The 72089-nt window shown below is 33.8% G+C and overlaps 2 pseudogenes; one reads left to right on the top strand and one right to left on the bottom strand.

The window, feature by feature from the left end:
- Positions 1-31075: 31075 nt before the first annotated feature.
- On the bottom strand, positions 31076-31816 carry LOC149563682 (expansin-A10 pseudogene; annotated as a pseudogene).
- Positions 31817-39534: 7718 nt separating this feature from the next.
- On the top strand, positions 39535-69322 carry LOC149563681 (uncharacterized; annotated as a pseudogene).
- The last annotated feature ends 2767 nt before the right edge of the window (positions 69323-72089 follow it).

Genomic DNA, 72089 nt, shown 5'->3' with positions numbered 1-72089 from the left:
ATGATGATATAGTTATCAGTGTTTGATTTGGATATGTTTGATGACTTGTTGGGTTTACAAGTTGTATAGTGTTGTAAGTGGTCTATACTTACAGGTTGCATTTATAGCTTGGTTATGAGTTGTGTTTTCCCATTGATCTTTCATTATTGGTGCATATTTAGATTAGTAACTTGTATTTGGGTTGTTTATACCCTAAGACACATGATTTGCTATTTTTTTCTTCATGTAGAAGGGATGAGCTATTGCTACTAGGTACAATCATGGTGGAGGATTGTGGTTGACTATTTTATGCTGACAGGTTGGTGTTATGCCCAAAATTTATAGGCAAAAAGCACTTTTTTTATTTTTTAAAGACTATGATTTAGTAAGATAATACGGTCGATAAAGTTCAAATGTTTAATTACAATTTTAATCATTTACTTTAGGCTTCATGACATTAATTAACTTCTTTCAACCTCATTCTAATTTACGTTCTAAACCCTTAATCCAAAACCTAAACTAACCTTAAAAACTTCTCCAACATACTATAACAGTCTAATTAATTAATTTAATGTTTACTATTAAGATTGATGACTCAAACAAATTCAATAAATCTATATTTTAATCTAAACTTTATTCTAAACTATCATGAGATTTAAGTCCAACGTTACAATGCTAATATTACGTTTAATTCTAGCTAACTCACAATAGTATCAAAACTAATTAATAAAACGTTAAAATTATTTTAATTGAAGCATTCAAATTTCTAGTTAAAACTTTTCAAATTAAAACTACTTTAATACTCTAACATCTAAAACACTATTATATACTAACATCCATGCCAACATAAAACATTATATCTCTCCTAATGTTATCTAATATCTATAATTCTAACTAAGTTTTAATACCACCCCTATTCAAAATTAAATATAAATTTAAATCCTAACTATCATCTAATAAGCTATCCTAAAAAAACTACTTACTATATACTTTACAACCTACACTAATATTAAAATTAACTCTCATAACATAAATAAATTAAAGCCACTACATATCTATACAACTAAATTAAACCTAACACTGATTAATTATGATAAATTATCACTACACATCATATAACTAACTACCCTATACTACTCATCCTACATACTAACCTATACCTAAGCTAGCCCAAAACGTGGGCCATACTCCAAGGGAGCGCGCTGTCCCAAGCCTATGCACTGCAAACTTGGTCCCCACTTCCCTCCACCTTGCATGTCTTTCAAACCACAGGCAACGCTTGGAATGGAATGGGAGGGGAGCAGTTAAAAGGTAAGTTTTAAATTTTTGTTTTGTTTTTGCACACATTACTTTGCCCCCCAACTTAAATGATATGACATGTCATAAGTGGCGTGGGGATTCTTGCTAAGAGAAGATGAGATGTCCACGCCTAGCCCTTAAATGGGTAGATAAAACAAGCAAGAAATGGGGAAAGGAAGATTAAGTGGGTGGGCTTTTGATATCTTTTTGATTATTAACTCAATAGACTTAATGACCTAAGTCCCTTGCCCCTTGGAGTTAATACGAAAGTTTTATAGGTGAGAGGTGTCCTCATGATATGCATCTAAATGCTTTAGTTTTAAATGAACTTAATTTCTACTCTTTCTTTTTGGTTTAATAATGTTTTTTTTTGTTGTAATATAAAAGTATAATTCAGAGAATATTCTCTATGGCTTGTGGGGGGAATTAAAAATTTTCCCATACATTTTCCAAAGAGGTTTTTCACTCCTGGAGATGTGCATTTTTGTTTTGGAGCCAATTTTGTCTAAGTGTTGGCATGCTTCTCATTGCTATATACATATCTATACAAGGAGTAATTTTTAACCCAATGACAACATTGATTTCCATTAACAAGCATACTAGTCCAAGAAAGTGCAAAGGTTATATTTTCTTTTGTCTTAGGAAGTCCTACAATTCATATTTTATCAATCATCATAAACAAAGTGTGTGTCTCATTTATCCAGAATTCAAGTGATGCATATTTCTTAATCAAATATGATTGAGTCAATTATGAAATTTAACAATGATGGAGTTAACCTTGTGATTACAATGTAGGATTTTTATCTCTTCTTAACACTTAAACATCAAATTGAATCTTCAACATATCAAATTGCTTTTCATTAACATAATTGAAAACTTGAAAATTAATAATTCAAAGTCATTATCTGCCAAACTATTTTCTCACTACATATGCAAAATTTGAAATCACATGGGAGCAATATAAGAAGGTTGTCATAATATCTTTTCCTTTCTCTATTATTATCTTGGTTCAAGGCTCCATCGGGAAAGAACTAGTAAGAAAACCCAATGTCTTTGCCAATACATCAACATTCAAATAAAATTTACATAATACTACAATTAGATTGAATTTTCTTCAAGGGCTTTCACAAGAGAACTTTTTCAATGTCTTCATTGCATCAAGGGAACCATGGGAGAGACAAGAATGAACATGGAGGTAAAACAACATAATGAAGTGAATAATTCAAGCATGCATTCCCAATCTGGTTTGCACAATAGGTTCAACAATGAACCAAAATAGGGGGGAGGTGGATTTTCTCAATAGGAGATGTCAATCACCATACCATAACATAGCCCTTTCGGGGCTAAGACTTCAAGAACTTCCATTCTTTTACAAGGCCCTTTTGAGGCTATTTCCACAAAGATTTTCATTCCTTTCCGTATTCAAGAATTCTCAATATCAACAAGGTATGGGATGAAAAGTAGGGGCCCATACACCCTACCCTTTTTCCCTCCTCTGACCATGAGAGGAGACTCTACACTATTGAGGTCCAACTAAAGCCCTTCCCTCAAACATGGCCACTTCTTCCCTATCCAAGGGTGAGTGATGCCCAAACAATTCCCATGAAATCCCTTCAAAACACAAAACATCAAGCAAGCATGAGAATAACGTCAAAAGAAAACAAGTTAAGATCCCTCCCAAATCAACCCCCAACACACAAGCAAGAAATACAAGACTACACAATGCCTCATGCATAATTCAAGCAAGATTCAAACATGAACACATGAAGAAACAATTTCAAGAAGTGAAGAACTCTTACCTTCATAAAAGAGTTATGGCAAATGGTGGTTTAAGAAGAGCTTACCCTTTTCTTCCTTCAATCTTCAAACTTCCTCCAAAACTAGAGGTTGGGTGACAAAACCAAAACTACTCCAAAATTCCTCTAAGTATGATCCTTAACTCAACTAGCTTCAAGTAAACTCAAGATGGAGTTTTGGGTCACCAACTCAAGTAAAGAGACAATCCATTTTCACAATCAACCAAAAATAGGGTTTTTGAGTGACCCTAAAAGTCAACCAAGGAGGCTAAAGGGTTGAAAAGTACTCCCCACCCATACCCTTACCCATAGGGTACTTAAATTTAATGTTTTTAGGCCTTAAAGACTAATAGGAACAATTAAAAGCTAGGAGAATAGTAAGACCAAATAACAACCTTTAAAGAATTACAATACAAGATAGCACAAAATTAACAAGTGATTTAGTTCCGCCTTTCCATTGAGGTTTCTCAGCTAATTTTTTTTTCCTGCACACTCATTGCACACATCAGTAGATCAAGAAATCACATGCATTATGAAAATCACGTATTAGAAAAAAAAGAAAACTTAAAGCATCCATTTTCTAATAATCAATTATTTATCTAATTCTACTCATATTTTCGGCCATTAGACTTGCATAATCAATATATTAGTTTTGCATTCATTTACTTCATCATTACACATGTTCATAAAGCATTAAATGACAAAATCTAATAATTGAAGTAAAGCATCACACATCATAAAATAGCATAATAATGTTCAGTGAATCAAATAATGTTCTAACATATCAAGTCATGAGTATCAAAATAGTAATGTATCATCGATACTAGGATGGGTCGGGGCGAGGCCTCATAGTTGGACACTTTGAGAGTTAGATGCTTAGATCATAGATGTGATCATGGTGCCATGGATTTTGGCATGACATGATTGATATACAGATACATCCTTGATGTTCATTAGTTTGGATTCCTAATTTGGTTATGGTGGTATATCTTCTTGCTTGATGATCATGGTTATTTGGTTTTTTTTTAAAGAGCTCATTAAGTGCACTTTGAGTTCTCTGATAGTTTGATGCCTTGGTTGATTCTCACAGTTAGAGAATGATTTTTTCATCATGATGTAATGGATAGCTTGGATACAAATTTTAGTGGGATCTTGTGAGAGTGTGAGATTATTTCCTGGTTTGGTTTGTATCTTCTTGGTTTGGAGGTCTTGGTTTCATTTAGTATTGACACTTTGGTTGTGTGAGTGTAGACCTAGAGGATCTTCATGTAGGAGATGGATTTTATGATGCCATAGGTGACTTGGTACCATGGTTGAGTGAGAGTTTTTTTTGGCATTGATACATTTATTGAGTGTTTACAGATGTTGGAGGTTTGTCTTAGATCCTATTGCTGTAGAAGCATCTTTGACATTTGCATGGTACACCTATTATCTTCATGGTGTATGAAGATGGTTAGATCTTAAGGAATCATGGGGTTCCTAGTTATCTTCATGGTGTGTGGAGATGGTTCTTCATGTGAAATGACTCTTACTACAAAGGTCACTAAGAAACAGTGAAGAACTGTAACAAATTCTTATCTTGTAGTTTGAGCTGTTCTACAAAAGACAAAGTACTATGAAATGCAGCAAGTAATATCTCAAATAATTTTCCAAAGGGCTAGTTGATAACAAATGCAAGTGATGTCAACAGAATTTCAAGGACATTTATTTAATGAATAGATCTGTGACAGAACAATGATCTAATTAAAATTGAATGACAATGTGCATGCATAGAACCTGGATTACTGCTGCCATCAATTGCTGTTTGAATGAGACTATTCGAATGGTGTTTGATTCAGATTTTTATTTCCTCCGAATCTGAGCTTAACTAGTGCCGCCAAGTTTGTCATATACTGTTTGCTTTGCTAGCCAATCATTACCTCCGAATTGGTGTGATTTCTGATAGAGTTTGCACCCCTTTTTTTCAATGACGATCTGACCCGTGTCCGCCTGGAGCAATTAAGTTAACATCCAATACTTCTGCAGTAAAGAATATGGATTGTCAGCAGTCTCTGAGCGAAGGTCTCCGGAGCAGAAACAATCAAACCTGAAATGATGCAATTTCGTGCCGTCTAGTTCCGGCTATAAAATTAGTATTTTCAGGCTTGCGATTTTCCTTACATAATTCGCAACCTTCCGACAGAGTCCGTCTGTTCTTTCCAATCACTTATTTTGTCGATATGTCCGGCCTGCCTTCCCAGGAATAATGCAACCTGATTATGATGAAAATCGATGCTCATAAATGCTTCCAATGACCAAAAGTGACTCTGCTATTTCGATTTTGTGTGAAAGATTTCCGCCAGCGGTCCTGACAATTTCCTTATGATGATCTTTGCAAAATTTTAATATAAAATCTATCCTTCAGACGGCATCGTCTGATTTGAATCAAATCCGCCTATGTCTTGGTGTCAAGGAGAAGCGCTACAACCCATATGGGAAACCGACGACGTTATTAGGTAATGGTTCAAAGAACCTTCACTGTCTTGCCTCTGAAGAAACTCTTATAAGCCCAGTTTCCTTCTCTCAACACTTCGCTGATTACAGTCTCCAACTTGGCCTTAGGCCACAGATTTTGCCCCAATGAAATGACTGAAATGTCACCTCCTGTTGTGCAATAATTCAGGTGATATTCCACACCCTCAAAATTTCTTATCAATGGGAGTTTTCGTTCCCAAAGATAACTCAAGAATTTGCAGACCAAATGACTACAAATCGCTCCAACTGAAATCGAAATTGAATCCACAAAACCCCCTTGTCCAAATGGGAGCCTTATGTCCTCTATTTATTTACTTCGCTAAGAAGTTACTAGAAGGTTTTCAGAATCATCTTTTATGATGTACTTTAATTATTAAACTTTATAAAATTAAATAATAACTTTATAAAGTTAGAGTACAACCTTAATTTAATGTTAGGATGAGTAGGCCCCACTTACTGAATTATTATTCTCTGAGAGAAAAATGTAATCATTGGAAGACAAAAATGACCCTCTTCCCATAATCATTTGCCTACGAGAGTCGATGATAGGCAAATTCCCTGCTAAAGTTATGTTGCTAGAAAGGGGACATGACATCATGGTATGTGGAGATGGTTTTTCTTCAAGGTGTATGGAGATGGCTGCATCTTGAGGACTAATGTGTTTCTTGGTAAAGTTGTGGTTTATGCTTTCATTTAACATGTTATCCTTGGTGTGAGGATGGCTTCAGTTTTATGTCATGGTATTCTCTTGATACACATTTAGAGTTTTGACATGTTATAATATGTTCAAATGGAGCATGCTATCTCTTTGGTTGAGATGGTTAGATCATAGTGTCATGTTTATGTTCTTGAGGTCATGGTTTGAACTTTGACATTGATCTGGGTTTAGTTTCATGGTATTGAGTACATTGATTATAAGCTAGATACTTCATGATATAGCTATGTTTCATTTGGAGTTGGCATGGATTGATTGGTTATAGGTGCTCATGGATACTTAAAGATGGTGGTGATGCTCATTTCTCTTGGATTAGAGAAGTATTTGTTGGGACAGTTGATGGTTTCAAGAAGAAGTCTGAGGGGCATTCACCTAATATGGACTTGAGAGGAGATTGTTCTTAAATGAGTCTTGGTTGGAGACTTGAATATCTTGATAAGCATGCTCATTCCCCACTCTTGGTCTACTCAATGGTTTTCTACTTGAGAGGTATAGCCCATTGTTTCTCTCAAGTGTATTATGTTTATGCTTTTCTTTCATTGATATGAATCTTGAGCTATGGTACACGAGTTAGTTCTGGAGGGTTCATTTGAGAGATGGTTTAGCATTGGTTATCTCCATTTACATATGTTGTTATGTTGGTTGAGTTTAGGAGATGGTTTTATATTGGGCATATTCCTTGGATTAGGAATGGTTTATGAGTTTGATTTTCTTGTGAGAAGATTACATCCATGATTAGTTATATGGTATGGTTTGGGTGTTGTTGAGGCTTCTTGTTGGGATTTTATGAAAGAGATCATAGATGCACGGTTTACATCTAGAGGTGTGTGTAGAAGCACATGATACAACTTATGATTTGCATGGTTTCTCTCTAGTCTTGGTTATCTTCTTGGATGTTCAGTTTCCACTTACATTGGATTTGAGAATAGTTGGAGATTGTGATCACTGGTTTGTACTCATGTATGTCATGTGAGAGATGACATTGTTGTTTCTTTATCTCTTTCCTCTGTTGGTTGTGGAGAACTTGGGAGAGCATTAGAGATTAGTTATGAGGATTATTCTTACAAGTTATTGGTTTATGTGTTGTGGATGTCCTTGAGACTACATGGATTCATTTCTTTGAGATGTTGTGAGTGGATTGGTTATAAATTTGACATTATCTTTTGCAGTGGAAGCTTCTTGGTATATATGTGGCAGGTATTTCTTTTGAGGCTTGTGATTACAGATTATAGATTGGATATGTTGATGATGTAAGATTCCTTTGGTATACCTTTGGAGGTATGGATAGTTGGATGGGTTTGGCACTTGTTGTGGGTGCTATTTCAGCTATGGATATTTTGACAACTATGGATACATGTGATTACCTTTGGATCAGGTTTTTTATGCTTGGAATTTCAGTTGGTACAAGATTTTATGATCTTCTAATGTGACAGGTTAGGTGGCTTTCTCTTTGGATGGCTTTTATATATGTCCAGTGGTAGTGGCATAATAGGAAGTGAGATCATTCATGTTTGAGATGCTGGATATCTTGATTTTTTTGTGGTTACTAGGATCGAGCACTTCGTGTATTTTATCCATGATGGTGGATGTGCTAGGAGAGATTGCTCCCTTGTTCATTTATGTGGCTACAAATTGAGCCTATGCAATGTATACAAGTGAGAGATTGTTTAGATTATGGGTGTTGGACACATTGCATAATATTTTTATATTGTATTATTTTATTTTATTGTGTGATGTTGCACCTAGATAGACATGTGCAACATGTAAAGATTCACATGGGATATACTTGATGAGTTTTATTGTAACATTGTGATAATATTTCATGTAATTATTTAATATTGGAGAAAAGAATTAAATTTTTATATTAATGTGGGGTTAATCGGTTAGGTAGCATATGGTTTTAGCACATGGTTTATGTAATACCACTTAGTGGTTTTGTGGGACTTGCTATTATATAAAAAACCACAAGGGTAGTTGTTGGTGTGGAAAGAAAAGATAGAAGGAGAAAAGGGAAAGAGTCGAGCAGGACAAGGCTTGACAAGTTAGCCAAGGGAACATTTGTGAAGGTTGGAAGCATGGTATGGGATATGTGGATTCATGCTTGTTCACATGAATTGCTTGGTTGTGGCTATGGCTTTGAGGGCTTCCATAGTTGTATTGCAATGGTGTTTTTGCTGAAAAATACATGGTGATGGATGCTTTTGGAGGTTGGGTTTTTTCCTCAATGAGGGTTTCCTATGGTACATCTTGTGTCACATTTTTGTGGGTATGTTGTCTATTCTCTTGCATGTGGATTTTAATTGCATATTTTTTTTAGATCTATTATGGATTATATGGAAATGGTTATATTATTTGTTGCAAGGTTCCTTACAATAGACAAAGGCGAAAGAACTGGTGAAGTTTTTTGATGAAGAGTTCACAACTTTATCTGAAGTAGCTTTAGTGTAAGCACAAGCCAAGAATAATGTAATACTTTTTGACACAATGTGCATAAATGTAAGAAATGATTTAAAGGGACTTGATGTATGCAGATCAAGGAATTAAGAAAACATATTAATGAGGGAAAGAAGTTGTATAGGTAGTACGTGTTATCATACAAGTACCTTACAAATTTCGAGAATCAAGTAAAGGATTAGATGAGTGAAATTCATTCACTCACTACAAAGTTATAGCTCCCTGAGACCAGCATTGAAGAATGTGTAACTAAAGTGGAGAAGATCCATAACACAATTAGAGGTTTGGAGTTTGATAAAGAAAAGGTTGTTAAGAGGTTCTCTACTCGTAGAGAAATTTTGTCACCTAAGATCAACATTTTATAGAGGCAACTAGAGGAATGTCTTGCAACAAAGACTTCCTATGATAAGTTTTCCTATAGTGATTTAAGCATAGTAGAAGTGGCATCCTATGAACTATGCACATTAATTAGTATCTCTAGTACAATAAAGGAGAACTGGAAGAAGGAAGTGGAAAGATTGAGACTTGTATATGCAGATTATTTTTCTAAGATATCATGTTGATTAGTAGTAGGCTACCTAGTTTTTGTATGCAATTTTTGACACCTTTGCCATTGATGTCAAAGGGGAAGTAATAAATGTAAGGAAAATTGTATGTAATGTAAGGAGTTGTATATGTAAGGGGGAGTATACTTATGTATCAATTTAAGGAGTGATAAGGAATGTAACAATCCATCAAAAAATGAATAAAATTGTTATGTTTTGAAGGTAATTTTTGTATAGTTACTTTTATTTGTTTTGTTTTGAATGACATCATTTTGGGACTTAGCCAATTTTCCCAAATGTTGCCATCAATGCCAAAGGGGGAGATTTTTGCAATATGGTCAGTTAGATTTCTAGTGAGTTATCATTTATGGCAACATGTATTCAACATTTCAAATATGCATTTACAACTAGAAAATTGTATAGGTGTTAGATAGTTTGCAATAGTATAGAGAAAAATATGATGTGTAAAAATGAAACACTTCAAGTTATCTTATGCATAGTCAAGGAAAAATTTATGACAATGTCATAATGACGTGGTTAAGTGCACGAATGTGTACAGTCAGTATGACACAAGTTATAGTCAAAATACCAGTACGGGTATTTAACAAAGCAGGACAAAGCATAGCAAAGAATTGAGTTGTACTGTAGTGCCTGCCCCTAGTTTGCATTTTGCTATTATTGCCAAACTCTTTTAGGCTAATTTTGTGCTTGTTGATTAGTAGCATTGTTTTAAGATTATCAGATATTGTTTCAAATTCAGTTGATTTATGATGAGATTACTTAGTACTCTATACTTCATGTATGCATGATGATTATTACAGTGTTTTCAATTATTGATGATGATTAGTTAGATGGATTATCATATGTGTTTTCTTATGGATACTTACCCCACACTATATGTGTATGGTGTGCGTGTATGTTTTCTTTATGTATGGCATTTTTTATGTGGTTAAGGAAGGGATTCGTAGTCACTTGCTAGTCAGGATCTACACGATGCACCACTTCTTGCCATTGCCTATTTAATTTAGTAAATATGTTTTTGTACATGCATGGATTTTGTGCATGTTGCAGGTATTGGATATCGGCTTCCCTAAATTGTGAGGATGAGTGTACCCTATTGCATTATCTCAATGGTAAGAGGGGGGGATAAATTCTTGAGTTCAAATCCTAAACCTTTAAGCCATTTGTCCTAGAAAATTAGGACAAGTATCTGAGTCAATTACCTTCTGAATGTGTCAAATTACATTAATTCGTGATTATAACCCTTTAGTGTGATTTTGTATGTGTTTTTCTTTGATAGGTTTTCATATTTCATCCCATAGGTCTTTAGCTATTTTTCTATTAATTAAGTAAAATAAAATTATTAATTTAATGATTTAATTTAATGGAAAATTATTATGATATTTTAATATTTAGTTATATTTATTTAATTGGGAAATTAATTAAATAAAAAGAATTAAAATTTAAAGATGAAAGTTATAAGAATAATTTTAGAACGTGATAATATTTATTTAATTTAATAATAATATATTTAGAGTTCATTTTTAAATAAATGTTGAATATTATTATTATTTAAATTAGTAAATATTTTATCAATTAACATTTCAAAAATAAATTAAAGCATGAAAGGATATTAATTTATTAAGAGTTTTAAAATCTCATAAAGTATGCATGAGATTAAAATATAACAAATTAATTAAAAAGTAAAAAAAGATATTAATTTATTAAAAGTTTTAAGATTGCATAATGTGTGCATGAGATTAAAATTTAATAAATTAATTGAAAAGAGAAGTCAAGTGGAATTAAATAAAGTTATTTTCTAATTCAATAAATGTGCATGGAAAAGATAAATAAAAGTTAATAGGAGTTAAGTCTGGTGAGCAAGGAGTCCTCTTGGGTGAATGCACAATTAGTGCCCTGATTTTAGGAGAGAACACCTTATCACCAATTAAGGGTTCATTTTCAATGGACGAAAGTTTTGGGAAGGACCACGAATTTTTGAAGAGGAAAGAATTTTGAAAGAGAGAAGGTTTGGAGAGGAGGAATTTTAGTACAAGCTTCTTAGGCATAGCAATTAGCATCAAAGTCTAGGTAGATGCTTGTGATTATTCGCTCAATTTATTAGACTATTTCATTCCTGTCTTCATCGTGTCTATTGAATGGTTATCTAAAGAATTCTAGTGACAAATGTTTCAGTATTATGTATTTCTTGTATATATGTTAAATCCTCTGTATATAGGAAGATTAAAAGATCCATACAACCCTCTTTCAATAGATTTAAAAATGAGAAATTAATTAGGGAGGGTTTTGAAATTAAAAAGAAAATCTAAAGAGAAAGTTTGACAGGTTGGTCGTGTTTTCTCTATCAGATTAATGTCGAAACTTTTATTTAAAAAAATGTTTTAATGCAAAAAGGAAATTATTTTAATTAAATTTTATATTAATAAAATTTTATAAAATAAATCTATCAAAAAATAAATTATTAAAAAATATATAATAAAAATAATATTTAAAAATAATAATAATAAGTGGGGAGGGGTGCGGAAACCCCATACACCCCTCATACCACTGTTGGCACCCTTAAAGGGGCTGCGGTAGTAGCGTACCCTACTACCGTAGGAGTTAAGGCTAGCGAGCCTTCCAAAAATATGCCATCCTTTGTTTATATTATTTTTATTTTTATTATTTTTTAAAAAAGTTGGATTTGAATTATATTAAGTTTAAATTATTAATTATAAATTTTAGTTAATAAATGTTATTTAGTAATTTAAATTACATTATTAATTATGAATTCTATTAATATATATATTTAATAAATAATTAATGAAGATAAGTATAGTTAAATTGTATAATTATTAATCAATTTAATTAAATGTAATTTAATTGAGTTAATTAATAATGAAAGTTCATTAATGAAGTTAAAAAAATTTATTTAACTTATTAATTTTAATAATACTAATTGTAATAAAATTATAAGTTATTTTATTCAAAAATTAATAAGTATTAATTTAATAATTTAAATAAATAATTACCCTTGGATTATTTTAATTGACTTAAAATCAAATAATTGTAATTCTGTATCTTATTTGAATATCGGAATGGGGTAAATAGCAAAGGGTTAATTTGTAAATCGTAGGTATTTGAAAACTTACATTGAAACAAATAGTTAAACCTTACATTCAACTCAACAATATGTTTTCAAAATCAAACCAAATGGCCGTCAGTCTCAAGTGTTTGGGCTTTATCGATCAATTCTCCAAGGATGCCCGCTGGAGACCTCTCTATATGTATTGGTAGTAGAAGGTTTTGGGTATTTTCTCGCAAATGCCATCTCCCAAAGAAAGGTTCAAGGTATTTCCCTCCCGAATTCCCCTGATTAGCTTGTGAATGGTCATTTTGCTGATGACTCTTTCCTCACTCTCATTGAGGATGAAGAGAAGATTGCCTCCACTGCACAATGCCTTGACACATTTTGTCTTGCTTCAGGATCTACCATTTAGTGGCACAAAACCCTTTGTTACAGGTAGTCTTACCTTCCTCGTCCTGCTTGGCTTGTGAAATATCAATAAAAATGGGTTCAACATGGGAAAGTTTTTCATTTGCTGGGTATCCCCTTCACCTTCCAAGCCTCACCTATTGAGCTCTGGAATGCGGTTCTTGCTAGAATAGAGAATAAGCTGGAGTATTGGATCACCAATCCTCTTTCCATAGGAGGCAAATTCTAGATTTTCTCCAAAGTATTAGTTGCGACCCATGTTTATTATTCTTCCTATTGGGTTCCTTCAAAGGCCTCGTACCTCAAAATTGAGCACCTTATACATGACTTTCTCTAGGTGTCAAACGCTTCTCACCAGGGCTTTCATAGAGTTGCTTGGGATTTATGCTATATTCCCAAGGAGTCTGGTGGCCTAGGCTTACTATCCACCTAGAAGCAAGGTACTACTTTATGTGCCAAATGGGTGATTTGAGCTCTTTCCAACAATGAAGCTTAGAAGATTTTGTTAAGACATTGTATTTTATCAGGCTTTCTGGTTCACCGACTAGCCTAGAAGGGGATTGGGTTTCAAACCGTTATGGTTACCCCTGAATCCATCTAAATTTAGGGTACTTTTATTGCCAAGAGTATTTGGAAAGCCTAGGAAGTAGTTAAGCCCTGGCTTTGTTGGGTTGGCAATGGATTCTGAGATGGGCTCTCCTTGAACCAACATAATCTCTAGTGGTCACCTTTATTTTCTATCCAAGATGTTCCCCTGGCTAAGGTGCATGGGGCTAGTACTCTTCATTTTTTTAAATGTGCATAAGGACCCCTAAAGATCTTTTCTCCAAAGTTACTATGAGCTTGTGGTTATGGAAAGACATGAGAGTGCAATTCTGACTCACTCGTCCATATTGACATACTTTTGATCTTCTAGTTTCTATGGTGCCTTCACATTTGTTACATAAAGTAGGCATTCAATCTTCTCACCCTTGGTAGAAAGGTTGGAAGTGGTATCTAGACACTCTGGTAACCAACTATAAACCTAGGCTAGGTTATTGATGGTTGGTTCCTCACCTGCCCATGGTTGATGTGCTCAACTAACATTGGCATTTGTAATCCTTGCATCGCACTTGAAGTCATAGGTTCTACACTGTGTGGCATGCCATTATTGAACCCAAAATTGTGCATTTTTCTTGTGAATTCTTTTCTAGGGCTTGCCTTTGGGCTCCTGGCTATGACACCTGGGAGTTCCTAACCCCCGTTGCCCTTTCTGTGGTTAACTAGAGTCCTTTTTGCACTTTTTTTGGTTCTATATATGGGCTTAGTGTTATTAGCGATGGATCCATGATATCTTTTGCCCTTTCCGCCTAGAACCTTTTTCTTGGCATATGGTTCTTCTAGGTGATAATACTTTAATACCCTTCAAATGCACCTAGATATGATATGCTTTTAGATTGGAGATCTTATTTACCATTTGGAAAGATCACAATGCAGTCATTTATGCTCACAACACACTTGACATTAATGTGGCTATGTACACTAAAGCATGTATTTATAACAATCTAATGTTGCAAATTCAAGTACAGAGAGATAAAGTGGCTTTAGAGGTGGCTCACTTACAAGAGCTTTTGGCTGATTGGGGAAATTCCCCTTGTGCTGTTGCTCATGTTTTGTCGAATTTGGCCTTCAACAATCATACGCCTCCTCATGGTCGCCGTCGAGGATGTAGCAGTTTTGCTTGTCAGTCCCCACTTGCACACACCTCACTCTCAGCAACACTGCTCTCCTAGCAGTGGTGCTTTTGGTCGATGCCACTCTTTTGGAGGTTCTGGTGGTCGAACACACTTGGGCTCACCTCCCCAGAGGCCTAGTTTGGGGTAGTCCCCAATGGCTCCTCCTGTTGCTCCTGTTATCAGTTGGCCTTATGCTGACTTAGACTCCAAGTTTGTGTTTCCCTAGCTAGACTTAGCCATTTCTCCTCCCAGGCTTGAGGGAGAGAAAGATGAAGATAATGATGCTATTGCTAATGATATATGGGCTCCTCCTGACCCATCTACTCACCCCACTCTTGGATGGGGCTCTGATGATAAGGATCCTCCTTCCTCAGCTAGTGTTGCACTAGCAGCATGAGGATTTCTTTATTTTCTATTGTTTTCTAAATTTTTTTTGATGAATAGTTGATTTCTAGCCTGTGGCTATATGGACTCGTGGGGTGATCATGTTTTCTTTGTCCCTTTTTTGTGAATATGTAACTTTATCGTATTTCTTTTAATATAAGGAAGAGACTATTCATCAAAAAAAAAAAAAAAAAAAACCAACCTACGAAACCTACACTCTATTTTTTGTGTGTTGTCTATATTTTGGGTTTAGGTTGACTAGAGTGTTGACCAGTCTTAGGATGTTACCAGAGGCTTTGGAGTTTTGTGTTTGTGATGTTATGATGATTTTCCTTTGATCTTTTATACCCAACAATGGTAATGTGTCTGGTATGCTCTATGATGTGTGTTGATCTATTGATTGTTATTGCTTTTCAGTGTTCTTGTGTGAGGCTAAGGTGTTTGATGTAATTTGTTATTAATGATGTCATGTTATGACATAATTGATTTAACTATTTTGAGTCTTCGATCAGTAGTTTTGGGATGCTTTTGAGTTGCTGGTAGAGAACTAATGTGTTATTGTGACTTATCTTTTGATGCTTTTTAGTCACTTGTATAGGATTGAGGTGATTTTATATGATTCTTTAATTTGTACTTTTATAAGTCTAAGATAGGTTATCTATATGTAATGTTGGGAAGTGGCTTGCAATGGGGGTTAGGGCCCTAAGTGGCTACAAGGGGAACCCATTGTAATTTGTTTAATAAGTGAAAACACCACACTAAATGGGAATAAAATAAGCCTAATAAGAGTCTTTGTATGTTCTAGCCATGCCTCGAGTGCTAGTATAGACTAGGATGAGAGTAGAGAGAACACTTGGTTGCAACCTTGCATCTATAGTATGCCTTGTTAGTACAAGAGAATGCTAGTGGCCACATAGGGATCACGAGGGGGCCAGGGTCTTGAGATATTGCTAGGGTAACTCTAGCATGATTCGTGCGATGATACTTGCCCACTTACATAGTAGATTTCGTATGTGTCTTTGTGTGCCTCTTGGTTTAGATGTCAATTTGTCTTGGAACCTTTGAGTTAGATTACTTTTAGGGTTTCCTAGAATTAGAGAGTATCTTTGATGTTTGGACTGATATCCTATTTGGGACTTGAGACTATCTCCTCAACGTGGTGGGAATGGACCATTTAAATTCCATGCAGTTGGGTGGTAGTGGTTTTTACTCTTATCATTGAGATCCATTCATAGTCACCATGGTTGGAGCTTCCTTGTCTGCATTTCCTTTTTATTCTATCCTTGTGTACTATGATGTTTGGTTGTATCTTTATGATGGATGTTTATATCTTTTATGATGGATAGTTTTATTTATGGTATTGTACCTTGTATCATGGATCTAAGGAGGATGATGTAATTCTATTTGTATAAATGTATATTCTTTTAGCCTTTCATACCCTGTGACATGTACAGTGGATAATTGAGCATTCCAAATTTTATTGTCAAATGGCATTTGGAACAAATGTTAATTATTTAAATGGACTTTGGACTTTTAATTATTCTTTCTTATGGATGTGGTATTTATTAGACTTAGTATTAATTGAATAATTTTAGAATGTGATAATATTTATTTAATTTAATAGTAATATATTTAGAGTTAATTTTTAAATAAATGCTGAATATTATTATTTAAGTTAGTAAATATTTTATCAATTAACATTTCGAATATAAATTAAAGCATTAAAGGATATTAATTTATTAAGAGTTTTAAAATCTCATAAAGTATGCATTAGATTAAAATATAACAAATTAATTAAAAAGTGAAAAAAGATATTAATTTATTAAAAGTTTTAAGATGGCATAATGTGTTCATAAGATTAAAATTTAATAAATTAATTGAAAAGAGAAGTCAAGTGAAATTAAATAAAGTTATTTTATAATTCAATAAACATGCATGGAAAATATAAAGAAAAGATAAATAAAAGTTAATAGGAGTTTAGTCTGGTGAGAAAGGAGTCCTCTTAAGTGAACGCATAATTAGTACCCCAATTTTAGGAGAGAACTCCTTATCACCAATTGAGGGTTCATTTTCAATGGATGGAAGCTTTGGGAAGGACCACAAATTTTCAAAAAGGAAATAATTTCAAAAGAGAGAAGGTTTGGAGAGGAGGAATTTTTTGTACAATCTTCTTGGGCATAGCGATTAGGATCAGAGTCCAAGTAGACGCTTGTGATTATTCGCTCAATTTATTACACTCTTTCCTTCCTATGTTCATCGCGTCTGTTGAATGGTTATCTGAAGAATTCCAATGATGAATGTTTTAGTATTGTGCATTTCTTATATATATGTTAACTCCTCTGTATACGGGAAGATTAAAAGATCCGTACAACCCTCTTTCAATAGATTTAAAAATAAGAAATAAATCAAGGAGGGTTTTGAAATTAAAAAAAAATTAAAGAGAAAATTTGATAGGTTGGTTGTGTTTTCTCTATCAGATTAACGTCAAAACTTTTATTAATTTGTTTTTTGTTTTAATGCAAAAAGTAAATTGTTTTAATTAAATTTTATATTAATAAATTTTTATAAAATAAATTTGTTTAAAAACAAATTATTAAGATATATATAATAAAAATAATATTAAAAAAAATATAATAATAAGTTGGGAGGGGTGGGGAAACCCCACACATCCCCCTATACCAGCGTCAACACCCTTAAAGGGGCTGCAGTAGTAGATACACTATTGCTTGTAGCATACCTTGACGTCGTAGGAGTTAAGTCCGGCGTGCCTTCCAAAAATATGCCATCGTTTGTTTATATTTATTTTTTAAAAATTATTATTTTAGAAAAGAGTTAAATTTGAATTATATTAAGTTTAAAATATTAATTATAAATTTTGATTAATAAATGTTATTTAGTAATTTAAATTAAATTATTAATTATGAATTTTATTTATATATATATATAATAAATAAATAAATAATTAATGAATATAAGTATAGTTAAATTGTATAATTATTAATTAATTTAATTAAATATAATTTAATTGAGTTAATTAATAACAAAAGTTCATTAATGAAGTTAAAAAATTTATTTAAATTGTTAATTTTAATAATACTGATTTTAATAAAATTATTTTATTCAAAAATCAATAAGTATTAATTTAATAATTTAAATAAATAATTACCCTTGGATTATTTTAATTGACTTAAAATCAAATAAGGGTAATTTGGTATTTTATTTGAATATCGAAATGGGGTAAATAGTAAAGGGATAATTTGTAAGTCGTAAGTATTCGAAAACTTACATTAAAACAAATAGTTAAACCTTACATTCAACTCAATGATATGATTTCAAAATCAAACCAAACTATGAAACCTACACTCAATTTTCTATGTGTTGTCTATGTTTTGGGTTTGAGTTGACTAGAGTGTTGAGGTCAGTCTCAGGATATTACCAGAGCCTTGAGAGTTCTGCATTTGTGATGTTATAATGATTTGACTTTGATCTTTTATACCCAAGCATGGTAATGTGTCTAGTATGCTCTATGATGGGTGTTGATCTATTGATTGTTATTGCTTTCTAGTGTTCTTGTGTGACACTAAGTTGTTTGGTATGATTTGGTATTAATGATGTCATGTTATGACATAATTGATTTAACTGTTTTGAGTCTTCGATCAGTAGTTTTGGGATGCTTTTCAGTTGCTTGTAGAGAACTGATGTATTATTATAACTTATCTTTTGATGCTTTCCAGTCACTTGTATATGATTGAGGTGATTTTATATGATTCTTTAATTTGTAATTTTATGAGCCTAGGGTAGGTTATCTATATGTAATGTCCAGAATTGGCTTGTAATGGGGGCTGAGGCCCTAAGTGGCTACTAGAGTAACCCATTGTAAGTTGTTTAAGAAGTGGAAATGCTACACTAAATGGGAATAAAATGAACCTAATAAGAGTCTTTGTTTGTTCTTGCCCATGGCTCAAGTGCTAGTATAGACTAGGATGGGAGTAAAGAGAATGCTTGGTTGCAACCTTGCATCCATAGTATGTCTTGTCAGTATGAGAGAATACTAGTGGCTGCATAGTGATCACTAAGGGGCTGGGGTCCTGAGAGATTGCTAGGGTAACTCTGGTGTGATTCGTGCAATGACACTTGCCTACTTACATAGTAGGTTTCCTATGTGTCTTTGTGTGCCTCTGGGTTTAGATGTTGATTTATCTTGGAACTTTTGAGTTAGATTACTTTTAGGGTTTCCTAGACTTAGAGTGTATTTTTGATGTTTGGATTGATATCCTATTTGGGACTTGAGACTATCTCCTCAGCGGGGTGGGAGTGAGCCATTTAGGTTCCATGCAGTCGGGTGGTAGTTTCTTTTACTCCTATCATTGAGATCTGTCTGTAGTCACCATGGCTAGAGCTTCCTTGTCTGCATTTCCTTTTTATTCTATCCTTGTGTACTATGATGGATGTTTGTCTTTTTTTATGATATATGTTTATATCTTTTATGATGGATGTTTTCATTTATGGTATTATACATTGTATCATGGATCTGAGGAGGATGTTGTAATTCTATTTGTATAAATGTATATTCTTTTAGCCTTTCATACCCTGTGACATGTACAGTGGATGATTGAAAATTTTGAATTTTACTGCCGAATGACATTTAGAACAAATGTATATTATTTAAATGGACTTTGGATTTTTAACTATTCTTTCTTATGGATGTGGTATTTATTAGACTTAGTATTAATTAGAAAATTAAATGTGATTCAACATCATGGGATCCTTAAGGAATGTAACTTGTTATGTATGCTTATAGATGATTGTATGTTGTTGCTTTTGCTACCTTATGTTTGATGTGTATGTTATTCTTCTTATTTTTTTTTTAAAAAAAAGTTTGGCAAACTTAGTAAAACTTTAAGTTAATTCTTTTGGATCCCTTGGCGGGGTGTTACATGTTTGGATTAAGGAATTATTTTGATAACAAAATAATTACTAAGTCATGATGAGCCAACTTTGTGGATATTAATCCATAAGATATTTTATATTATGTCAAGCATGTAAAGACATTAAGGCTAACTAAGAAGATAATTATTAATTTGTGATGTATAAGTAAAGATCTTATCTTGCGCAAAGGATGTGAAGTTGATGTGATGACATATGATATGAAAACTATTGTACGGATAGTTTGAAAGATATATGAGCCTTATGTGATGCAAGATTTGATGTATGATAAGAGAAAGTGCAAATTACAAGAGTTAGAAAGTATTGTATGTATATCTATTCTTGTGAAGAACTTTATTGTATAATTTCATATTAGGGCAATGGGCTCTTCTTGCATATATTGTATTTGTTCTACCAAATCCTAACAAGGTTGAAGCAACTCCTAATAGGGTTAAGGCTTATAACAAAGCCTAGTCCTCTAACAAGGACTTGAGACACTATATGTACTTCATAGACTCCTAACAGGGTCAGTATCCTTAACAATATTCTTTTGTTTAGTGGATCATTTGGTGAGTATCATCCCCATCAAGATTTTTCCTCGGCTAGGATTCTCTAGTTAACAAATAATGGTGTTATGAGTTCTCCATGTATATGGTTATATTTACTTTTCAACATTGTTGGTTTACTTTCATATGCAAGTTATAAAGTAATTAACAATATTCAATTGTGGGCAAAAGTGTGTAGAATACTAATTCACCCCCCCTCACAGTATTATGTATTTCTATTAGAAAGTATTGCACAATCACAAAGAAAGTATTGTATAATATTTCTGGCTATAAAATCCTACAAATGCAAAAAAAAAGAAAAAAGAACAAAATGGAGCTAAGCAATGATTTCCAACCCCATGGTGGTGCCAAAAATGTGTGCATAAAGTGTCACATTTCTCTAAGAAATTCTATCCAAGACATCCAATAGATTAGGAATCTTGAATGATGACTTAGAGCTTCATATCTATGATGTGCAAGAGCTATGAGATGGTGGATTTTAAATGAATCTAGATTAGGAAACCCTTGCAAGGTACACCATAGAATGAAAAATTCAAAGAGTAAAGGTGAGAATTCCAATGTCCAAGAATCAAGATGAGTGTAATGAAAATGGAAGATAAAATAGAATGAAATGCAAGATGCAAGCTCTAAGCTAACAAGCATGAAGAGTTACAAAACCACCTAGTAAAGTCAGCTCATGAGAGATAACAGCAACACCTAAGTCTATCTCAATCTATTCACAACTTCACATTGTATTTTCTAAGACATACTTGGGCATATCTCTGATTAAAATGTTAAAAGTTTATTTTTTTGCTAGAGCAATATTTAGCATGTATACCAGGAAATCTACTAAGTTTTCTATCTCTAAAAATTTGATTAATGAAAAGAGGGCTTGCTGTGCTAGAAATGGCTTTTCAGAACATACTTAGGCTAGTATATATGCAACCTTGCAAAGTGTAAACACAACAATGAAATACACTTAGGCTTCGTTTAGTGAAGGCAGACAACAACATGAACACATATTATAATAATATTTAAATCTTTTAAAGTTGTGTGGAGATCCATGCATGATATAAAAAATTTGTGAATATTTATAATTTTTTTTTTGCCTACTACTGTCATAAACGACTGGCTGATAGTCCACAATATAGCTGGGGACATTTTTGGCCATCCCTAGTTGTCCCGAGGACCAGGTCTATATAAAAGAATAATTTTTTCACTAGACAATGAAATTATAGAATGCCTTAGGCTTCATTTAGTGAAGGCAAACAACAACATGAACACATATTTTAACAAGAGCTCTATGTGAGCTTAAGTCCCTACCTTTTGGGATTATAGAGGGGGCTATAGGTAGTAGTGTGTGTGTTTAGAAGATGAATTATCTTGAATATTTATGTGGAAGTACACTAGTTGAAGATTGCAAGATGACAGTGACATAACATGAATTTAGCACAATTGTTGCAAACGATGCCGAGATATCTTTCTTCTTTTGATGCTTTAAAGTGTAATTTGTATAAGCAAATGTCTTCAATTGTGGATTATTTGTTGTTGGAATCATTCGTATGAATAAATTTCTTTACAAATATTAAATACTTTTTAGAATTGTGGATATAACTAAATTCAATGTTTTAAATGCAAATTCACACACTAAAGTAAAATCACGTTCAAATTATTATATTTTCAAACTAAAAAATGTCAAGCTATGAAATTCTAAAAGAAAATTAGAAATTTTGTATCGAAATGATTCATAATGTCATTGAGGTTAAATATGTTCATCCTTTTATTATATTTTAATGCTACTTTTATATTTTTACAACTTTAATATTAATAAATTCAAATTAGTAGTAAAGAATATCATTTTTTTCTACAATGATAAATATAACATTCAAATTTACTAATAAATCGTTAAAGTTTTATTATAATAAATATAGAATATTATTTAATAATTTGAATATTCATTATGATAAATATTTAATTTTAGAAATATATGTATTTTCTATATGAAATTATAAATTAAAACTTGCTACTTTATAAACACATGATTAAAAAATTTATTCTAAATTTATGACTTTTATAAATATTAAAAAAGAAATATTATTTTAAATTTAAAATAGTTTAATCTATTTAAATATTTATTATATATTGATAAGTATTTAGATTTCTCTTAAATGTATTTAAATTATTTTTAAATAATAAATATTAAATTCACAATCAATATTTTTCAACCAACAAATTCCAAATTTTAAAGAAACCCATACATGAATCGGTACATTCAATATTAAATCATGCACGTGGTGAATTCTGTGCATTCCAAGTCTTGCCAGTGTGCATTCCGAGATGGGGAAGAAAACCAAATAACTGCTTGAAAAAAATAAACTACAAAGTGTCTTCAATTTTTTATGACTGATTATGTACCTTGGTTTATTTGAAAGAAGATTGTTTTCTTTGCGAGTCTTCTTCCTGTCACTGTTAATTGTGTCCGACCCAACTGTGCATTTATCTGTTGTATACATAAAATTGGCGTCATTAAAACAATTTAGTATTTTAGGAATAGATTAGGTTTAGGAGCAAGTCAGAAATGAATATATAAAAATTCATTAAAAAAAGAGTAATTAATTAATTAAGGAAATTTGGATACACAATATCTTAAAAAATAAATTGAAAAATGAATTGAATTAAAATGAAGTTAGAGGTAAGGAGTAGAGTCTTACAAAACCGCATTGTCAATAGTAATTTTTAGATAAATTGTCTAAAGTCAACTAAAACATGGTCTAGTTGTGCAGAAAGGGATAAATATGAGAAACTATAAAGATAACTATAATGAGAAAGGGTAAATATTAGAAAGTATAAAGATGGCTAGACTGTATTTTAATTTGTGTCTACTACAATAGTGTTGAATTTATTATAAAATTGTTAAATATATTTAGATTTTATAAGCATTCCAATTTTCTTTTTAATATTACAATTAATTCTTGAATTTTATTTGTAGATTTTCAATTGATTATTATAAATATAAATATTATTAAAAATTTGACTTAAAAATTTAAAATCTTTAATTAAATTAAAAATAATTACTATTTCAAAAATCAATCCCAATCTTTACTATCTTGTTTGAAAACTTTTCATTTAGAAAGGTAGATATTTCAATGGTTTGCAAGTGGGGAAGTTTGACTGATATAGGTCACAGCTGGAAGCCACTACTGTTGGCAACAGCTAGATTTCATGTGACTGTGACACTCTTTGTTTGAAGTTCGCTGAAAGTGCAAACTAGAAATGAGTAGAATAGGAAAAAGAAAAGAGAAATGCAAACACACAATTTATCGTGATTCACCACAAATTGCGGCTACGTCCACACTGTAGGGAAGATCTCTATTAATGCAAATATTTGAACTTTACATCACAGTTGTTGCTTCAACTCTTTGAATACAAATTAACAATGAACAACCTCCAAAACATATTTATAAAGTCTCAAAGAAAGTGAAGAGACAAACAATTTGGAGGGAACAATAATAAAATGAGCATAATAAAAAAGTGACTTTTGGGCTTCACATATGCACCCAACAAACCCTCACTTGAAGTCCAACAGTGGTAATGTATGAGTCTCCCTTGAATTCCCCTACTCTTATTTCTTTACAATGCCAAGAGAAGTTCGACAAAACTCAAACTTCTCTCGTGGAACAACCTTGGTTAATGCATCAGTGGATTTTCCTTGGTATAAATCTTCAAGACTTGAAGTTTGCCCTCTTCAAGTTTACTTCGAATGAAATGATAGCAAACCTCAATATGCTTGGTCCTGCTATGAAACACTACATTTTTATCTAAGTCAATAGCACTTTTGCTATCACAATGCAACATTGAACCTTGTTGAGGACAATCAAAGTCACCAAACAAAGGTTGCAACCAAATCAACTCTTTTGCTCCTTTAGTGAGAGCAATGTATTCAGCCTCAGTAGTGGAAAGTGAGACCAATTGATCACTGCTCTAGCAAATGTAAAGACATAACCAGTAGTAGATCTTCTATTGTCTAAATTTCCAGCCATATCTGAATCTGTATAACCTCTGAGTGAAGTGTCTTTGCCACCAAAACACAGTACAAAATCAGAAGTGCCCTAAAGATATCTCAAGATCCACTTTATTGCATCCCAATGTTGTTTACTCAGATTGCTCATGAACCTGTTGACAACCCCCACTGCTTGGGCAATATCTGGATGAGTGCACACCATTGCATACATAAGACTACTAACTGCTGAAGAATAAGGGATGTTCTTCATGTAGTCTTGTTCTTCTTATGTCTTGGGACACATGGCTAAAGACAATCTGAAATGATCAGCGAGACGGGTGCTGACCAGTTTGGCATCTGCCATGCCAAATCTTTCTAGAACCTTAAGAACATAGTGTTCTTGAGAAAGCTTTATTTCCTTCTTGTGCCTATCATGGATAATGTCCATGCCAAGTATCGATTTCACCACCCCTAAATCTTTCATGGCAAACCTTTTTGACATTTTTGCTTTCAATTCTGAAATCAGCTTCATAGATGAACCGGTGACAAGCATGTCATCAACATAGTGAAGTAAGAGAATAAAAGAACCATTAGGTAACTTCTTGTAATAGACACATGGATCAGATTCACACTGAATGAAATTATGTTCAGTCATGAATTGATGGAACTTGAGGTACCACTGCCTCAGAGCTTGCTTGAGACCATACAAGCTCTTCCTCAGTTTGCAATATAAGTTTTCTTTACCATGTTTAATAAATCCTTCAGGTTGCATCATGTAAATTTCTTCATTTAGATCACCATGGAGAAATGCAGTCTTGACATCTAGCTGCTCAAGTTCAAGATCATGAGCATCAACTAAGCCAAGAATAGCCTGGATTGTAGTCATCTTGACCATGGGAGAAAAAATCTCATTGAAGTCTATGCCCTTTTTCTGATCAAAACCTTTAACAACCAGTTTGGCTTTATACCGCTTCTAATTTTTGCCTTCATCTTTCAATCGATAAATCCATCAATTTTTAAGTGCTTTTTGATTTGGTGGCAAAGAAACCAAATCCCAAGTTTTGTTTTGTAACAAAGAATCCATCTCTTCCTGCATCGCTGCTCCCCATTTGTGAGAATCCAATGCTTTGCGAGCTTCTTTGAAGCTTGTTGGTTCAACTTGCTCTGAAAGCAAGAGTTCTGGCTCTACTTCTTCGGAGTACAAGAGTTCATAATCAGAGAATTAGGCAGGAAGCCTTCTCTGTCTTGTTGATTTTCTCAGTGCCTGAATATTATCATTATGATCAGAATGTCCCTTTTGTTTATCCTAAGAGTTTGGTGTGTACAGTTCAAAATCACTGCCCTTTGAAGAGGTTTGATTATAGTGATTAATTTTTGTTTACACAATCCCTATATTTGAATCACTGCTGTGTGAGTAACTTTTCTCATTTGTAGATTGAGCCCTTTCTACATGGTGACTTGTCTAATACTCAAGATAGGATTGTGCTAACTGCCCTATCTTGTTAAGCTTAATGTCGTGTGGATGAATAACAGACTGAATACACCTTTATGCTGTTGAGGTTACCGTCCCGAGTTCATGGATGAGCTGTTGACCTATGGGTGGACGTGGACCATGCTGATGGAGGTGACTAGGCTTGGCATGAGAGATTTGGTGTGAGTGAGAACACACTTCATCTATGTGCAAAGGAGACTAATGAACCTGTAGTTGAAAGTATTCAGGCTGTCGAGGTGGATTGTCCCTGTCATTGATGTCCTCCCTGTGAATTTGATTATGCTGAGTGTCCTCAACTGTGGGTAGACTCTGCATAATTCTTAGACCATGTTGTCAGCCAGAGTCATTTAGTTGTCCTCCTGCATGGCCAATTTGTCAGTTTGCTTCACACCAATCAATTGATGCCAGTATAGGTCGGTCCATGCAAGTTTGGTCTTTCATCGTGTATTGTAGGAGGAGCATGCGTATTGTCCATGGCTCTGTCTGCATCCAAGGTCTATGGAGTCCACCTCACTTGTGAGTGAGTGCTCTGTTTTATCATGCCTGTGATTAAGTGCATCAGTAGGGAGAGTAACTTTAGTATCATAATTTCCATTTTCTCTGTACTCAAATAGAGGATTATCATCTCTGTTCTGATTTGAAACTGGAGTTTCAAAGCTATGACTACTTTGTTCACCAATAGTGTTAGAGTGACTCCACATGCTAGTAGAAGAAGAAGTGGAAAGAGGGGCAAGAACTAGAACTGAATTGGGAGATAAAACACTTGAAAGAATATTGTTCTGAATGCTGTCAGCATTCAGAACTAGAGTTTCAAAACTACGACTACTTTGTTCACCAATAGTGTTAGAGTGACTCCACATACTAGTAGAAGAAGAAGTGGAAAGAGGGGCAAGAACTAGAGCTAAATTGGGAGATAAAACACTTGAAGGAATATTGTTCTAAATGCTGTCAGCATTAGAGTTGTTATAAGAAATAGAGAAAGGTGCATATTCACATACCGTATTTTCCTCTTTGTGTAATGTTGGAAATACCTTCTCATTGAAGATGACATCTCTACTTCTGATGATTTTGTTCCCAACTGGATCCCATATTCTGAAACCAAACTGGTCTTCACAATAGCCCATAAAAATACTTTTTTGTGTTTTTGGATCAAGCTTTTGTCTTTTCTCCTTCGGAACATGTACATAAGCTTCACATCCAAACACCCAGATGTGTGAGTATGAGATTTTCTTTCCCAGCCACTCTTCCTCAGGTATTCTAAAGTCCAACCAAGAAGAGGGACTTCGGTTGATTAAATATACTGCTGTATTGCATGCCTCTACCCAAAACTCCTTGCCTAAACTGGCATTAGAGAGCATACAACGAGATTTCTCAAGGATTGTTCTATTCATCCTCTCTGCTGCTCCATTTTCTTGTGGGGTGAATGGAACAATCTTAATTTTATGGATGCCATTATCCGTACAAAATGAATTAAACTCTGATGAACAAAACTCTCCGCCATTGTCCATTTGCAAGCACTTTATTTTGTGGCCAGACTGATTCTCCACTAAAGCCTTAAAGATTTTAAACTTGCTAAAAACATCAAATTTCTTATGCAATATGTAAATCCATACCTTTCTTGTGCAATCATCAAGGAAGGTGACAAAGAAGTTTTCTCATCCAATAGAGCTTTCCTAGGTGGGTCCGAACACATCAGAATAAACAAGAGCCAAAGGAGTACCTTTCTTTTCATGTCTGGTCCTCAAGAAGCTGACCCGCTTCTGTTTTCCATAGAGACAATGTTCACAAAATTGTAAGTCAACTGATTTTAGCCCTGGTAATTGCCCCCTTTTATGCATAATAGCAAGACCCTTTTTGCTCATGTGACGGAGCCTTTGATGCCACAATTCTGAATTGCTATCTTCAACTATCATGGCAGCCCCCACTTCACCGATATTTTCTACAATATACAAGCTCCCAATCTTGTCTCCTTTTGCAACTAACATGGATCCTTTTGTGACTTTCCATGAATCAGTTAGAGAAGTGACAAAATCTTGTGCAAATAGTTGACTTACGGAAATTAGATTTCTCTTTAGTTTTGGAACATAATGCACATCATTTAATAGCCATTTAACACCTCCTTTCAAAGATAATAAAATATCTCCTTTTCCTATTATTTCACATGCCTTATTATCACCCAAGTATACTTCACTGAATTTACCTTCTTGATAATTCGAGAAGTATTCCGTACATGAAGTGACATGAAATGACGTGCCAAAATCCAAAACCCATGAGGTTGAAGTGGTCTCAGTTGTAGATAAAATCAACACGCTATCATCTTTGTCATAGAGAGTGTTGGCTTGACTTTCCCGCACTCATTCTTGTGCTCTCTTATAACCTCTACAATCCTTTTTTACATGACCACTTTTGCCACAAAACTAGCAATCTCCTCCTTTCTTTTCCCTTGACTTAGAGTGCTTAGCTGATTTTGATCTTCTATGATGATTGCTCTTTCCTCTATTTTGGCTCCTTCCTCTATTTTCGATGCTAACTGCTGTCAAGGCTTCACCGAATGAGGATTCTTTATTGCTTCTCCGCATATCCTCACTAAGTAGAGTTTCCATAACTTCATCATAGACCAGCTTGCTCTTTGAGTTAGAAGTACTAACTGTTGTAACAACGAGATCCCAACTGTTAGGTAATGAACACAATAAGATGATAGCTTTAGATTCATCATCTTCTATCATGCCAATCGAGGTTGCTTGACACAACAAGGTGTTCAAATCATTTATGTGATTTGACATCACAGTCCCATCTTTCATTTTCAGCTTGTAGAGCTTCTTCATAATAAATATTTTATTTGCAGCTGAGGCCGTTTCGTACATACTTTGAAGTTTGTCCCAAACTTCCTTTGTCGGAATATTGTTTCCTTTGCTTTATCATCAGTTTTAACCCAATCTTCATCCTTCATTGCAGCTGGTTTCTTTGCCTTTCCATCAATTGCTACTGCCAAGTCTTGCTTGACTAACAATGAACGCATCTAAACTTTCCACAAACTGAAATTCTATCTCAAGAATTTCTGCACTCGCAAATCTTCCATGACTCTGGATTTTCAAACACCAAAATCAATTCTAGCATCTACGCCAAGCTCTGATACCAATTGTGAAGTTCCTTGAAAGTGCAAACTGGAAATGAGCAAAACAGACAAAAGAAAAGAGAAATGCAAACACACAACTTATCATGGTTCACCACAAATTGTGGCTACGTCCACACTGCAGGGAAGATCTCTATTAATGTAAATATTTGAACTTTACATTACAGCTGTTGCTTCAGCTCTTCAAATACAAATTAACAATGAACAACCTCCAAAACATATTTATAAAGTCTCAAAGAAAGTGAAGAGACAAACAATTTGGAGGGAACAATAATAAAATGAGCATAATAAAAAAGTGACTGTTGGGCTTCACATATGCACCCAACACTTTGAGCCTAATAATTATAATTTGCAAGTTGTGTCTTCTCCATGATGAATCACAAACTTGGGAAGTGAGATTATTGAAGGAGGTGGAAAACAGTCCTAAGATTTTGTTCATGATTGATTGCAAATGTGAAGAAGCATATCGGAACAAAATATTGTGGAAGGCTGGGTTGGAAAGATGCAGATTTAAATTTTAAAAGAATATATGAGTTGCATCTTATTTATATGATTATGACAGGCAATTTAGGGCAAGGAGATATTTTGATTTAATGGAATCACAAAATTTTTCTACTGGATTCTGAGTTGGCACATGATTTACAGGCATGAGTATCAGTCAGTAAGAAATTAAGATATTCAAAACTTGATGCACCCATTAGATGATCATATTTGAGCAGCACGTGCACTGATATGAGAACATATAATCAGCTTTGCGAACAGGCTATTTTGATTATAGATGAGGAATTGGATGAGTTGCATCCGACTTTGTTTAAGCATCCCAACCCCAAAAGCACTTCCATTATGGGACGTAGAGAAGGCTTCACTACAAGGGATATTCTCAGGCACAAGAATATCAACAAAGTTGTTATGTGCGATATTGATGAGGAATTTGTGGATTTCTGCAAGCAACACTTTAACTACTAATCATAGGGCTTTCTCCAGACTTGATCTGGTGATCAATGATGCCAGGGGGGAGCTCAAAACAAGAGAAGAATGTCTTGATATAATAATTCAAAACTTAACGGAACCCATTGAAGGGGGTCCTTGCTACCAGCTTTATACCAATTCTTTCTACGACCAGGTTGTGAAGACTATGTTGTGGGGGCATTTTCGTTACACGGACAAAACCTACAGATGTTCTAAGCGACACATAGAAATTGTCTATCATTATTGAACTCTATAGTATTCAGGATGTGAGCCTGTTATTTGGGCGTCAACTATAAAATTTCTCATAGATGTGGCATCCATTGATTCTGAGATAACGTCTTTGGAATACCAAGACTCTATTAGAAGTCCCGGTGGATATGACACAAGAAGTAGCAATTTCTTGGCTAAGCACGCGAGAGATATCCCGGTTAATTATTGAGCTCATGATATTAACAAGAGGGGATTTTGCGTGGTTATTGCAAAATCGGCAAACATTATCCTCGGAACATGATAGATTTTTCAGACAATTGCCTCTTATCCAATCCGCATGTTATAAAGCAATAGGCATACATGATCCAAAATTATGTTTTCAAGCTTGCCACCCAAAGCATGAGCGGTGGTGTAGAATATATCACTGTGATCTTTTCAGATGAATAAGGGATATCCACATTTGTTCAGGCAACCCGCTGTGTAGTCACTGTTGAATAGAGGAGAAGGATTGGAAAATCGCCTATGGTAAATCTGAATGCGAAAGAAGAATATATAAAATATCCTGTTGTGATATATCCAATAGGCAAAGAAGAACACGAAAAATTGGAAGTGATATCCCAGAAAGGTGAAAAAGAATACAACAAATGGAAAATGAAGATGGAGTTCTGAGTTATTTCTGCATCAAAATATAGTTTGCTTGAATAGAATGTTGAAGGTGCAAACTCGTGTGGACCATGAAACACATCCGAGCACCCCTCATAGCGTCATTGGTTGTTTTAAAATACCTTTGGAAGTGAGTATGATCATTTCGCAAACCCTAAACCTAATACCGTCACTCTTCGCATTTGGAGAAAATGTATATAGCGATAGAGCGATGAGTGATAAGAGTTTGGGTAAGCATCGCTATATATTATAGTGAATCAGTTCATCGAAGTATGAGTGGCTATTAATGGTGAACCGAATTCCTCCCTTCTTTTGATTGGCCACCCTACAAAACAAAAACACACATAACATAAGCTCTCAAATATCCCCCAAAATAAAACCCAAATCACAGAAATTGAAAAGGAAGAGGCCGGGGGAGCTTAAACTCACTCACCTTCTGTACATGACAGGGAACAATGCCGGCTTTGAATTTGGCAATGTTGTGGAAGATGGGCTGCGAGAGATCGAAATGCTCCAGGGGAGAATTGCACCATCCGCCATTGTCATTGGGCAGAGCATTGTTCGGTGGGCAGAATTTCGTAGCAGTGACGACGATTGAGCCGGAAAGACACCATTGTGCGTCGTCGTTGCACTTGATCTCGTAGCACACTCCACAGCTCAAGCCATTGTTGAACAGAGCAATGCTCAAAGCTGCAGTGTTCGTTCCGTACCCTTGGCTATAAAGATTTCCATAGCCGCAAGCCCCACCTGCAATGCAAATACCAGTTAAAACCACTTTCAAACAAAAACAAGACCACTTATAAAGCTTCCCAAATACCGAATTTCCAAGCAAATACAACACAGAAAATGATGAAATGTTCACTCACCCATTGTTCCAGATGCATTGCTGCCTCCATAGAAGTTAGCGTGGGCATTTGTCCAGTCTGAAGCACGGGCCAACACAGACATACACAGAAGAAAAACAAGCCCTAAAAGAACCATTTCCTTCTCTACTGCAGAGGAAAACAACTAAAACCCAATGCAAAGCAAAGGAATTCGAAACAGCTAAAGCCTTGGGTCAACTTCCTTCTACTTTGTTCTCATAAATAAATAAACAGTAATAATCGTGGACAGCTGTTTCCTTTTATTATTCATTAATAATCATGTGTACATGGACAGCTGCTTCTTTTTATTACTCATCAACTTTCTTGTGCTTTCATAAGTGAACATTAATAATCGACAGTGTCGTATATTATTTTTAAGAGAGATGAGAAAAAACAATAAAACCACTAGGAAAATGACGGCCGAAAATAGGAAAGCAGGAAAATTTCAGAAAAATATAAATTAAAAACATTAAAATTGTATAATTATGTCGAGAGGCGTTCTATACAATGGCAGCACAAATGCTCAGCACGGGAATATGTCAAGATTCTTTGTCATTACGTCGAGAGGCGTTCTATACAATAGCAGCACAAATGCTCAGCACGGGAATATGTCAAGATTCTTTGTCAATAAAAAAGAATTGGGAGCAGTTACAAACTTCCAAATTAAATATTAAAAAAGAATTTCCGAAATAATAGCTGGCCGAAATAATAGGAAGCCAAATGGAGGCCGAAATAATAGGCTTGAAAAAGTAGGGCCCGAAAAAGTAGGACCCGAAAAAATAGGGCCCGAAAAAATAGGGGCGAAATAATTTCAATATAAATTTTTTTAAAAAAAAATATAATTTTGCATGCACATTCATGCTTTTTTTTTGCGGGGAGTGGGGGAATTTGAAACAAATTCGTGGAATGTGAAGAGACGTCTATTGGGGGATATGAGGAGCCTCTCAGAAGTTATAAAACCAAGGCTCCTCATTTCATTTTCATTTTATGTTTTTGCAAGAAGGAAGAGGTGGAGGTTATTGGAGGATTAGATTGGAGTTTTTGAATAGGAGTAAATTGAAGTTTTGGAGTAACATTTTTGCAGGTGAGATTTCTATTTTTTATTTACATTTTCATTTAGATTTAGATGTAGAAGTAAATTGAAATTCAAAATTAGTTATAATATTCTACTTTGATTTATATTTCAATTTTAATTAATTTCATTTAGATTTAGAATTCTGTTCATATGACCGAAATTGAGGCCACTGGAGGACCTGTGCAGAGTTTTTCGTGGAGATAAGCATGTGGGTACTGAATCAAGGCACATTAGGCCTCTTGGAGATGTAATTGCAGTGACTTCTATGGCTTTTTGAATCGAATAGGGCAATCTAAACAATCTCAGATCTAAAATTCTTTTTTTCCTTTTCAGTCGAAGACAGAACAAATATTGCTTGCAAGAAATTTTGCAGAGTTTAAGATTTGATTGCTTATGGCCGACTATTCTTGGTAACTGATATTTCTATTGTATATTCCCGTGCCCAGCACGAGAAGTTTTAATCTATACAATTTATTTTGTGCATTTAGTGCACAAACTAAAGAATGCATATGCAATCAATTTTTTTATCAATCTTTATGATAGCTTTTTTTTAAAAATAGAAAATAGAAATTATTCTTTTATGTATGTAGAAAAAAATTAGAAAGATTTTATGTATGTAAAAAATTAAAAGAATTCTATATACATCTAGATTTATTGAAAAAAATTCTATTTACATCTAGATATTTTGATTGAAATAACCATAATGTAAAAAAAAAATATAAAATAGAAATGTTAATATATGTATGTAGAAAAAATTAGAAAGATTGCATGCATCTAAAAAAATTCTATTTACATCTAGATTTTTTTAGAATGGAAAAAAATGGATAATAGAAATATCAGTTGCATGTTTGTAGAAATAAATTAGAAAAACATGTATCTAGAAATTAAAAAGATTCTATATGTGTCTAATTTTTAGATTTTACTTTATTCTAAACTAATTATTGATGGATATATATTTTAAAAATATTTATGTAGTTTAAAGTTTAGATTTTAAATAATTTGTATGCAAATAGGAAAAAGAATAAATATTTTATATATATGTAGATTAATTTCTATTTTTAAAATTTACAAGTAAATGAGTACTTTATTCATTTAAAGTAAACAAGTTTTTAAGTAATATATTTTTATTTTAGAAATATATTAATCATAATGTTCATTTATTATTACTTATTTAATATACTTACTCTCAAATCTAAGACAATAGAAATGATATTTTATTAACTTTGAAATAGGGAAGTGTTAAGCAAGTTCGTTTACAAAAATACCAAAAATATATTTGGTCTTTGATCAAATTGGAGTTAATATTAGAAATATAAATATGATCATTAACAATTAAGCTAAATTCAGTTCAAAACAATAATGTTATTTAAATTTAAATAAATTTTTTTGAAAAGAATTCTATTTACATCTACATATTTTGATTGAAATAACCATAATGTAAAAACAAAATATAAAATAGAAATGTTAATATATGTATGTAGAAAAAATTAGAAAGATTGCATGCATCTAAAAAAATTCTATTTACATCTAGATTTTTTTAGAATGGAAAAAAATGGATAATAGAAATATCAGTTGCATGTTTGTAGAAATAAATTAGAAAAACATGTATATAGAAATTAAAAAGATTCTATATGTGTCTAATTTTTAGATTTTACTTTATTCTAAACTATTTATTGATGGATATATATTTTAAAAATATTTATGTTGTTTAAAGTTTAGATTTTAATTAATTTGTATGCAAATAGGAAAAAGAATAAATATTTTATATATATGTAGATTAATTTCTATTTTTAAAATTTACAAGTAAATGAGTACTTTATTCATTTAAAGTAAACAAGTTTTTAAGTAATATATTTTTATTTTAGAAATATATTAATCATAATTTTCATTTATTATTACTTATTTAATATACTTACTCTCAAATCTAAGACAATAGAAATGATATTTTATTAACTTTGAAATAGGGAAGTGTTAAGCAAGTTCGTTTACAAAAATACCAAAAATATATTTGGTCTTTGATCAAATTGGAGTTAATATTAGAAATATAAATATGATCATTAACAATTAAGCTAAATTCAATTCAAAACAATAATATTATTTAAATTTAAATAAAATAAGCCATGTTTACTTTGAAACATCAAACAACTAATTAACTAATACAATAATTAAAATAAATGAATCTATTATGACATAGAAAAATATTTTCGAAGTATAATTTCTTTGTTTTTGAATCAATATGAACTTTTTTTTCTACTTGAAAAGATAAACCATCCTAATTGTCATCCTTAGTTAACCCTAACAACAACCCCTACCTTAGCCCTAGCCCCAACAATGATGTACAATATAACTATAATCCAACATTAAACTATAATTATAGCACTAAAACATATCCCTATTGATATAACGAAAATCTCAGTCCAAACCATAATCTAAACCAAAAACCTACACACTAATATTGGTTATAGTCCTAACCCTAAAATCTAAACCTTAACCATAATGTAAAAAAAAACTCCAAAATATTGATCAAAATCCTAAACCTACCTATATGGATAACCATGATATTAAACTCTAAATCCAATCCCAAGGTCCTAACCATGGTGTAAACCTATAACCGAACTCTTAAAAAATTTACTAATCCCTGATCCTAATCACATTCCCAACTTTAAACTTGAACCATAAACCATAGTTGTAACCATAATCATAAACTTAAACAAAACCCTAACCCTAAAGGTACAATCATAAAATTAATCATAGCTTAGACCCTAATCCTAGCACAAACCACAATCATGACCAAATATAAATCTTCACCTTACCCCTAATCATAATTTCAATGTTAACCCTAACATTAGTTTCAATCCTACCATGATATGAACCCTAATATAGACTTCACCTTGATCCTCACCCTAATCTTAAGTCTAATTAAACCCTGACTAAAACCTAATCTAAATGATATATCTAACTATAATCCTAACTGTAATTATCATAAAACCCAATGCTAACCCTCATGTACATTTAATCCCTAATCTTAACTCTAAATATTCTATAAACTCTAGAATTGACCTTGATTCTAACCATAACCCTAAAATCTAAATTGTAACCATAGCACGAAAGGTGGGGACCCCCGCTACATGGCACAATTCTGGGTCTTGGAGCCTTGCGAAAGCACTACAGAGTGAGGAAATGTCATAAAGGTGACATGTAGTAGCATGATGCAATTTTGGGCTTTAGAGCATTGCAGAAACAATGCAGCTTAAGGAGGCGCTAGAATGGAGACTCATGGAAAGAAGAGGAAAGACATTCATGTCGCTGGCAAAAAACTATGAAAAGAGATAACATGATGTCTTAACCTCCCACAAAAAATGCAAGGTTGATCCCAAGGGGGAATTTGGTTTCCCCAAAAATGAATGATGGTCATCGATGAAGGTCTTCCTCTCGAAATAGATGGCATAGATGCATCGTGAATCCTCACCAATGAAGGATTAAGTCGCAACCGTCGATGTAGATTCTCCCCTCAAAAAGGATAACTGAGATGCAACGAGGAAACTCCTCCCAATGAAGGATTAAGTCACATTCGTCGATCAAGATTGGCTTTATTTCCAATGGATGACTACGATGTAGTGAAGAGATTCCTCCCAACAAACGAAGCAGATAGCACAAAAGGTGTGAACCCCCTCCATGTGGCACAATTTTGGGTCTTAAAGACTCATGAAAGCATTGTGGAGTGAGGAAATGTTGGAAAGACAATGCGTGGTAGCATGATGCAATTTTGGGCTTCAGAGAATTGAAGAAACAATGTAGCATGACAATGCATCAGAATGGAGATGCATGGCAGCATCTTGTGCAATTCTAGGCTTTAGAGTGTTTCGAAGACACTAGCATATAAAGAAACGTTAGAATGGGAATGCATGGCAACATCTTGCACTTTTGGGAAGATGGGAAGATAGCTCGCGAAGAAATAAGAGTTATCAAATCTCGCAGCATGAATCAACCCGACCAAGAAAAAATGATCCAGCGTGGTCAATGAAGAAACCGAGCCAACACAAAATGTTAGCCGCCAACTTTAGCGATGTTAACCCTCTGCAAAGAACCTATCCCATTTAAGGTCTCTCAGATTAGACATCAGTGATGGGTTGAATAGGGGGAAAAAATAGCACACAATGCCCTCCTAAATGAAATTCTAAATGTAACACGAATAACCACAGTCCTACTTCTTTCCCTAACCTTATCCATGAGTGTGGGAATATACATATATTATATAGGGCACCTTATATAATAATAAATATAATCTAAAATCCCAACCCTTACTCCCCTCCTAACTATAACTGTGACCATAAGAAAACTTCTAAATATAACCCTTCCTTTAACTCTAACCCTAACCCTAACCCTAACTATAATTGTAACCCTATCCCTACCACTAACTGTAACCCTGAATCTAACTCTACCATAATTGGACTTTAACCCTAACTATAACTATAACCCTAAACCTAACTCTAACCTTAACCGTAACCATAACTGTAACCCAAAACCTAACCCTAATCGTAGCTAGGATTCTAATACTCTGTCTACCCCTAACTCAAACTATAGCCCTAACTATACCTCAAACTCTAACCGTAACTCATATTCTAACCCTAAACCTAACCCTAACCTTGACCCTAACCCTAACCCTAAGCCTAACCCTAACCCTTTGTCTACCCCTATCTCTAACCCTAACCCTAACCCTAACCCTACCCCTAACTCTAATCCTAAATCTAACTCTTTCTGTAAATCTAACTCTACCATAATTAGACTCTAACCCTAACCCTAACTTTAATCCTGACTGAAACCCTAACCCTAACCCTAACTCTAACCTTAACCCTAACTCAATCCCCTTACCCTAACCTTAACATTGATATAACTCTCTCTATATATAACCCTAACTCTAAATATAAACCTAACCCTAACCCTAACCCTAACCCTAAATCTAACTCTAACCCTAACTATAAGCGTAACCCTACCCCTACCCATAACTCTAACTGTAAATCTAACTCTACCATAATTGGATTTTAATTTTAACCCTAACCCTAACTCTAACCCTAACCTTGACTCAAAACTCTAACCCTAACCTTAACTCTAACATTAACCCAATTGTAAAATTAACTCTACTGGTAACTCAAACCCTAAAACTAACCCTAATTCTAACCCTAACTCTAACTCTAGCTCTAGCTCTAACCCTAACTCTAACCATAACTCAAACTCAAACCCTAAACCTAACCCTAATCCTAACCCAAATTATAATGCTCTGTCTACCCCTAACTCAAACTATAACCCTAACCCTAACTCAAACTCTAACCCTAACTCATACTCTAACCCTAAACCTGACCCTAGCCCTAACCCTAACCTAGAACCTTACCCTAACCCTAACCCTAACCCTATCTATAACCCTAATCCTAACCCTAACTCTAATCCTAATCTTAACCCTAATTCTAATCCTAACACTAACCTTAACCCTACCCCTAACTCTAACCATAAATCTAACTCTACCATAATTAGAATCTAACCCTAACCCTAACCTTAACCCTAGCTCAAACCCTTACCCTAACTTTGTCCCTAACCATATATCTACGTATGACTATAACATTTTACATTACAATATCCCAAAAATAAAATATATATTTTTATCTAAATTAAACTCCTTATATTAAATTTAAAATAATATTTGACTCAAACCTTAACCGTAACCCTAACCTTAACCATGAGCATTACTCTAACCCTAACCTTAACCATAAACATAACTCTACACCTAACTCTAACCCTAATTCTAAGTCTACCATAATTGGACTCTAATCCTATCCCTAACCCTAACTATAAGCATAACTCTAACCCTAGCTTTAACCATGAGCATAACTCTAACGTTAGCCTTACTATAACCCTAACACTAACCCTAATCATAACCATAACCATAACTCTAACCCTAACCTTAACCATGACCATAACAGTAACCCTAACCTTAACCATAAACATAACTCTAATCTAAACCATAACCATAACTCTAACAATAACCATAACCATAACTCTATCCCTAACCTTAACCATAGCTCAAACCCTAACCCTAACTCCAACCCTAAATCTAATGCTAACCCTAACCCTAATTCTATCCCTAAGGTTAACATTAACTATAATGGTAACTTTGTCCCTAACCATATATCTATGTATGACTATAACATTTTACATTACAATATCCCAAAAATAAAAAATATATTTTTAATCTATATTAAACTCCTTATATTAAATTTTTAAAAATATTTTGAAGCATAATTTTATACTAACTTCATACAACTCTAATTAAAAATTAATTAACAATTTTATAGTAACCTTATCAAAATAAAAAATAAAAAGTAAATATTTTTCCTATTGTGCCGCGACTGCCACTAGCTATATATACCTCTATATATATTACGCCGAGAGTAATCGTTCTCGAGGCGCCTATTTTTATTTTCATTAATCCCAACTTCAATTAAAATAACTTTGGGATTAAATAAAAATAGGCGCCTCGAGAACGATTACTCTTGGCGTAATATATATAGAGGTATATATAGCTAGTCTATATCATATCTTTATTTTCTCTATGGTGGCAGAGATGTGAAACAGGATTAATAGTTTTTATTTGATATGAAAAGAAACATGATTAATAGTTTTTATTTGATATGAAAACAATAGTCTCTTCCTTTTACAAGGCAGGGACTAATAATAATATATAAACTTTTAAAGTTGTGTTGAGGTCCATGCATGTAATAAAAAAATTGGCAAATATTTATAAATTTATCTATTTTTGCCTATTGCTGTCAGAAACGGCTGACAGTCCAGAAGACAGCTGGGGATGTTTTTGGCTGTCCACAGCTGTCCCAGGGACTACCAATGGTTTTCATAAATTACGTTGACCATGTCTGAGATGGTTTCTATTTTTTTTTCATGATTGGGAACAGCTTGGAAACGTTTCCAGCTGTCCCCAAGTTTTCAAAATGGTTTCCACTTTTGTTATCTGTAGAGTGGAAATGCATTTCCAGGAGACACTGGTGTCAATTGAATGAATATTAGGGTCCGTTTGGTTGTGGGAATACGAATACGTATTACGTATTCGTATTCTAGAATAGAAAATGGGGCTGCCTATTCCTGTTTGCTCTTTGGTTCAGCCAATATTTGATAGGAATTTGTGGATCCCAAAATTTATGTTTTCTAAAATAAAAAAAGTGGAATAGGAATATGTATTCCAATAATACCTATTTGGATGGAATTGCAAAATTCCATTTTTGGGCTAAAATTGGAATACGTATTCCTATTTTACTTTGTATTCCAATTCCATTTTGGTGCATCCAAAAGAAGAATTCAAAAATTTTGAAATTTACATATGCCTATTCTGCTTGTATGATCTGCTCGCCAAACGGCCCATTCAAATGCTCATTGGATACCTTTCTGTTGCAGACAATATAAGTAGGTCACTTGGGACCCTCTATACTGAGTATTTCGTACAGTTTATCGAAGACAATATTGTTAAACCTGCCTTATCATTGGTCACATGGCTGACCGATTGCAGTGGTCAGTCAAGGTGTAGTTCCCACTAGTTGCTGTTCAGTCAGGCCATTTATTCCACTTGGCTATGGAATCTTGTTCTTATATTATTTTAGGAAGTAGATAATGATGCAGTTTCAGATGATCTGTTTCTTTGAAGTTCAGTTATCTTGACTGCAAATCTTTGACCCTTTTCCTTCAAGTTCAGAAGATTGACTTATAGGTGTAGGACGATGTAGGGAACTGCTGATGCTACCAAGCTGATTAGCCACTTCCTCTCTTTTGCACGCTGGATGTTGTGGGTCCCCTTGCACTTTGTGTCGTGAGGCTTTTAATTTTCCTTGCTGTAGGCATTTGGATTTGCTATTCGCCGCATTTTTGGAGACACAACATCTTTGGGTGTCAGGATAGATTCTTTGGGAAATATCATGTATCTTGTAGAATCGTCCAACCTTCTTCCTTTGAACTTTATCAGATTGCGCAGGTCTTTTGGTAGTCAATGATGATACTGTTCCTTCTTTTGCTCCAGGAGCTGATGCTAATGGGTGACAATACAGTCCCAGTCCTCAGCTTTGCTCTTCATCTGCATTTTGTTTCTTTGAATGGATTTACCTTTTAAATGACTGTTTGTGTTGCACTTGTGTACTTAGTGCATGCCAGCTTTCTTAATGTATGCCAGCTTTAGGTATATCTGGGATCTTTATTTTGTCATAATACCTTTCTGTTAGTGGAAATTTATTTACAAGTCCTACTAACCTACTCTGATCACCCGTAAACATTATAATTTCTTTCTTTCTTACTAAAGGAAAATGCTAGACATGTTCATCAAAGACTAAGTTTTGAGGGTCTTGGGTATTATTTTGTAATGTTTCTTTCCTGTTTTCATGCTTCAATGAGCTTAGGTACAATTTTTTTGTTTGCTCTGAAGTTACATTCAGTTACATCAGATTAAAAGAATCGATGGTTTCTTATCACCCACAAGATTGCTAGTAATTTTGATTTTGAGTATGATTTAGTTTCCAAAGCTTTAGTCCTGTTCTTTCTTCTTGATTTGTTTAAGGCAGAAGTACTGATGTCAGACTGTGCGCTTTATAGGAAAATAATGTATATTAGAAACTTAGTATAAAACTTTACACAGCCACTGTAATTTTATTTACAATCTCAATATTGCTTAGATAAACTTGTATTCACATATCCAAGTTGAAGTGTGTTAACTTTTCTTTTTGATTATGTGAAACTCCTTCTTTCGGATTCTTGTATTACTGATCTTTTGCTTTGTATTATCTTCAGATCTTATTGCCACTGCTCTTGATAGGAACAGTTGGCTGCGAAGCAGGAGGAGTCGGAGCCTCCTCGCAAGTTTCTAGAACTGTTACTGAGACTGCCTAGTCACACTCATGTATTCATGATGACATATTGGAACAGCGCCACCGTTTGGGGTGAAGCACTGGGACTTTCCGGGAGGTCACCCATTCTAGTACTACTCTAGCCTGAGCGCGTGAAGCACCGGGACTTCTCGGGAGGTCACCCATTATAGTACTACTCTAGCCTGAGCGCGCTTAACTACGGAGTTTCCTCCACAATTAAACCCAAAGCTTGCAACCCCATTTGCAAAACCTTCACCAAGTGTTGTGCCTTATGAACCATTCAGCTAGTCAAATTGTGATGTGAATATTAGGATTTAACTGTGTGATTTTTGAGTCAAACTCGATGACCCATGTTTCATGAGTAGTGATTCAACATGAATCCATCTCTCATGAGAATAAATGGAACGCTTAGCACTCATTGGATCTAGGTGATGCTCACAGGGGTGAAGCACCGGGACTTCTCGGGAGGTCACCCATCCCAGTACTACTCCAGCCTGAGCGCGCTTAACTACGGAGTTCCTCCACAATTAAACCCAAAGCTTGCAACCCCATTTGCAAAACCTTCACCAAGTGTTGTGCCTTATAAACCATTCATTAGAAAGCCCCTTAAGCTCATCAATTGATAGGTAGGAGATGATTTCCACAGCTAGTCAAATTGTGATGTGAATTTCAGAATTTAACTGTGTGATTTTTGAGTCAAACTCGATGACCCATGTTTCATGAGTAGTGATTCAACATGAATCCATCTCTCATGAGAATAAATAGAACGCTTAGCACTCATTGGATCTAGGTGATGCTCACAGGGGTGAAGTTCCAGAACATCATAGGAAAGGTAGAAGCTTGCTGACCACTTCCAACCAGGATTCTCAATTGGATAATGATGAAAGGCAGCCGATCAGAATTTTTTTGAACTACGATGCAATATGTCACTCTCCGGACAGAGATTGTCGGAATGTTGGAGATGTTGTTAAGGTGAGCATGCCTTTTTAAGGGAATTATGTAATCTTAGGCTGTGAAATGCTATGTAATCGCTAATTTTCCAAAGCATTCTGTTTTCAGTTAGGCGAACCCCCAGCGAGTCTTAATCCTGGTGTAACTGCCTGCAATTCACATGCTGAGCCTCCAGTTTTTGGTGACTGCTGATACAACTGCACTGCTGAAGATATATCTGGAGAGGACAAGAAGAAGCGGCTTCGTAAGGTGATATATTCACCAAACTTTCTGTTTATTCTTTTATTAGGCACAACAGATTTTGCAATAGTTGTCACTAGCACTGAGAGTAGTCATGTGATATTCCAAATGATCCATTTATGGGAACTGAACACATAACAAGCTTGGCTTAGGTGTTTTCTTGATTTATGGTTATGGCCTTCAAAATAGTGCATACTAGAAAAATGTACGTTAGTAAACGTTAAAAAGGAATAATAGAAAATCAAAGTACAGGACATGGATACTTGAGAGAATCATGATGTATTAATATGATAGTCTCTGTTCATGTCTTTGAAAATTGCTTCTCCATTGCTTTCAAAGTGCTCATTAAATCCATCCTGGAGACGTCACTTCCTATTCACTTTTGTCTGATTTGCTTGGTTTTCTCCCAGGAGGGTCTATATTCTCATATCACTGATACCTGCGGGTGGCCATTTTTTGGATTCAGATGACAATTTGTTTCATTACTAATTGTTTTTATGCAGTTGTGGAATTCTGTTCTATTTAAAAGAACCCTTTTAAAGACGACTTCTTATTTTCTCAGGAAGAAACCCTTTGGTCATTTACAAGTGCAGATATAAGTTACAAATTGTCATCATCCCGTATAAATTTTTAACTTTGATAATGCCACTTCAATATGCAAAATTACTGTCTAGTAACAGTAGGTTTTTGGATAATCAGTTGTATTGATTCCATGTTTTCAAAGTTGATCTTGGTTGGTAATAGGTAAAATAATAATGGTGGTAGTAATATTGATTCACATCTTCTTAATATTATTTCAGACTTTACAGACTTTTCCTACTTGTAATTTGCAGTTTCTAGATTAACACATATATGCCTACAGGCCATACAGATATTTATAAATCTATCTGTTTGTCATTAAAAATGAGTGTCTTTTTATTTTGATTTGTTTGATCTTAGAAACTAGTAATAAGAATGTTTTAGTTTGATTACTAATACCCTTTTTAAGAGTTTGTTGGATAGGCTCTTAGCGAGACAGCGGCTTGCTTCAAAAGAACTTTGGCCATTGAACCCGTTAAAGGGCATCTGCGTTTGAGTGGTTATTCAGCATGTGGTCAAGATGGTGGAGTGCAATTACCCCGTCAATATGTTGATGGTGAGATCATAAATTTTTTTTCTCCAATCCTTTGATTTCATATAATCTATTTTAAGTATAAAGTGTTTGCCAGAAATGTTTGTTGAATGTCAAAGGTCAGTCTGTCTTCTGATACTTTTATTGGAGATCTTAAATATTTAAATGACTTTGTTTTCTTATCTCTTTACTTTCTCTTCCCTTCATCTAAACTGTATGACTTTGGTTTAAATAGTTTGCAAACTATATTCTAATATGAATAATGTATTCTAGTGTAGTTTGTAAGTGATTATATTGGAATAATTTTATTAGCAAAATCATAGTTTTTGTGATATTGCTATCAAAATTTAACTGTGTGATTTTGAGTCAAACTCATTGACCCATGTTTCATGAGTAGTGATTCAACATGAATCCAAATCCATTTCTCATGAGAATAAATGGAACACCTAGCACTCATTGGATCTAGGTGATGCTCATAGGGGTGAAGCACTAGGACTTCTCGGGAGGTCACCCATCACAGTACTACTCTAGCTTGAGTGCACTTAACTATTTAGTTTCCTCCATGGTTAAACTCAAAGCTTGCAACCCAATTTGCAAAACCTTCACCAAGTGTTGTGCCTTATGAAACATTCATTAACAAGTTAGCTGTAGCCCAAGAGTTAGGTTTAATCAATTGAAATAGTTTAATTTAAAAAGTTTTTTAAAAAAAAATACTCCTAATTCTTTATTTCTGTAGCTAGCTTCTATGCATATTTATGTCTTCTAGATTGACCAAGGGCTTTAAGTCTAGCGAGTTTATTAAAAGACAAAGCAAAGAATTTTGACAAGAGGTGCAAATTTTACTTTACACGTGTTAAAGTACCCTCATGCATTAAAGAAATTTAATTTCCACTGTCCATAATATTGGGTATTGAATGCTTTTAGATTTAATCATGTACTGCTTATCCTATCAATGTTTTGGATCACACTCCATGCTCCATCATGGAGATGTAGAGAACAAGATAAGATAATGAAACTAGTAAATTGAAGACCGTAGGTAAGTAAATAGAGGGAGTGAGATGATGTTGGAACCAAGAGACCAAAGAAGCAAATTACTTTGAAAGTTCAAAAATTTAAAAATATAAGCAAATAATTCTGAGATAAGATACAATTTTTACTTACACGCGTTAAAGTAGATTCAAACAATAAAGTAATAATCTCCATAGTCCACAATCATCAATTTTAAATTATTCTGGATTTAACTATGTAATAAATTTTCCATAGAAGTTTTAGATTAAACTACATGATCCTTGATGGAGATATAGAGAGCAAGGTAGTGAAAATGGTGAATTGCAGGCCACAACACAAATAAATAGAGGAAGTGAGGCGAGGTTGGAACCATCATGTTTACTTTTCATGCTAACATGAATTCAAACTTGATAAATTCATCATTGCCTTTTGCAACATGCTATTATGAATGGAGACTACCAATTGCTGGGTGCCAGATATTTTTTCTTTAGAGCAACTCTTTCCCATAAATTATTGTGAGTAAAAAAAAAAAAAAAAAACATTGATTGTGTGGTAGATATTTATTTTAGTATTGAATAGAAGGCGACATTTTGGAATGTAGATGTGTCTAAATTGTTAGATGGATCTAACAAGTGACAGGATCTTAGGGGCCATGTTGTAATGATCTTTGTGAGTTGGTTGCCTTGTTGAGAGTAATATATATAGGTTTTGCTTTGTTTTCAATATGATAATCTATGCTACTTTGATTGAATTGGAAGAAGCTTTGGCAAGGAATGGAATTTAGGGTGGGAAGAAGATGGAGGATTGCTAGGTTATAGTTCTTGTTCATTGATACTAATTTTGTTTTTGGGGACGAGTAGGGGAGGGGAGAGGATGGAGGGATGAATCAGAAAGTTAGTTGTTGGTGTAGACACCTAAATTTGATTACACTACTTTGGTAATCTAATTTAGCCATCTCTAAAGGCATCATTAATTAAATTCTTATTTAATTAATCATCTATAGTCCTAATTGATAAATCAAATAATCTATTATTTATCAATTAAATTCTATTCTTCTATCTAATTCCAAAAATCCCCATTTATTAAATAAATCTATTTGATAAATGAAATCCTCAAATTCAAAAACCCCTAACCTATCTCTAATCTTCCATTTAGCCTAAACCACCCCATCCACCCATACTAACCAAGCTTAGCCACTAACTCACCCACCCTCATTAATGCCATCCACTTGTACATCTCTAACATCCCTAATCTAATCCTAAACCCAAGCCTAATCCACCCCCTAATGTTGTCACATTCCCTAAACAAGTTTAAGACTTTCCTAATCCAAACCAAAGTCTCCCCTCAAAAATCCCAACCACCAAGTCATGAGTGCTCTTACAAAACATAAAAGACTCTTACAAGCCCACTCATGACTCTTACACCCATCTTCCACACTCTTCCCTCTTCCACACTCATTCCTCTTACATCCCTCTTACATACTCAACCCCACTCATCATGCCTTTAACCAACCCTTTACCCTACCCTCTCACACTCATCCTCCTTGTGACAAGTGTCACCTTCCCATTGGTGCTAAACAAGCACAATCCATGTGCTCCCCTTTGAGTGCATCTTAGCCCTCCTTAAGCCTTCATCCATCCTTGCATCTAAGCCCTCCATCCCTCTACCCCTTAGCCTATAAATTGAATCTCGTCCCAAGCCATTTCATCAACAATCTTTGAGCTAAAGTTACCATGCCCTTTTGAGAGCCAAAAGCCATACCCATACCCTTATAATGCCAAATTGAGAGCTCACAAAGCTACCAATTTGCTATTATCTATCTCCACTATTGAAGCAACTTTGAGCATTTGAGCATACATCCACATCAAAGGACACATCTACAAAATCAAGGAAGCATGGAGTATTTCCTTTTTTTTGGGTTTGCATTCCTTAATTGTTTCTTTTGTCTAATCTCATATGTGAATATAGTTTTAGTTTGTGAATGTTTTCTTTAATGTTAATGTTCTTTGCACACTAAAATTCTTGTTCTACAGTTGGAGGTAGTCTCTAGGTTGTATAATTGATTTTTACTATTTCAAAATTTCTCTTAAACCTAGAGGGAGGGAGGGGGGACTGAATTAGAAAGTCAACTGTTGTAGCTAGGAGGGAAGGGGGATGAATCATAAAGTCATTTGTTATAGCTAATCTCAAGGTTGTATAAATATTGACTTTTACATACACATTTTGCAATTTCATAAGTAATAATGCGAGAAATGTTACCACTTTTTGATGAGAAAATTTTTAGTGTGAGCAAGGTGAGAGCATATGGTGAAAGATCAAAATAGTACTATAGCTAGGGGGATGAATTAGAAAGTTAGCTGTTGTAGCTGGGGGAGAGGGGGGATGAATTAAAAAGTTAGTTGTTGTAGCTAGTCTCAAGGTTGTATAAATATAAACCTTTTGTTCATGTATGTTTTGCTATTTCATAAGTAATAATGCAAGAAATGTTAGCACCTTTCGATGAGAAAAAGTTCAGTGTGAGCAAGGTGAGAGCATATGGTGAAAGATCAGAATTGTAGTGTAGCTATGGGGGAGGGGGGTGAATTATAAATTTAGTTTTTGCTAGTCTCATGGTTGTATAAATATTGACCTTTGTTCAAGCACACAAGGTCTTAAATTGAATTTCACAATTTCATAAGTAATAATGCAGGAAACATTACCACCTTTTGATGAGCACAATTTTAGTGTGAGCATATGGTGAAGGATCAAATTAGTATTGTAATATGCATGTTGGTGAAAAGTTGCACAACTCAATTTGCAAATTATTACAAAATTTGGAATTAAAGATGTACAAAGTTTGGTGGCAAGTTTCCAAATTAATTATAAACTTTATATAGAAAATGATTGGAACTAGTTATTATGGTAGGCTTTGAGAATGATTACAAAAATTCAATAATATATTTTTAGCAAAATGCATAGATTGATACTAGGAATCTGAAGCTTTCACAAATTGGTTTGGGTAGCTAGCCTTTTGGAACAAAATACAAACATATTTGGTGGAGGACTACATAGACTATGAAATAATTAATTGCTAATGTTAGATAAATGAATAATTTACTAATTTTGCAAATCCCTAGAAAATTTATGATTTTTATTAGAAAAATCCAACTTGAATATCCCATGAATTATCTAAGCAAATAAATCAGAAACCATAAAAGTCTCCTACTGGCAGTGATACTGAAAGTATTTTTGGTATCATATATATATTAAACTAAAAGAGGGGTAAAATTTTTATTGAATATCAAAGAGATCTGAACAACACAAGAAACAAAGAGAACTACATAGCTTTATCCTGGTCCACTAGTTGAACTAGCATCTAAGATAAATCAAGGGGAAGCATCCTAAGATCAAGAATGTCCTGCTCAGCGGCACATTTAGCCAGACAATCAGCCACACCATTCCACTTGTGAGGGATATGCATAAAGGACACAGAATCCAGAGAATTGCATAACTAAATGATCTGTTGAATAACCAAAGCCAAATTCCAATCCACATGCACAAGGTTCCTAATATGCAATAAGTTCACAACCATCTGCAAGTCAGTCTCATAGATGATTCTTTTCCCGCCACGTAGACAACACTGTTCCACTACAACCAAGATAACCAGGGCTTCCATGAGGTTATTAGTATGGTAACCCTTGTATATAGAAAATAGAAACTAGATATCACCAGAATTATCACGCCTGACTCCCTCAATACCAACCGGACCAAGATTTCTGCAAGAAGAACCATCAGTGTTGATTTTAAGAGTGCCCACCTCAGGAGGAGACCAATGTCCCTGACGATTAACACGCTGAGAGTGTTGCTTAGCTCTATTCCTAGAGCAGATGTGGGGGATCGAGGGAGTGCAACCCTGAAGAGGAAAGGAGAGGCAAGAGTAAATACCAACATCAATAGGATCCAAACCCCCACCGATGTCACATTTAGCAAGGAGTGTTTCCTGAAGAGAATTAACAATTCTCCCCCATAGGTGCCTGATCTCAAACTGCAAATCATGAAAGATCCTCTTGTTTCTCTGAAGCCAAACATGCCATAAAATAAGGGAAGGGCCAATAGTCCAAGAAACTTGAAGAAAAGAAGTCTTGGAAGGGGAATGAACCAAATGGTCCTAGAATTTAGACAAAGAGGACACATGCTAGCACGTACATCCCCACACACTCTACCAGAGGTGCCAAATCTATTTGGGAAAGGGGCACTGGAAAAAAAGGTGAGATACAGTCTCTTCACTATTGCGGCAGAGAACATAGATGGAAGGCCCCTGGAAGCCTTGCTTGCAGAGATTATCCCAAGTGAGACAACGATTGTAAACCAAAATCCAGAGGAAAATGTTACACTTAGGCCATAAAAAACTATTCCAAACTTTCTTCCACCAAGAGACCTCCACCTCACCAAAAAGTTGCTTCATCAGCACAAGGTACCTAGAAGAAATATAATACTTTCCAAAAGAAACACCTCCCCAAGCCAAAACATCAGGTTCCTGCAATGAGCTGCACTCCCTAGAAGCCAATAACTGAGATAGTTCCAGCCGATCTCCCAGTGAGCCACCCAAAGGCCAATAAGAAGAATTCTTCCATCTATAACCCACAACAAGGCCCAGGTTAAAAGCCTCCTTATAATGAGCCACCTTATTCCATCCAGTAGAAAGGAAAGAAGCACAAAGAGACTGCAAGTGAGGATGAGAGGAAAGGAGAGGAGGATGCCCATTCCAAGAATCACTCCAAAATAGAGCCTTAGTGCCTCTGTTGCAGATCCAAAATAAACTTCTCTTCACTAGGTGAGCACCAATCTTGAGGGTATTCCACACCATAGAGCCTCTTCCCTCAAGAGAAAACTTGGAAACTTCTGAAGCTTCAACACCAGGTAAATACTTGTGTGAAAAGATATAGGCCCAAAGCTGAGACTGACTAGTACACCAATGTCAATAAAGCTTGGCAGCAAGAGCTTGACTGCACAAGATAGTAGACTGAAGGCCAAGACCTCCTTCCTTTTTTGGCTTGCAAACAGTATCCCAATTGATGAGGCTCCATTTGGTATCTTGTAAATTGCCACTCCAAAGAAATTGGCAAGAGAGGGCATTAAATTCTTTAAGAACATACACTGCGATAGCCTTAACCATGCTTCTATGTATGGGAAGAGCCTAAATTATAGATTGAAGGAGTGTCACCCTACCAACAGTAGACAGCCACTTGTGAGTCCAATTATTGACCCTTTGTCAAAGTTTGTCAAGCAAATTTTGCCAGAAAAGCCCAGGCTGTCTACCCACCACAATAGGGAACCCCAAGTAAGTTAGAGGGAGAGATGCAATCTAAAATCTCAAGATAGTAGCAATCCTCCATTAGATCAGCTCAGGAGTGTTGAAGAAAAAAATAGAGGACTTGTGGTCATTAATTTTCTGCCTAGAGATAGCCAAATAGTATCCAAGGTGAGCCGAAAGGCTTTAGATTCCTGAATCCAAGCTCTCCCCGCAAGGGTAGTATCATCAACAAACTGAAGGTGAGAAAGAGCAGGAAAACCATTTCCCCATTGCCATCCTTGAATCAAATTTTGGGAAACATGAAACTTGAAAATTCTACCAAGTCCCTTATCCATAATGATAAACAAATAAGGCGAGATGGGATCTCCCTGATGAAGACCTCTAGAAGCGCCAAAAAGCTCTATTGGTTCACCATTAAGGACCGAGAAGGAAGGAGTAGTAACATAGCTAAGAACCCATCTAACCCAATCTTGATTGAAGCCAAAAGAAAGAAGAACTTTCCGCAAGAAATTCCAATTGACTCTATCATAAGCCTTGGCCATATCAAGCTTAATAAACATAGCATGTTCCCTAGAAGTACACATAGAGTGAATAGCTTCAGAAGCAATAACCACCCCATCCAAAAAAAATTTTCCTGCCACAAAACCCCCTTGTTCCTCAGAGATAACCATAGGAAGGAAAAATTTAAGCCTCTCTACTAGGAGCTTAGTGATGATTTTATAGACCACATTACAAAGAGCAATGTGCCTAAAAAAGTCTAGCTGATTAGCCTCTTTCTTCTTTGGAATAAGGACTAAGAAAGTAGCATTCAAGGCCCGAAGCATATCTTTGTTGAAAAAGGACTCCTGAACCACATCCAAAAGGTCATGATTGATAATATCCCAAAATTCTTGAAAGAATTCAACAAGGAAAGCATCCAGCCTTGGAGCTTTGCCCTTCTGTAAGCTAAAGACCACCCCCTCCAATTCAAACATACTAATTGGCCTCATAAGAGAATCATTCATCTCCCTAGTCACAACAGAGGGAATACAAGACAAGATAGTATTCTCCTCACTCTCTGTTGGAGGTAAATCATCTAAAAAAAGAGCAGAGTAAGACTAAATGGCTTCCCTAGAAATAGCTTGAGATGAAGTCAGACGCGTCCCATCAGAAGTAACAAGAGAAGAAATGTAACTCCTATTACGTCAAGCTTGCACAGATTTATGGAAAAATGCAGTGTTCTTGTCCCCTTCCTGAAGCCAGTCAACTCAAGCCTTTTGTTTCCAATAAATTTCTTCTCTAAGATCTCAGTTAGCTAAATCAGCAGAAGCTTGAGATTCTGCAATGCCAAGAGCTTTTGAAAAACCCAGATCTTGAATCTTCCTAGTAATAACATCAAGACAATCCTGAACCCTCTTCTTCATAATATTGAGATTACCAAAAAAATTCCTGTTCCAATGCTTCAACTTCCTTTTGACAAATTGAAGGTTTTTAGAGAAGGAGAACATAGCAGTGCCATAGGCAAGGCCTCCCTGTCTCCACCAATGAGCCATTAAGTCATGAAGAGAAGACTCTCGAAGCCACATCAGCTGGAACTTAAAGGGAGGGTTCTTGCGGACAGAAACATAACTAGCTGTGAGCTTAATAGGCCAGTGGTCAGAACCTCTCCAATCAAGAATTTCAAAAGAGAGCGAAAGAGAACTAGAATTCCAAAAGTAGGAAACAAGGAACCTGTCCAAGCATTCTGAGATAACATCATTTCCAACCCTTTGATTGTTCCAAGTAACAAGCCCATTGAGAGTTTTGACATTAGAGAGATGTAAAAGATCAATATTTTGTCAAAGCTTAGAAGAAGGACCCAAGCGAGCTAGCCCACCCCTCTTCTCCTCTAAACTAAGAATAGAGTTGAAGTCTCTAGCCACAATCCAAGGCAAGAAAGGATGACAGCTTCTGACATGCTTAATATGATCCTAGAGCTTAGACTTGCTAGGGAGATCAATAGGAGCATACACATTAGTAACAAGAATCATCTCTCCAGTCTCTAGAGAGGAAGCAACCATTGAAAGAGCCGAGAGGTAAGAGACCCAGTAAAGTGGCTTAACTTTCCTAGAATCCAAGCTGATGGCAAGACCACCAAAGCTTCCCAAAGCACCAATACACTGACATTGGACTAGAAACCAAATGTTAGGAGCACATCTAAACATGGAGTCCACTGAAAGCTTGGTCTCTTGGATACAAAGGATATTCGAAGAATGCTCAACCACCAGATCGTGAATAGCTTTTTGTCTGGGGATGCTATTCAACCCCCTCACATTCCATGAGAGAATAATCATTGAGTAGAGTGGGGAAAATGCTCATCCAAGGTCTTGACAACCCCAGACTTTACCAATAAATCTCATGTAAGTTTAATTTTTTCTTGATCCTGCTTTTGCCCAACTCTTGAGGAAGTAGTAAAAGAGACTTTCTTAAATGGTCTTTGCATTAGGCCCAAAGCAAGAGAAGATCCCTTTCCTTTACCAGAGGCAAACACATCTTTAACCAAATTTTCCAGAAGAAAGTCCTTTTCCTGTGGAGCAAGAGAAACCACAAGGGCCCACCAGACTCATGGCCAATAGAAGTCTCTAGCATATGCTAAACTACAACATCTTGGTTGCCACTAAGAGTAGAATTCCTCCCCTCAGAACCAGTAGCTGCACGCTGAGCCTCTAGAGGAATACCTTCTTCTATAACCATATTGTCAAGAACCTCAAAATGATTAAACCTTGAGTCCACTTGCTGATCTAGATGAGATCATTTTTGACCCCACCCCTTAGCACAGTTTCGAGCTGGGATGAAACCATCCTTATCAGGACCAGTAGAACTAGATGGCCCTAGCCCCTGACTTGAAGTGTTCATATGAGCTTTCCCTTTGCCTGCACTATCGGACTGAGCATTTCCTTTTCCACTAACATTTTGACCATTCCCCTTACCATCATTAGCCATCCTTGGACCAGAAAACCCAATAGGGGTACCATTTCCTTTGGAGGCTTGAGGGCATTGACGCTATAAATGACCATACACATGACAAAGGTGGCAACAAAAGGGAATAGATTCATAATCTAGCTGTTGGATCCAAGAAGAAGAGCCAAGACAAATTTCTAGAGAATCTGGTAAAGGATTATTTAAATCAATTTCAACACAAATACGGGCATAGGAAATAACTTTTTTGTCCAGAGATTGGTGCGTTATAGCAGTTGGCTTTTTGAGAATAGTGACAATCTATTGCAAGATATCCTCATGCCAGAACTCCAAAGGAAGTCATGGTAGGTGGACCCAAACAGGAACTCTCGAAGGAAGATCCTCAGCGAAATTGAACCTTAGATGACAGGGTTTGACAAAAAGACCTACTCTATCATAAAATTATGGTCCTCCCTCAAAGAATCGGTTTCAATTTGACATGCAAGAGAAATTCACCAAAAAGTAGCTATTCCCAGCCAACATAATGTCCATATCACCTTCTACTTGCCACGAATGGTGAATCCAAGCTTCTAGAGCTGCCAGGGAAATTTGAATACCAAGAAATTTTCATATCAATGCATATGTGGCCAAATAGTCTACATCCTCCATTACTGCTTCTAGAGGAATAACTAGCACAGGCTGATCCTAGCTACGCGGAAAACAACCATTAACTTTATTTAACTTCTGGCGCTCGCTAACATAAAATGGCTCCTTCTCTAGTGACCTCACCTCAGGTGAAGATCCATCACAACCAGAGGCTCTAGCAAGAATGAGACTTGTGGAAACCCCACTCATAGCCATAATAGCCTGGCAGACAAACTTTGAAAAAAAACTCTTAAAATTTGTTTTCCAAAATAAATGCAAACCCTGCACAACAATAATCATCCAATATTGAATCTACAAAAGTTCTCACTAGATAGAAGAGAAATGGGGCACTCTCCCTATGCATGCATAGCCCAGTGGTAGCAAAAAAAGCTTCCAAAACCCTCACACACAACTGCTTCCAGTTCCTATCTCCCTTCATCGCTATCTTTCTAAATGACACAATTTTTTTTTATTAGTATCATATATATATTGCTATCTCTTTTGTAGTTATAATAGATTCCTTTAGAAATGTGAGGTTGTCACTAATATTAAACAGAGACTTTTGGAGAAATATAGTGGGGTACGATAGCCAATAAAAGATAATTCTTTTAGACTTTTGGAGAAATAAAGTAGGATATTGCATCCAATAGAAGACAATTCTTTTATTACAAACTACCTGCTACCTGATTTGTTTGGCACATTGTCACACAATTTATAACTCCTTTTGAAATATATGACAACTTTGCAAATATACATCAATTAGGAATAGCTGGAAATGAAAGTTATACAACCCTTAAAAGAAATTCAAATATTATTTCACATGTATGCTAGTTAACTGGAGGTTGTAATCATGCAATTCAATCATATTATCAATGGGTGGAAAAGATATAATATTATAATATTAGAAAATCTGCTTGTGAACACCCAAAAATGGTATTCTATAATTACCACAAATCATTCAATTGTTTAAACTTAATTTCATAGATTTCTGAAATTTGTAATCCAAAACTGGATCTGAGAAAATAACTACAATTTTAAACACACTAGCAGTCTCTGAATGACTGGATTAAATCACTTTAATGGAGACAAGTGTTTTCATCCCCAAACCCAATCATTGTTGTTCATGGGTGATCGGTAAATTAAATTGTTCATATAAATAGTCAGATCTTTTTCATTGAATCCATTTTTCATATATGAGAAATCTTCTAAAATACTCAACTCCTCCTTAAATGATTTTAATAATAAAACATAAGTTGCCTCTTTAATCATAAAACATAAGTTGCCTCTTTATGAGCACAATTACTATTTGGACAAGTTAAATTATTCGTTTGTTTCTCTTTTAATGTCCCAAAAGCCCACATAAAGTAGAAAAAAATAGGCCAGGATTCTTTTTAATATCTTTGGCTGAAAAAAGAGAAATGGCAACAAGTGTCTTTGATGACAAATATGTTTCAAGATTATAAACTCTGTAAATTGCTCCTGCAAAATGGCTTGTCCAAGATAGAGAGGCCAAAAGTAAAACTTAGAAGGTGACACTCCTTTATAAATTGTTTGCTGATAGGAGAACCAAGGCCAATCATTTGTTAGGCATTGGAAACATTATATTATCTAGACTGACTTTCCCTTAGTATATTGGCAATGTTCAGTGATTAAATATTCCATCTACTAAGGCAGTAACAACATGTCAACTCATGGTAGCCTTTATATATGAGACTAGAGAATATTGTCCACTGTCTGTAGAAAAGTTTTTTGGTAAATATGTTTAGCCACTTATATTGATGGCAAATATCTTAGGTTTATTTGAATCTCTCCATTCCCAGTAGCTCTATTTCACTATATATTCTGAACTACTATTAAGAAGTAATCTATTGTTGCCTTTTTTGGTTGATATTTGATTTCTTTTGCACATTTAAATATTTGACTATGGAGACTCTAAATAGTGAAATTAAGACAAGGTTTTCCTATCATCAATTTGATGTATGCATAAATATTTTCTTGTGAAACATTTACATTCCAAAGAGTAGGGGAAAATAGATTTATTGCAAGCATGGATTTAATCTTTAGCCAAAGTACAAAAGTTGAAGTGTGGATAATTTCATGTTACATGGAAAGGATGAGTGTAGACACCGAAAGGACATTTTGAATGTTTTTTGCACTTTAAGTTTTTTGTATTTTTCATTCAACTCATGTATGATTAACATTTTGCAATGATAATTGAGTTTGCTAGAGAGATGGTACTTGTATTAGGGCTAGCACATAAGAAATAATTAGGTTGTGGTGAGAACATTTAAAAATAATGGAAAGTGATGGATAAGATTTGTAAATTGCTATACTACCTACCTATTGAATTGCCTATTGACATAGCCATTGTAACCCACATGATGCAATTGTTAGTATTGAATAACCTCGACTGCACCTGTAGATTTAGGACTTACCAGATGCAATTGATATTATGAAAAGAAAACATAGGTGGAAATTTTTTGGAATTAGCATTAATGATTAGTTAAACCATTCCTGCTGATCCTTTATTAAGAGCTTATGCTTCTCTAAGTTGAAAATATAGAGCATACATTGATTGTGGACAGTAAAGTTTTGTGGCAAGGAAGGATTATGTTGCTCTCAAGATTAAACTAAAATTTTAATGATAATTATGTTTTAAGTCTAAAGTGTTTTTGATGGAGAATGGAGAGCTTGTCTTGAAAATGGTAGACCAATCCAATTTCTTGGCTTCAATGGTATTATCAATTATGTTATATCTTAGATTCTCTCTCATGGTCTGTCCAAGTATTCTGCATTTTGTTTCATCAATTAATTTTTTGCACATTTGAAATAAAAGAAATTCTTTTGTCACAAGGAATGACACTAGCTTATCCCTATTCTAAATCCACTTAATCTACTTTTCAGGGGAGTTGATTTGCCCTCATCATGAACTTTGTCATGACATATCCTTAGATTTTTATGGTTGATGTGCCAATTCCTATAATTTTAATGGGGATTGTATTGATGGAAAGTGTGACTATTTTCTTGGATACAAAGGTGATGATTGTACCACATGTAAGTAATCATGTTCTTTTATGTTTTCTATGAGAAAGGGTCTTTCATCCATTCCAGCTATCCCATAAATTTCCCTCATTAATGTCTACGTTTTGTATAATCTTATCTAATATAAAGCAAACTTGCTTTAGGAACTTGTCCTGCTGGTCGTAGTGGCCATGGCAAGTGCACCTCAGCTGGCACTTGTGACTGTGAACTTGGTTATACTAGAATTGATTGCTCCACTGGTACCATCATGAACCTTTTTTCTAATATTATTTATAATTTTCCTGCATAATGGCATTCTTCATGTTGGTTATACCTCAGTAAAAGTAAATTAAATGGGTACTACTAGCCTAAGATTATGAACATTATCAAATATTGTTTATGGGTACAATTCTAAAACAGCCTTGATCTTCTTGTGTGCATCTGCAGCTAGCTATGATGAGCAGTGCAACCTGCATGGTGGAGTTTGTGATAATAGCGTTTGCGAGTTTTGTTGCTCGGATTATGTAGGATACACTTGTCAGAATAGTAGTCTCTTGTTTTCGACCTTGTCAATGTGTGGGGATGTGCTAGTCCAAGAGGCAGAAGGTCAACACTGTGCACCAAGTGAACCCAATATTTTGCAGCAGCTAGAAGCAGTTATTGTAATGCCAAATTACAATAGATTGATTCCTAATACTCGCACATTATTTAGTGTTTTAGATAGTGGATACTGTGCAGCAGCTGCTAAGCACCTTGCTTGTTGTGTGAGTTGTAATAATTTTTTCCTATTTGTGTGCTTCGTTTCTTTTCCTATATGATAAATTAGGAAACGATCCTTTCAGTGTGTTGTGTTGAGGAAATTAGGAGCCTTCCTTAAGCAATTGGTTGTAATAATTTTTTTCTATTTGTGTGCTTCCTTTCTTTTTCCTATATGATAAATTAGGGAACAATCCCTTCAGTGTGTTGTGTTGAGGAAATTAGGAGTCTTCCTTAAGCAATCGGCCCCCATTATATCTGACTTATTTATCTAAGAAATTTTAGGATGGAAGTCAGGAATTTAATAACGAAATTAATGCCCCAATGATTTTTGGAATTCTTTTGTACAAGAAATGATAGAACTCAGGAATTTTATAGAAGAAATTATGACTATTTCAAATAGAAATTAAAATTATAAAGGGAAATGACATGCAAATTCTCCCTACTCTATGCCAGTTTATAGGTGCATATTTTTGTATGCTAGTTTATAATTACATATGTAGGTTTCTTATTGTAAAAAGAACGTTAAATTTTATGCCTGTAGCTGCATTTTCAATTGCGTGCAACTATCTTCAGAGCAAAGATGGAAAGAAGCCCAAGCTCACCGTCCCTGAGACCTCATGCTTAGTGGTTATTATGCAGCAACTGCAAAGCACCTAGGTTGTTCAATGAGTTGCAATGCACCATTCCCTTTTGTATGCTTTTTCTATGTTTCCTTTCACATCCCACGTACTAAAAACAAATGGCTACTAACCTAAGGTTATAAAAATAGCCAATCTCATTGGCTAGCATTTTGATCATTAGTTAATGGTGATTTGGGAGTCCATGGTATATAATTGCACTCGTGAAAGTTCACTATGCTTCCATCATCTGGATTATGGTCTGGTCTTCATTCTTGAGGGATTTAACAGGTGAAGCTGGGGAAACTGACTGATCAAATGACGAGGAGGGCTGTGTGATTGAAGGAAGGAATATTGCCGTCGTCGAATTTTTATTTATTTTTGTTCTTTTTTTTAAGGAACTCCTTACAACAGTCGGCAGAAATCAACAGAAACTCAATATAGCATTTAAAAAAAGTTGATAATATCCACCGCGCGCTACCAATGCTTCCTCCACTTACTACTAAGAAATATTTGATCATTAATATTCTTAAGATAAAGAGAACGTGCATCTGAGTAACAAGAACAATAAGAGCATTTTCAAGGTAAAATGTACCAATACTTCCAATACCATGTAAATATTCCTTTCTTTCCAGCTCAACATCAAATTCATGCCATCGTACTGTCTGTTCAAAGCTTTGTCACAATTTCTTCTCATGAATAGTGGTTTGCCATTATTCTGTCTGTTTGTCTAAAGGTCATGACATTAGAATATTTAATTTTTCTGTGATGGTATCATGAGATTAGTGTGATATATTCTCCCATCTGGCCAAGGTTGTATAAGATTGACATTTGTGATTTGAACATTATGGTGACACAGTTGTTGGAAATGGAGGCTCTAGTTGTGGTGTTCTAGCCAAACAACAGCTGAACAACAATTATTTGTTTTCTGTTCACTTATGTTGAATGTCAATATGAAAATAAGATTTTGGTATTCTTCTAAATCTTTGTTAACTCTGTCATTCTTCTGCAGATCTCAATTCAAAGATGTGATCGAGATGGAGATAATCGATTACGCGTTTGTCACTCGGCATGCAAGTCATACAACGCGGCATGTGGGGCTCGTTTGGATTGTTCCGACAGAACACTGTTCAGCAGTGAAGGTGAACAGGAGGGTTTTTGTACAGGGGATGGTGGAATTCGCCCTTTGTGGATAGAGTATTTCCGGACACTTTTAATATGTCGTCTACTAGTTGCAACTTCTTGCTTTCTCTGTGGAGTGAGAAAGTGTTTTGCAGCAGAGGAAATATTTAATTCACCTAGGCCATACACATTACTTGCTGGTGACCCAGTGCAATATCATGCATGGAAGAGATTCTGTTCTCTGACATCAATAGCAAACTTCGTTGTGTGCCATGTTCCGAGAGTTCTTGGACAAAAAATCAGATACTGCTTATTTGAAAACACATTTATTGACTATTTAAAATTAAAGTGGCTATCCTCAATGGAAAAGAATGAGGATACCCTTCCACTGACAGGAAATTGAAGGAGCGGGCTGATTGTAACAGTCAGAAAAAATATTGTGCAGATACAGCATTGGAGCCCATCGAAAAGCAGTCTGGGCTCGTGCTTCTTCAAATCATGTTAATCATGTATTGTATTTTTCCAAAAAAGAAAAGAAAAAAAGAATTATGATACTCTTGTAAAAAATAGTTCAGAAAGCTTTTTTTTATTTGCACATATAACTTGCAGATAAATCATTAACGTAACGGACACGGATAGCTAATTTTTTTAATCAAGCAGGGAACTACTATTATTAATATTCAAGAAACCATTAATGCATAACAGGGGAAGCTAGTATGTTGAAAATTAAACAAATATAACCTGCCTCAATACATAGTTATATGTTCTTGTTGAGGATGAAATGAAGCTCCGCCTCGGTCCATTCTGGTTATCTTCGACCAAGCATTGAAAATAGATTCCCAGATCCATTATTTTTGTGGAATTCTGGATAGACTGAACTGAGCAACATTAAAATCAAAAGCGATCTTAACAAGTAGAGAGAATTGTGCAGAAATTGGGAATTCATGTTCACGTCAAGGAAAAGTCAACCACTCAGAAGACGCGAGATAAAGTCAAACTTTGCACGCTAACCGTATCTATATAATACATAATAATAGCAAACCATATAAGAAATAATGTGTCATAATAAAGATAAATCACACTGACTCATGAAAGGAATGGAAGAAGTGGTCAGTTCATGATAAAGAATCTGTGAATTCATAAACTAGCATTATTCATATTTAGGGAAATCTGTGTAAGTCACATTTATAATTTAGAGATATCAACGTGTTTAGTTTATTATTATAAATTTTAATTAAAAATAATTTTGATTGATGTATGATTCAAACTAGTGTCTCCAAAACTTAAACCTCGCAGGCTAATTCAAATTTTGCATGCTGATATCTATATAATTATAATATATAAGAAACAATGTGTTATAATCGAGATATATCACACTGAACATAAAAATGAGTGAAAAAAGTGTTTACTTCATGATAAAAGTCTATTACACCGAATTTATCAACTAGTATATTTATATTAATACAAAGATCTGTGTAAATTAGGTAGAGAGATATTAAGGCACTAGCTTTATTACTATTAATTTTTAATGAAAATTAATTTTGATTAATGTATAATTCAAACTACAGTTTCAAAAATTCAAAATTTGCATATTAATCCTATCTATATAACTAGCACTTGTAGCACTTGTACCTGGCAGGTCCAAAGATTTTGTTGATTGTTGATCCATTCTGTTGATCACTTTGCTACAATTTATTATGTTACGAGGGTATGACTATTCTACAGACCAGTGTATCCAAAAAGACAATAACAAACCTATGCGCTAACATCCATACATAGTTTAAAATGTGAATCTGGCAGAGCACAGTCATTCACCATTGTAGATCAATGAAATTTGAATGTTAGCTAGCGATATTGATAACGAGCACCAAGTGTATTTTGCTTTATGAATAGTAACTTGGAGTTTTACAATAATTAACAGATATACATTTCACACAGAGGAATTTCAGTAGATGTAATTATGCTTTTGAATGCCCACTATAATGGGAGTAAAAGCCAAATCGCACTTACAATTGATTCCTTTCGAATTCTAACTGTGTCTTGTGAATATCCCGCAATCTTTACTTTTCATGAAACCATAATCCTCTATGGCATATTGTCAAACAGTTCGCTGGTCATTTTCCTGGTTTTACTACACATTTCACATTCAAATTTAAAGTGAAATGTATTATATCTAACATGTATTACAATCAATAAATGATTTTCATTTAAACCATGACAATAATAGAAAACAAATTAAAAAATGAAGTAAAGAATACTCCTGAGAATAAATGAAAGTTAGAGACAAGAATAAGGGATTTTGTCTGTTATTATAATTGAGATATATATCACATCAATAATGTCTTCTAACATTTTAGATATCAAACAATTTGTGAATTGTGAATAATTGCCTTTTCTGTCACATTAAAGGAAATCTCTACAATAGATCAGTTTATAGGAAAAAAATTAAATTTTTTTTGGAAAAGTATTTCTCTAAAAACATATTTCTTTAAAAACAAATTCTTATAGATAAATAAAATTTTCACTACCTTAAAAATGAATTGTTGAATCCAAATTTCCCATCTGCAATTAAAATTTCTATTTGTTTGCATTAGCTAGAGCTATCGATTGAACCAAACACTTGAAATTATGATCTATAGTGTTGTTAGAGCTTTGGATTGAACAAATCATTTTCAATTTATTGACTTTGAGGGAGGTTTCAGTATGCTAAATTACTAATTATTGGTTCTTGCTCAATAAAGACTTCAAAAAACTCCTCTTAGTCTTTATCATTCTAACTTTATTATTATTATCACCCAAACATTGTAGAAATATTTCATGAATATATATTTCTTGCACACAATTAATTTTCAAAAAGAAAAAGTAAATAACAAAATCTTTGTGTACTGAAAGATCAATGACATGAACAAGTAAGTAGTAATAATATTTCTACGTATAGAAAATAAATACTTCTAGGCAATAATGGTTGTGCACATTATTGTCTTTTAAAGATCAACTCTTAGGTGACTTATTATACAATAAATTAGCATCACAAATGTCTTCCAAATAAATGATAAAAAGTGTGCCTCTAACCTATGATTATCTTGGGTCTCCAACACTTGGAAACAAAAATAAATAATTCTAGGCAATAATGGTTGTGCACATTATTGTCTTTGAAAGATCAACTCATAGGTGGCTTATTATACAAGAAATTAGCCTCACAAATGTCTTCTGAATAAATGATAAAAAATGTGCCTCTAACTTATGATTATCTTGGGCCTCCCAACACTTAGAAACAAAAATTTACACAAGTACAGGAAACATCAAAGAGAGGAGGAGGTACTTTTGTTATTATTCATATATTGATATTCTTCTTTGTCCATGACAACATAAGGATGAAAGCGAGTAAATCTTTGAAATTTGTATCCAAATGATTTGTAACAAAGCCTCTTATGGATTTTTTTATGTACATGTCAGTACAATTTAACTATTGACATTAAGTAGGTGTCCACTAATTAATCTAAAGAAATAATGTATGTGAAAAATTGATACCATAATTGGCAAAGCATGTTTGAACAAACTATTAATAATTTGTCTTATAAATGTTACATAAGCAATGAATCCTACCGAAAGGCTGTAATAGAAAAGTGAGTGTCTCAAATTCCATTAGAGGAAGAAAACCTAATTGGTTCACTACCATATGTGTATAGAAAGATATCTTATCTGGGGTGAACCCACAATAATGGGTTCCATTTTAGTGGGACGAACAAAAACAAAAAAAATTTGCAAAATGTGAAATTGTATTTACCATATGTTCACGTGAACACACTAAATATGTTCACAATGAATATATTTTTAAATAGTGTTTGTAGCGAACATATTTGATAATGATTATGTATGTTCGTGCAAACATTTATATATGTTCACTATGAACATATGAAACGCCAAATTTCAGCGTTTAAAAATGCTATTTTTACCCATTATTGTTCATTTTTTACGGCGTTCACTATTCAAGCAGAGGTTGGAGTGAATGTTTGCTATTGGTTAGCATCTCCTCGTCATTTTCCTTTAGATTCTCATCTTCAATTATGTCTATATATTATTATTTTAATATTTTTAATGTTTTTAATATTTTCAAAGCATTTTTTAATGCTTTCGAAGCATATTTTAATGTTTTTTACATTTTTTATGTTTTCATTTAGCATATTTTAATTTTAATTTAATATTTTTATTATTTATTTATGTTAAACTTAATTATATTAATTTAGAAAATATTAGAAAAAAAATCAGAAAAACATTATAAAAAAGTTATAAAAACTTTATAAAAAAAACATTAGAAAACAAATTTAGAAAATATTAGAAAAACATTAGAAAAAACATTAGAAAATTTATAATAATAAAAAATTTAGAAAAATATTAGAAAAAAACATTAGAAAAACATTAAAATTTTTATAATAATATAACATTAGAATTTTTTTTTAGAAAAACATTAGAAAAAATATTATATTTAATTATTAAAAAGACATTAGAAAATATATTGTACAAAAAATAGTTTAGAAAATATTAGAAAACTATGAGAAAATATTTGGATTTAAACATTAGAAAATATTAAAAAGATATTAGAAAATATTTTTAAAAAGTTAGTCTTGAAAATTAGAAAATATTAAAAAATATTAAAAAAACAATAGTGTAGAAAATAAAATTTAGAAAAATATTAGTTTTATTAGAAAAATATTAGTTTGATTAGAAACACATTTTTAGAAAAATATTAGCTTTATTTATAAAAATATTAAAGAAAAAAGGGTGTATATGTTATTCATATTAATGCCTTAATCTAAACTGTGTAACTAACTATATTTAATACATACATCTTAAGGGGAGATCCTAAATTATACATAATCTAATGTATATTAAAATGTATTTTTTTATTTTGAACATAGATGTATGTATATTCATTCATGTTAAAAGTAGACATGTATGTTTTCAATATTCACATTTAAATTATATGTATATGTTATTGATCTTAATGTCTTTATCTTAGAATTGTAATTAACTATATTTAATGACATGTCTTAAGGGGAGATCCTAAATTATACATAAGAATGTAGATTAATGTATATTTTAATTCATGTAAATGTATGTAAATATGTTCATGTTAAATGAAGAAACATGTATGTTTTCAATTGATATTCATGTTTATGTATGTGTTATTATTTTTAATGCCTTAATCTAAGTATAATTAACTATATTCAATGACATGTCTTAAGGGGAGATCCTAAATTATACATATATATAAGAATGTAGGTTAATGCATAGGTAAGAATATAACATACATGTACGTAAGAACATATAAAGAGTATGACCTAAAGAATACATAACATTACAACATTTAATTAATAAAAGTTAATATGTATATAAGAACATAAAGATTATATATAAAAACATAAAGAATTTGTATCATTTAAGAACATAAAGATTATATACATAAATACATAACAACATTAACAATCATAAGAAAACATAAACAATGTTCTAATGCTAACCCTAATTTCAAACTCCTACATATTTACACTTTCTTAAGACCAATTATATACACCCACACTAGTAGCTTGAAAAAAGAGAGAGGTACCTATATCTACTTCTATTAAATATGTTAACAAAGAGAAGGAAGATATTATACACTTGGACGAATGCAAGGTTCACAACATTGTCTATCCATTTTAATTCTTTTGTATCTACCTAACTTAGTCATCACCATCATACCCATGGCTCTGAATGATCTAATTGTAAAGTTACCAGTGTTATATCACCCCTAGAAAAATAATAGTCAAAATGGAGTATGCATGAGTTGTATTTGATATACAGGTGATCATTCACCAAAGACCATAATTCATAATTCCTTACTGTAAGTTTCTTCAATCCTCAACTAGATTCAATAAACATGCTTTGATACCATATGAGAGAGCTATAGAAATGTTTTGAATTGCACTTACTAGAATTTAATTATAAAAATATATTACTTAAATAGAATAAGATGAACCCTTTATATTTCTTATACAATTAGTAATCAAACTACAAAATAGGAAAACTATATATATTTTAGAATAACTACTCCTTGAATATATTTGATCTAGGGGATAAAATAAGATTTAATATCCTTAGATCATTCTTATTTTATATATATTTTAAATGATGGATTATGGATTATGGACCATTTCTAGGCTTAGATACTTGGCTCTAGAACAAATAAAATTTTCCACTTTACCTTGATAAAAACTTAGGGCATACCTAGATAAGAAGAAGTCCAAGATTGGAAATGTGGCTGTGCTCTCCTAAAATTTTAGCACCCATTATTAGAGGCCTTAAGAACTATTAAACCCCATTTTGGTGATTTTGAGGTCTAGATGTCTTTAATCTGTGTTTCTTGAATATATAGATTTCAATTTCACTCCCTTCTTTTTATAACAATGCCAAGACTTGGTTGACTAGGTCTACATTTAGGTAATATTTGAGCCCAATTTGTGAGGGATCTTCTTCCCAGTCTTTATGTTCTATCATGATGACAATATTGAATCCAAAATTTATAATAATTTCTAAGAATGAGATACATAATCTTGCAAGATGTATAGCTTACTAATTTTTTAAAGCCAAAATCTCATAATTATGTCAATTAAAATAAAAGGTAAGTGAATGCTTACATAAAAATCAGAGGTAGATACATGACCAATGAAATAATATGTAACTCTAACAAAGACCTATATTTAGTGAAAATGACATCTACCCTTATAAATGATCCACTCAATCCAACATAATCTTAAGCATAACTTAGATGGTAAAATATGGGTCTCAAAAAATGAAGCTTGAAATGGTACCCATGTACATATAATCCATTAGAAAATAAGTCACTCTAAGAAAAGATAGAAAATCCCTCCTCCCAGATAGGGTCATAAAATCCCCACATAGTAGAAATTAAAGGACTATACATGTAACCCCTTTAAGAACACACCTTCACACCATAGATAAAGCTCATAGATGAAGAATCATGCTTTCTATAAAGGGTTTGGTGAAGATGTCAACAATCTACTCAAAATTTGGGCAACATAAAAGATCAATAACATTCTTCCACATGAATAAGCTTCTAGATATTACACATGAGCCTCCTTATGCTTCATTTGATAACAATGTGATGAGTTCCATAAAATCTAAATAACACCCTATTTTTTAGAATATTATAGATGGTCATCTAAGCTAGATACCAAACTCAATGAGAATGCAATAAAGACAAATGGCCTAAATTATTATATTTGTATCCCCTCATGCCCAACCTTACAAGAAGATGGAGTATTATCATGTTTCTTCTCTTTTAGTATAAAATAATTATGTTACGTAAAAAGAAATAATTTTAATAAATATTCCTCTTTATTGACATGTAATTTCTAATAATATCTAAATTATAACCTCCAAAATTGTGATACTAATCTAAAAACATTGTTGTATCTTTTTCTATTTATAAATATTAGAAACTTATAATTTAATGGTGGTACATTCCTAACTTTCTAAATTGTAACTTACATAAATTGGAGGCATTTTAATCTCATTTCATGTGATTTTATATATTTGAATTGACATATTAGATAAGATAGTGGTATAATTACTACAAATGTTTAAACACACTTATGAGATTGAAAAGTACAATAGAAAAAGAATATATAGAGTACACTATTCATACCCTTTGATGAATCACATATATATCATATCTAAAAGCTTCTCATATCAAATATTTGTCATAATGAAGAAGCTACACATCTCTTTAATCCTAGTGAGCCATGAATTTTTTGGAGAGAGTTGTGCAAGTCTTTACATAGGTAAAATAACCAACTTGACTCTCATAGTAAGAAGAGAATACAAAAACAAAATGAGTCTCAATTCTAGGCTTCACTAAATAATTTTTTTAAAATAGATGTTTTGATGGATTTAATAACCAATCTCTATGCTAGATTTGAATGTAAAATTATATAATAATTAGAGCTTAATATAAAATAAACATTAGATGAGTCCATCTACAAAAAGAAGATATATATTACATACTAGTGTTGGAGCTTTGAGGAAAGGATTTCTAAAGGCTATAGTCATTTGGCCTACTAGTAGTTGAAAGATCTAGTGCATGTCTTACAAGACCTAGTAGAGAATAATCCTTACTGTATAATCTAGAGCATGTCCCACATTGTGATATAGTTTACATAGAGGGTTTGAATACTAGATAAGAGTAATTAAAGAAACCAATTGAAGTTTTGGTCATCCATCTAAATATATGTATCATAATTACAACACCATAATGAGTGAGGTAGTATTAAATTCAATAAGAATGAAATTAATTGATATTTTAATACAAAGTTATTTGCATAATATAGAAGTACAAACACTTTCAATTTAGTTTTGGATAGACTTCACAAAGTAATGTCTCCATATTCCAACCCCATTTTGAAGAATAGATATAGAGTTTTAAGAGAAATCTCATTTCATTTGTTCATACTAGGTAGTTGGTATTAAGATAAAGCATTTCTTAGAAATAAGACCCTTAGATATGCAAACTAAGAGGCAATCTCAATCCTTTGACCTTTATACAAGAGGTAAGTTATTTGGGAGTACACTTTTGAGCTTTAGTTTTCTCACTTGATTTACTTGAAGTCACATATATGCCATGTCCATGTTAAGATATATGGTTGCATTTAGAGACCTTCCTCTAAGTAGGACATTAAAATCATGTCATCAATGAATATAAAAATAATAAATTATCTTTTATACAATAAAATAATCCTATTTGTACACAAGCAAAGTAGTTTCCTTGAGCTTATCCATACATATATAGCTCCACAATAGTAAGAGACAACATAACTTAAAGGTATTTTGAAGTATGTTCTCTCACTAACACGTGATTGAACTACACATAATAGACTTGTAGAATGCCATAACAATTAATATTAAAAAATAACAAAGAATCAAAGCCGTTTGACAAAAAAATACCAAGAGATTTGTGAAAGTCTACTAAGCAACAATACACTTTTCACCTTTTTGCCTTCAAACCCTTAAATTATAAAGAAAAATATAAAAAATTTGTGACCACTATTGTGATGATTCCTTACTTGTTTCTAACTCTCAATGTTTAAGGCTTTAGTTGACCTAAAATTAGGTATCCCTAAAATTTAAGAAACACCAAAATTTGTAATACATAATATAATTTATCCAAAACCTAAACACCAATCATAATATATAATATAATTGATCCAAAACCCTTAAATAACATAAAATGCAATTTAATATAATAATAGGTCAGCTTGCCGTACTAGTGATCTCATGAAGAACATTAACCAATAACCATTATCTATATAAACACCTTTTACATAATACAATTTTTATTTAATTTAATTGAATTAATCTTTAATTCCTAAAGTTCTAAAAACTCAAGAACTCTAGGCTAACTAACTCCAACTCTAACTCTCATGTATGTATATGTGATCATATGTATTTAAAATTTATTGATATCTAATGTATGTTGCATAGATTATCTTAGAGACATGTGATGTATATTTTCAAAATTACATATAAATTTTTAATTTAAATAAAAAATTGTGCATGTACAATAGACTTAGCTCTTGAGACATTAGCATAGATATGACTTCACATGATTAACTTGCTCATCATACTGTTGCGGCTCCTACTACGACTCCTGCTGCAACACCTGATGCAGTTCCTATTGCAGCACCTAATGCAGTTCCTATTCTAGCTCTAGGTCATGCAACTCATTGTGTTTCTCATAGTGGGGCTCATGCTATAACTCATGGTAGGGATCTTGTTATACCTCCTCGTAGGGCTTGTCATGCGGCTCATGTTGTAGCTCTTGATGTAGCTCCTAGTGTGGCTTCAGGTGGTATAGGCCCTGGCATGGCTCTTGGTGCAGTTCCTATTGGAGGTTAGGCTGCACCTGTAGCTCCTACTGGAGGTCTTGCAACACCACCTCCATGCATCGATATTGATGCATTATTTGCATTTTTAGAGAAGGAAGTTGCTAGACTACAATAGTCTATATTGTCCTCTAATGATGGTCTATATAGAGACATATGTGCTACTATATGTAGGAGTTTACAGGACTTAACTACTAGATTTAGAGGTCACCATTCATTTACTCTTGAAATATTAGCTTCCATATCTAGGGAGCTTAGGGCTGATATTTTAGGAGATGGATCTTTTGATGATGTCAAGAGGGTGGCCCCCAAAGAAATCATCAAAAAAGATCTCTTTCCATCATATGAGGGAGCACAAGGTAGGGTGAGAGGCTACCGAGTCACATGATGTAGAGATCCTATTATTGCTAGCATGATCTATCCTCATTTTTTACCAGCACATGGTCATTATCCTAATAATGACTAGATACCTCTTTATTTTGCATAGTAGTTGTACACTGAGTTTCGCATGGGGCTCAATGTCAACTACTTAGACATTCCAGATTATTATAGATAGGGGCATGGTCAAATTGCAGATCATGACCAGTATCATAGTACACAGTGTCTACCACCTCTAGATCTCAGACAGTTTGTTGGATAAAGACTACCTCCACTAACTCCAGCACTGGTGCCTATTGTAGATAGAGTTGTCATTGCTTCCTAGAGGGGAGCAATTGACACTATTGGACACATTGCATCTGTGACTACTAGTATCACATTTGATTCTCTTGGTCATTATATTCATAGTTGATAGAGTCATCCACTTGGTCAAACATCTTTAGAGGCATCTATTAGCACTTTAGGAACCTTCCCTGATGAGGCATATAGAGCTATTGGACTACCACTACTAGGTGATGTTCGTGCTCTTTCAAGATAGCACACACATATGGATGTAGCACTGTATTTTTGGGAGGATCTATTACAAAGTATCAATTATATTTTTGATACATAGGGGATGCTAGTTCACTTAGTGATGGATGCCATTAGACACTATCAAAGACCTGTAGTTCCATCGACATAGGCCACGACACTAGTGATAGATGATACACTTGTGCGTAGCTCAAAAAATTTGGTACTAGGATCATGACACTCTATAGATGACTTAGGCATACGAGTTGGAGATGTCAGAATCACAATTGAGGGTCTTGATGATTTTGGTGAGCAGTTGTGAGGGCTATCTAAGATTGATACTAGTTCGAGCATGGGCATTTCATCGTACATGGAGATGTTATTCTAACCTGACAATAATTATTCTACACCATTACCCAGCCAGTTACACAATCCACTTCACTCATCATTACTAGCTGTTGGACATGGTGCTAAGGGTCAGAGTTTCAGGAGGTGCATTGATAGACGATATGATGGAGTTTTTTGATCATCCTTGACCTCCAGAGACCTAGGTACATGTATATATATATATATATATATATATATATATATAAAATTTATTTTTAAATTTAAATATATACATGAAATTAATTTTAATATGAATTTATTTAAAATTTTAGTTCAAATAAATATTTAAAATTTAATCTAAATAGATAATAAATCATTTAGGCACAGTTCACTGAGTACATGATCACATCTAGTGTTGGTTTAGGACATGTACGTGAGAGGGATGATTCTATTGAGGCACCCATTAGTGCTTAGGTACAAGTTTTAAATAGTTCAAGTTTAAACTTATTTATGAACTTCAAACTATATATATATGTTTCTAAATAGAACTTTAATGTACACACACACACACACACACACACACACACACACACACACACACACACACACACACACACACACACACACACACACACACACACACACAGAGTAAGGCCTCGCCCCGACCCTTCGTAGCCTTAGTTGTTATTTTATCATTTTGATACTCACGACTCGAGATGTCGAGACATTATCAGATACTTGAACATATCATATTATTTCATGTTGTGTGATGTTATTTTTAGATATTTAATGTTCGTCATTTAAGGTTTTAGGTATATATATGTTGATGAATTAAGTAAAATGTAGGATTAACACATTTACTTTGGAATTGTTATGGTTAAGGATATAAATAGGATGCAAGAAACCCTAATTCATGTATGTTTCAATTTATGTGAATTTATGATACGTATACATACATATGTACATGTGATTTTCAGGACTATTGATGTGTGCAATGAATGTGCAGATATTTTAGCTGAGAAAATTGATGAAGGAACAAAACTAATCTCTATGTGCTTATTTTGGAAACCTTGTTGTTCATAATTCAAGTATTTTAATTGTGAGATGGATGTATTTTCTTTTTGTGTTCAGTGAATGTCAATGTTTCTAATTATGTTCTTTTAGTGTCGCTTGACACTCGTGAATTGTTTATGTTCTTCAACATGCTAGTTAGGGTTAGCTGTGTAACCTTTGGACCTAGGTCGGATTAAGTTAGTATCTTTTGCTAATTTGGTTCTTAACCGAGTTTAGTCACCCTTAATTCGGATTAGTGCTTAATCTGCATTTTAGAGTTTTTAGTTGGTCCTAATTATTTTCTAGCTTTTGTTTGGCTCTAAACCTATTCCTAAGGCTTTAAAACATGAAATATTTATACCCAAGGGGTATGGGTATGGGTTGGGGGTCTTTTCCAACCCCTAAGCCCCTTTTATTGACTTTTGAGGCCACTCAAAAAGTCTCTTTTTGCTTTTGTGCGAAAATTGACTATAGCTACCATGAGTTTCATCACCCCACCTCCACTTAGTGTT

The sequence above is a fragment of the Cupressus sempervirens genome, chromosome 4 (genome assembly GCF_028749045.1).
Source record: "Cupressus sempervirens isolate cs-2001-9-10 chromosome 4, ASM2874904v1, whole genome shotgun sequence".
Classification (NCBI taxonomy): Eukaryota; Viridiplantae; Streptophyta; class Pinopsida; order Cupressales; family Cupressaceae; genus Cupressus; species Cupressus sempervirens.
This window is presented reverse-complemented; position numbering and strand designations above follow the sequence as displayed.